We start from the raw sequence: 72,089 nt of genomic DNA, 5'->3' as shown, positions 1-72,089 counted from the left end.
GCTCCTTGAAGGGGGCTGGACCCTCCACTACTCTGGAGTTGCCCAGGGTGAGAGGCGGCGGGCTGGTGTGGGCTTGGTTATAGCCCCCCAGCTCAGCCGCCATGTGTTGGAGTTCACCCCGGTGAACGAGAGGGTCGCTTCCCTGCGCCTTCGGGTCGGGGATAGGTCTCTCACTGTTGTTTGTGCCTACGGGCCGAACAGCAGTGGGGAGTACCCGGCCTTCTTGGAGTCCCTGGGAGGAGTACTTGATAGTGCTCCAACTGGGGACTCCATTGTTCTACTGGGGGACTTCAACGCTCACGTGGGCAATGACAGTGATACCTGGAGAGGCGTGATTGGGAGGAACGGCCTCCCCGATCTGAACCCGAGTGGTGTTTTGTTGTTGGACTTCTGTGCGAGTCACAGTTTGTCCATCACGAACACCATGTTCAGGCATAAGGGTGTCCATCAGTGCACGTGGCACCAGGACACCCTAGGCCGGAGGTCAATGATCGACTTTGTTGTTGTTTCATCTGACCTTCGGCCGCATGTCTTGGACACTCGGGTGAAGAGAGGGGCTGAGCTGTCAACTGATCACCACCTGGTGGTGAGTTGGATGCGCTGGCGGAGGAGGAGGTTGGACAGACCGGGCAGACCCAAACGGATTGTGAGGGTCTGTTGGGAACGTCTGGCCGAGCCCTCTGTCAGGGACATCTTCAACTCCCACCTCCGGGAGAGCTTCTCTCGGATCCCGGGGGAGGCGGGGGACATCGAGTCCGAGTGGACCATGTTCTCTGCCTCCATTGTCAACGCGGCGGCTCGAGGCTGCGGACGCAAGGTCTCCGGTGCCTGTCGTGGCGGCAATCCTAGAACCCGGTGGTGGACACCGGAAGTACAGGATGCTGTCAGACTGAAGAAGGAGTCCTACCGGGCTATGTTGGCCGGTGGGACTCCTGACGCAGTAGATAGGTACCGGCAGGCCAAGCGGGCCGCGGCTCGGGCAGTCTTGGAGGCAAAAACTCGGGTCTGGGAGGAGTTCGGGGAGGCCATGGAGGAGGACTTTCGGTCGGCCTCGAGGAAATTCTGGAGGACCGTTCGGCGCCTCAGAAGGGGGAAGCAGTACTCTGCCGGCACCATTTATGGTGCTGGTGGGGAGCTGTTGACCTCGACTGGGGACATTGTCGGACAGTGGAAGGAATACTTTGAGAATCTCCTTAACCCGACTGACAAGCGTCCGCAGTAATGCGGTCGATGTACTGGACCGTCGTGGTAAAGAGGGAGCTGAGTCGAAAGGCGAAGCTCTCGATTTACCGGTCAATCTACGCCCCTACCCTCACCTATGGTCATGAACTTTGGGTAGTGACCGAAAGGACAAGATCGCGGATACAAGCGGCCGAGATGAGTTTCCTCCGCAGGGTGGCTGGACGCTCCCTTAGAGATAGGGTGAGGAGTTCGGTCACCCGGGAGGAGCTCGGAGTCGAGCCGCTACTCCTCCACATTGAGAGGAGTCAGCTGAGGTGGCTTGGGCATCTGTACCGGATGCCTCCTGGACGCCTCCCTAGGGAGGTGTTCCAGGCATGTCCCACCGGGAGGAGACCCCGGGGAAGACCCAGGACACGCTGGAGAGACTATGTCTCTCGGCTGGCCTGGGAACGCCTCGGACTCCCCCCGGAAGAGCTGGAGGAGGTGTCTGGGGTGAGGGAAGTCTGGGCATCCCTGCTGAGGCTGCTGCCCCCGCGACCCGGTAACGGATAAAGCGGGAGAAGATGAGTGAGTGAGTGAGGTAGACAAATTGATAATATTGAAATGAACTGAATTTGAACTAGTTCAAAATGAAAATAGTGAACTATGAACGTGAACTGTTCATTTTTAAACTATGTGAACTGAACTTTGAACTAGTTCATCAGAAGTATGAACTTGCACAACACTGCATACAGTACATGTTTTGTATTACTCTTACTTTTTTCTTTTTCTTTTCTTTTTTTTTGACTGCTATATTATTCGGAAGAGGCAATATTGAGCAATATTTTTGTTTTCCTCATGAGATTATTTTTTTCCTCTGCAGCTACAAATAGAGTTAATATTTTTTCCTCAACAAACTAGTTGTATCTGCAGATTGGGGTTAATTGCACCGCAGAGAGCTGGCCAGCAAATGCGTTTAGCTGGAGAAGTGGGGAATAAAACCTGTGTGAATGATCCGACCCCGAGTGTTTGTTTGTGGTTTACTGTGGAAGGTTATGTTTGGTCGTTACAGCCGCGATTCAAGCGAGCCGACGACTCTTTGTTATCTCAGATACTCGGCCTCCGTAGTTCTGCCTCCGAGCAGGAAAGCGGTGAAAAGTTAAACCATTAGCGATCTTTTCCCCACGTCTGTTATGTGTGGAGCTGCTGCAGCTACAACACAGCAACGGGTTACCATGGTTACAGAACAACGGAAAGTAACGATTAAAGGAAAAAGTAACATTTTGAATTAGATGTGGCCTGGCGCTGCGTGATGGGGAACTTTTCAGAGACAAAAGAACTCTGAGTTGAAAAAGCTGCACAATGTCTTAATCTCAACGACTTCTTTGTTTTTATCTGTGAAACTCACTTGTTTGTCATTTACTGTGTATTTACATTCTCCATGTAACTTGTGTGTTTTACCATCATTTCCCCATCACCATGACAACCAGAGAGCAAAGAGGGCGTCAGCAGGCAGGACCTACAGACCATGTCCATGCTGCAGAGATGATGTGGTAATACATCTGATTTTCTAAACAAAAACAAGTTCATGTCTCAGTGTCCTCACAGTGAAACACCAACGATGAGAGAATCACACATTTGGAATGAAACACAGTCCAGACTTGAGGGACATGTTCATTTATTTGTTCTTATGAGGACGTAAAAACTTGTGACATGAAGTGTTCATTTGTGAAATTGTAATTTTTTTAATGATCATCCATCCATCCATCCAACCACCCACCCACCCACCCATCCATCCATCCATACGGGATGGATGCAATCGGGAAGGGTTCCAGGGGCGCCTTTGTGTGCTGGTGGACTTTAGACCGCTGGCATGCTACACATGCGGCTGCTCACTCTTTAACCTCCCTGCGGAGGCCGGGCCAGACGAACTTGGCCCCAACCAGTTTCACGCCCGGATGCCAGGGTGTGAGAGGGAGTGTACTGAGTCGAAAACCCGCCGGCGCCAGGAAACTGGGACCACCGGACGGGGCCGACCAGAGGAGATGTCACAGAGAAGGGCTGGACCTCCGACCTCCACCGCCAAGTTCTCCAGTCTATTAAGTCTGGGGTACCAGCAGACTTAATAGTTGCGATGTCCTGGTCACCGGCTTGGTCAGCAGCCCTGGCAGAAAAATCAACTCCCAGATTTACAGGGCACACGAGCACGCGTGACAGGCAATCGGCCACAAGGTTGCCGAATGTTCGTGGTGAACTCTGAGATGGACGCTAGATGGCGCTGCTGGCGAGCGGACCATGGCTCTGTCACCTTGGAGATTGCAAAGATCAACGGCTTATGGTCTACATATGCCGTGAATGATGGCCTTCCAAGAAAAAACGAAAATGACGGGTGGCGAGGTACAGCGCCAACAACTCACGGTCAAAGACACTATACTTTCGCTCACCGTCACGTAGTTTATGGCTGAAAAATGCAAGAGGTTGCCAAACTCCTGCCACCCGTTGCTCTACGACTCCCTCCTACTGCTATGTCCGAAGCGTCGGTCTGTGCACGGCCCCGAAGGAAGATTTGAATGCGTCGCCCACAGAGCTCGTGTTCGGTCAACTGCTTCGTGTACCAGGAGAATTTTTGCCTGAAAGTTCGGCTCCGCAAACTCACCCAGCAAGCAGTTCCTTCGCATCGAATAGTTTTTTGACCCCGGGTTCCATTCACCATTGTTTTCCGCGAACATTCATCCCATCGGAGCTCAAGTCGGCTCGGTTTGTCTTCGTGCGGCATGATGCTCAGCGTTCTCCTCTACAGCCTCCATACGATGGTCCCTTTAGAATCCTCGAGAGGGGCCCTAAGGTTTTTTTGCTGAATTAGGTGGCCGCAAAGTTGCACTAGCTAGGCTGAAACCCGCACACACGGTAGCGGATGAAGCTGTGGTCCCGGCCCAGGTCCCTCGTCGTGGACGTCCTCCTCTGAGACCTCCTGTCGTTGCTTCAAAGGATGGACTTTTTAGTTTACCACCTAAGACTGTTGTTTTGTTTTTTCCCCTCAGCGTCCTGCTCACAGCAGGACTGATGCTCCTGTTGTGGTAGAGGAAGGACTGATGCTCCTGTTGTGGTACAGGAAGGACTGATGCTCCTGTTGTGGTACAGGAAGGACTGATGCTCCTGTTGTGGTAGAGGAAGGACTGATGCTCCTGTTGTGGTACAGGAAGGACTGATGCTCCTGTTGTGGTACAGGAAGGACTGATGCCCCTGTTGTGGTACAGGAGGGACTGATGCTCCTGTTGTGGTACAGGAAGGACGGTGCAGCTGTTATGGTCGGCTGATTAAGCCACCAGTGAGGGACTGATGGCCCTTCCACCTTCTGGGTGTTCTGGGGGGGGCTGTGTGGCGGACACAATTACGGACCTCGCACCCATCAGGTCTGTTGGGAAGGGGGCGTGGTCACGGGGAGTTTATGGTTGCTTAGCAACGCGTGTTCTGTTTGTGTTGTCAGCTGTTAGTTGTCAACTGTCAGTTTCTGTTGTCAGTTGGATTCCGTTGTCTCGGAATAAAGTCCTGTTTTACCAACCTCATCCTGCCACAATATTATATTACTGTATAATTGACATGGGGCATTCAATCTCTACACACTTTATTCTCAGGTTTACATACAGTATCCAATCTACTGTTCCCTGTATCAACCTCATTTGGTTTACAAATGTATTTGTATGGAATGTATATTTGCCATGTTTGTTTTATAATGAACTTTTGACACGAATAAAATAATTGAAAGAAAAAAAAACCTTTCACGAGGCGTCATATCCTGTCTGTGTTTCAAAAATCGCCATATCCGGTCCGTGTGTGGAGTGGAAGTCATGTGATTCCAGGCTGTGGACACGTGTCGGTGGTTTCTGATAGCGAAAACTTTTGGCTGATTTACAACAACTGTACCGTGAATGTAACAATCATGGGTGATAGTACGGATGGAGGTGATGACAGTGATGATATGTTATGGCAGACGGTGAACAGAAAGAGGAAAGACAGGAGTAACAGCTCAGACAGTGCTAATTCTGGATTGGAGGTGGCTGAGATGGGCAAGAAAGTAAAGATAGACAATCTGAAGAAGACGGATGTAGAAATGGATTGGAAAGTAAGACGTTAAAAAAAGAAGGGGAACATTTTCATCCAGTCAAAATTACAAAAGCAATTGAAAAAGATATGGGCAAGATTAAGTTTGCAAAATTCCATAACAACAGGAGAATACTGATTATCGCTAAAGATAAACTGCAAAGAGATACATTTCTCTCAGCTGAAACACTCAATGGAGAAAGGATTAGCGCTCATGTCCCAGGAATAGCAGCAAAAGAAGTGTTATTACTGATGTTCCTTTAGAAATGAAGATGGATGAAATCATCCAGGAAGTGAAAGGAGGGAAGGTTGTGAAAGCCTCAAGATTGCAGACACAAAGAAATGGTGTGAAAACTGACTGTCTTCAATTCAATTTTATTTATATAGCGTCTAATACAACAGATGTTGTCTCTAGACGCTTTCCAGAGATCCAGAACATGAACATAAACATAAACATAAACATAAACATAAACCCCCGAGCAATTATTCCATAAACAATGGCAGGTAAAAACTCCCTTAGTGGGAGAAAAGCCTTAAGCCAAACAGTGGCAAGGAAAAACTCCCCTTTAGGAGGGAAGAAACCTTGAGCAGGACCAGGCTCATAAGGGGGGACCCTCCTGCCGAAGGCCAGACTGGGGGAGTCAGGGACGTCGACAGCACACAGCAGGCAGGTGGAAGCAGCAGCGGGATGACCAGAGGTAGGGGGGGGGGGCGTCAGCAGCACACAACAGTCATGTGGAAGCAGCAGTGGGATGACCAGAGGGGGGGGGGGGCGTCAGCAGCACACAACAGTCATGTGGAAGTAGTAGCGGGATGACCAGAGGGGGAGGGGGTGCAGGCAGGCGGAAGCAGCAACAGCAGACATCCACGTAGGCAATGGGATGACCAGAGGGGGGGGGAGGGCCGGGAACACAGGCCAGAACGCAGCTCCTGAGGCTCCGGCCTGCAAACATACACAAAAGAGAAAAAGGGGGGGCCGGCACAAGAAACTACAGGAACGATGGACAAAAATGATAGCTATGAGATATTTATAATAAATAAAAATGGTAATGGAGAAGAGAGGCAGGGAAAAGGAGAGGAGAAGAAGGGTGAGAGGCACCGCCCAGCGGATCATGTCGGTGCCCCCCTGCAGCATAAGCCTATAGCAGCATATCTACCGCGAAGCTATATTTGAGACTAACTATTATAGTTTTGTTCTATAGCTGCGACTATGACTACTGACTCTAGCACACTAAAGTTTACATTACCTAGAGATTTACCAACACCAGCTAGAGGTTTATTAAACACTAACTATAAGCTTTACTAAACAAAAAGGTTTTAAGTTTAGTTTTAAAGGTGGAGGTGGTGTCAGCCTCCTTAACCCAGATTGGAAGTTGGTTCCAAAGTAATGGTGCCTGATAGCAGAACGCCCGCCCTCCAAATCTACATTTAGATACTCTAGGAACTACGAGTAAACCTGCACCCTGGGAGCGGAGAGCTCGGCCAGGAACATAAGGCACTATCAAATCTTGTAAATACTGCGGAGCTAAGCCGTTTTGGGCTTTATATGCAAGTAATAAAATTTTAAATTGAATTCTGAATTTTACAGGTAGCCAATGGAGCGACGCTAACACTGGAGAGACGTGGTCTCTCCTGCTAATTCCTGTCAGTACTCGTGCCGCTGCATTCTGGATCAGCTGGAGCTTATTCAGCAAATTACTTGGACATCCTGCTAACAACACATTACAGTAATCCAGTCTAGAAGATACAAACGCATGAACTAGTTTTTCTGCATCCCTCTGCGAGAGGATTTTCCTAATTTTTGCAATATTACGGAGATGGAAAAACGCTATTTTACAAACCTGATTAACATATGGTTTAAACGACAAATCCTGATCGAAAACAACACCAAGGTTTCTCACAGTTGCACTGGAAGCCATCGCAACACCATCTAATCCCTTCCTAAGATGCTCTGGACCAAGAATGATAACCTCTGTTTTATCTGAATTTAGAAGCAAGAAATTTCTGGACATCCAGTCCTTGATGTCCCTAAGACATGCCTGAAGTTTAACTAACGGTTCTGCTTCATCCGGCTTCATAGACAAGTAGAGCTGCGTATCATCAGCATAACAATGAAAGTGTATGCCATGATTCTGGATTATACTTCCCAAGGGCTGCATGTATAAACTAAACAAGATTGGCCCTAGCACTGAACCCTGCGGAACACCATAACAGACCCTCGACTGTTCTGAAGAAACCTCATGTACATGAACAAACTGGAACCTGTCAGATAGATATGATTTAAACCAACGTAGAACTGTCCCTTTAATCCCAACAACATGCTCTAACCTGTGCAGTAAAATGCCATGATCAACAGTGTCAAAAGCAGCACTGAGGTCCAGTAGAACCAGTATGGACACTAGTCCCTTATCTGAGGCCATAAGAAGGTCATTCGTAACTCGAACCAGTGCTGTCTCTGTGCTATGATGCATTCTGAACCCTGACTGAAAGACTTCAAACAGATAATTTCTATACAAATAGTCACATAACTGGCTTGAAACTGCCTTTTCCAGAATTTTAGACACAAATGGAAGGTTGGAAATTGGCCTATAATTAGCTAAGGTGTCTGGGTCAAGGGAAGGTTTTTTAAGTAAAGGTTTAATTACTGCCACTTTGAAAACCTGTGGTACATATCCTAAGCTTAGGGATAGGTTGATTTGGTCCAGTATTGTCACACCAATAAGAGAAAAAACATTTTTGAATAGTCGAGTCGGGATGGGGTCTAACATACATGTGGTTGACTTAGCTCTATTAACGAGTGAAGTCAGCTCAGGGAGGTCTATAGGATCAAAACAGTCTAGAGACAAGTCAGAGCCTAGGGAAGTCGCTAAAGCTGAAGAAACGCCCACAACCGGCTGGTTGATTTCTTCTCTAATTCTCATGATTTTACTGTTAAAGAAGCTCATAAAGTCTTCACTACTGAGAGCTGCAGGAATGCACGGCTCAACAGAGTTGTGACTCTTTGTCAGCCTGGCTACAGTGCTGAACAGAAAACGTGGGTTACTTTTGTTATCCTCTATCAACGTTGAATAATAAGCTGTTCTTGCTTTGCGAATGGCTTTTTTATATACTATTAGAATATCTTTCCATTCACGATAAGAGTCTACAGACTTACAAGAGTGCCACTTCCTTTCTATTTTACGCACGCTTTGTTTCAACATGCGAATATCTGAATTGTACCAGGGAGTTAAGCTCCTGTGGCTAGAAACCCTCCTTTTCAAAGGAGCAACTTCATCTAAAGCTGAGTGCAACAGATCAGCAGTGTTACTAACAAGAAAATCAACATCAACATCAGAGGTAGAACCCAGGTCACTGGCCTCTATTGCTTCAGTAGAGGCTTCACTATTTTCCACTGTCGCAAGACGAGCAATGGTCTCCTTAAATTTAGCAATAGCTTCATCAGACAAACATCTGCTAAAATAATACCTCCTGCCCTGCACTTCAACATCAACAACATTCAATTCCAACGTTATTAAATAATGGTCGGATAAAAGGGAGTTAACAGGTGACACCAACAGACCATCAGTTTCAACACCGTAGGTGAGAACGAGATCGAGAGTATGACCAAAACAATGCGTCGGCCCGTCCACTTTTTGTGAGATACCCATTGATTCTAGAAGAGAATTGAAAGCTAATTTAAGATTATCGCTTTCAACATCCATATGAATATTAAAATCACCCGCTATGATGAATTTATCTGTACTGATCAATAATCCAGAAAGGAAATCTGAAAATTCAGACAAAAACTCTAGATAAGCGCCAGCAGGGGGCCGATACACTACCACTAACACAACTGGCTTCTCTGATTTCCAGCTCGGAAATTTCAGACTAAGCGTGAGGCTTTCAAACGTATTATGATTGCACTTAGGTTCAATTTTTGTTTGGAGACTGGAGTTATAAATTGCTGCGACTCCTCCGCCCCGGCCCGTGTTTCTAGGAATGTGATGATTAAAGTAGCCGGGCGGAGTTGATTCATTCAAACTAACATACTCTTCATCCTGTAACCATGTTTCTGTTAAGCAGAAAACATCACTCCTGCTCTCTGTAATTATATCGTTTACTAACAGAGACTTGGAGCTTAACGATCGTATATTTAGTAGTCCGCATCTAATTTTTCGGTCTCTTATTGGTACCAAATGTGCATTGGTTTTAATTTTTACAAGATTATTTTGGTTAACGCCTCTATAACGCCGCACCTGGTGAACTAGTGGAGGGCGGGGAACTGCAACTACTTCTATTTTGCTAGGCACCTGGTTAGAGTTACCAGTTACATCATGTAATCTTATAGTTTTGTTGGCAGGCGTTGGTCCTCGAGAAGCAGCAGAGAAGTGTGTTAAACTACAGCTCTGCATCCTGGCCTGGACCCTGCGATGTCAGGGAGAGGGTCTAATGAAACAGGCCAAATTACTAGAGACAAGAGCAGCACCATCCCGGGTGGGATGAATGCCGTCCCTTCTAATCAGACCGGGCTTTCCCCAGAACGTTTCCCAATTGTCAATAAAGGCCACGTCGTTTTCTGAACACCACCGATACAACCAGCGACGGAGCGAGAGCATGCGACTAAACATGTCATCGCTGGTCAGATTGGGGAGGGGGCCAGAGAAACCTACGGAGTCCGACATGGTTTTAGCGAAGTTACACACCGAGACAATATTCATTCTGGTTACTTCCGACTGGCGAAGACGGGAGTCGTTAGCTCCGACATGGATGATAACTTTACCATATTTACGATTACCCTTTGCCAGTAGCTTCAAATTTGCTTCTATGTCGCCCGCTCTGGCCCCCGGGATACACCTAACTATGGTCTCTGGAGTCGGCTTCACATGTCTGACTATGGAGTCGCCAATCACCAGGGTCGGCTTCTCAACGGGTGTGTCGCTGAGTGGGGAAAATCGGTTAGACACATGAAGCGGGTGGTGGTGTTCCGTGAGCCCTTTACTACGCTTCCCCCGAACCGTCACCCACCGGTCCTGACTGGCCGGCTGCTCGGGAGCTGCAGGGGAGCGGCTACCCTCAGCTGCTATGGGCCGGTCCGCCGCTAGCTTAGCCTGGTTAGCTGAGGAGGCTATCGGACTATGGTCAAATTGGCAGAACCGGACCTCTAACTGACTGAGCCTCGCCTCCAGCCCTGTAAATAAACTACATTTTAAGCACTTACCGTCTTCACTAAAGGAGGCAGAGGAATAACTAAACATTTCACACACTGAGCAGCAAAGAGGTGAAACGGTGGGAGACGGAGAGCCCATGCTAAGATGCTAACGGAGGCTAACGGACAGAAAATGTATTGGTGATTGGTGACAGTGAAAGTTACGGAAGAGAAAATGAGCGAGTGTTGAAATAAAGACAGTAATGTACCAGATATAGTGCTATCTTACCAGAAAACAGTCTAAGTTTAAGACAAAAAAGTCGGGAGAGATCTGTGCCTGCACGCCGTGCAGGAGCAACTGACCGCAACACCAGGAAGTGACGCGATGCGTGACGCAGTACATTACCCAATCAGCAAGCACGCAAGGCAGGCAGCAACACGCAAGGCAGGCAACCTGTCTGTCTGTACTTTTGGAGTTCGAAAATGTTGGGATGGGATATCTGAGCTATGATGTTAGGGATTTTATCCCAGCACCAATGCGCTGCTTTAAGTGTCAAAGAATGGGACATACTGCAGGGCAATGTAGAGGAAAGCTCAGGTGTGCAAGATGTGGAGGTGAACACGAATATGGAAGGTGTGGTAAAGATGTAAAAACCAGATGCTGCAACTGTGGTGGTGAGCTTAGTGCTGCTTATGGTGGATGCCCAGTTCAAAGACACGCCAGATAAGTGCAGAGATATAAAGTAACAAATCAAGTATCTTATGCTGATACTGCAAAAAAGGTGAAGGAAGGTGAAATACTCAGACCCATTACTGCACGTGAGATACGTAAGGTCAGGGAGGTTGAGAACAGACCTGAAATGGAGACATTGTCTATAACACCAACATGCAGCCATATAGAGACAAATCCATTTGTGGAAAGGATTAATTGGGATACATTGATTGTGGATAAAATCAGCTTTGTTGCTTTCATCTGCAGAACCATTAATGTGGCAATGCAACAAAAGAAAAAAAGTGACAGAATCAAGACAATTTTTCGATGCTGCTATAGACATACTGGGGATGAAAGACATTACAGCTGAACTGATACATGAGACTTTGAATTTGGATAAACATGATGGACAGTCGCAAGGTGATTAGTGTCCTTATGGTTATTCATATCCACCAATGGAATGACAGAAGTTTAATTGCTAATGGGCAGGAATTTAAGAAGTTTGTAGCAGATATGGCAGTTAAACCTGATGTTATATGCATTCAAGAAACATGGTTGAGACCTCACTTGGACTTTCTTATGGCTGGTTACAGCTCTGTCAGATTTGACAGAATTGGCCAACAAGGTGGGGGATGTGTTACATTCATTAAGGATAATATTGCATACAGAAGAATCGATGTACCGGAAGAATTTGAATGTGTTGTGATAGACATGTGCAGTCCCAGAGGAGATATTAAACTAGTCAACTTTTACAATCCTTGTAAAAACTTGTCAGTGCAAGTATTCCATGAAATCTCAGAACATGTTGACAGACGAGAAATTTGCTGTGGAGACTTCAATGCGCATAATAGTCTCTGGGGAGGTGAATATACAGACAAGAATGGAGAAGCAGTTGAAGAATTCATGGAGGAGAGATCATTGGTGTGTCTCAATGATGGGAGAGCTACTCGGGTGGATGTCACAAGAAACACAGAGTCATGTTTAGATCTTACACTGGTCTCTGGCAATATGAGTCATTTGTGTGAGTGGACTGTAAAGAATGAGAACAATATAGGGAGTGATCATTTTCCTATAATATGCTCTGAGAATTCTGAGCTGTATACACAGGAAATGTGTGTAATTGAAAGGTGGTGTTTTGCTAAGGCTGACTGGGAGAAGTTCAAGAAATGCTGTAGTGAGGCAGCTGAAAGAACATTAATTGAAGGAGATATAGATTGCTGTACAACAACAGTGACATCCATGATTATGGGAGCTGCAGCAGCATGTATTCCTAAGAACTCAGTGAAAAAGAAAATGGTCCCGTGGTGGAATGACGAATGTAAACTTGCTTTAAAAGACAGAAATCGTGCATTCAGAGTTTTAAGAAACCACTTAAGCCAAGACAACCTGATTGATTATCAAAGAAAGTGGGCTAAGGCACGGAAAGTAATCAAGTTATCCAAGAAGACTGCATGGAGGGAATTCTGCTCGTCTATAGACAATGAAATGTGACATCTGGTCAATGATTAAAAAAAATCAGGCCAACACACGGCCAAAGTTCCGGGGGCCGTCCTCGGGACCGGACAGACCGGCGAGACAGCTCGGGGGGTCGTCCTCGAGGCCTAGGCTTGGGCCTTGGCGTGGGGCTTGGACGACTTGGCGTGGGGCTTGAACCTTGACATTTGGCGTGGGGCTTGAACATTGACTTGGCGTGGGGCTTGAACATTGACTTGGTGAGGAACTTGGACGACTTGGACGACTTGGATGACTTGGCGGGGAACTTTGACTTGGCGGGGAACTTTGACTTGGCGGGGAACACAGGATACGAGGAGCTGGCTGCGGGGGAGCCCGGGTCCGTGGCGCTGGCTGCAGGGGAACCCGGGTCCGTGGCGCTGGCTGCGGGGGTCCGGGGCCGTCACCCGAGCAGGGACTGATGCGTCTGGGACCACCACCGACGACGCGCCCAAGAACAGCGGCTAGCTGGGGCTGGCGTTGACGCCGTCGCTCCAGAGCCTGAATGCTCCTGGGCCCACCCCGAGCCATGCGTGTTCCCCAGAAGGGAGATTCCAGCTCATCCGGGTGCCCCCAACCAGGAATAAAGAGTTCTGCCTCCCGGTACACGTAGTCCCAAAAGGCGAAACTCTCTCCCGCTGGGTCCATACTGGTGGTTCCGTTCTGTCACGGAGTGGTTGGATGAGGACCCAGATGCAGGAGAGCGAGAGGCAGGAGTTCAGAAAAAAGGGTTTATTTTTAAAAAAAAAGGCAAGAACCAAAAACGCTGCAGAGCAGGATTAACTAAAAACACTAGAGCAAAACCTGAAAACTTGGCAGGACACATGGAGGAAAGAAACAGGACAGAACCACAAGGAGCAAGGGAAAGACAAGACCAGATATACACAAGGGGGTAACGAGACACAGGTGTGAACAATCAGGGCAGATGGAAGACAGGCGGGGCAGAACAGAAACAAAAACTGGGGGAAATGTCAACCACTGACAACACATTCACAAATGAAAGCAGAAGTTTTAAGAACTAATACTGATGTAACAAAGAAGAAGGATAGTAATGGATCAGCACTCGACTTTACAATTAATGAACTAAAAATGGCATTACAGGGAACTGGATATACAGCCCCAGGTCAAGACCAAATATGTCATGCTATGCTCAGGCAGCTGCCAGATGAAGTACTGCAAATGATATTAAATCTGTTTAATAAAATATGGAATGAGGGTGTAATGCCTGGCAACTGGAAAAGTGCTATGGTTCTGCCTTTTGCTAAACCTGGTAAAGACACAGCTAATGCAGGAAATTATAGACCAATAACCTTAACATCACATTTGTGCAAACTGATGGAGGAGATCATTGTTCGCAGACTATCATATTACTTGGAACAAAGAGGACTGATTAACTCATGTCAAAGTGGATTCCGTAATGGCAGGTCTACAACTGATGCACTGGTGAAAGTCAGTAATATGGCAGAAAAAGCTGTTAGTACGAAAGAGGTCATGGCTATTGTGTATATTGACATTGAGAAAGCATATGATTCAATGTGGAGAGAAGGTCTGTTACAGTTTTTCTTGATTGCTTTGACACATTTTGCACATCATGGGTCAACTTTATCTAATGCTCACACCTTCTTTGCGCAGCAGGAGTCCTCTCTGGCGAATCAGTTAACTATTTCTCATTGCTTTCACACAATTTTCTTTGAATTTTAATACACTTTTCAAAACAGTTAACACACTTCTCACAAAGAGACACCAAACATAACTGATTTACCATGGCAACACATTGCAGACACTTTGTAGCAGCCAATTGGAACTGCTCTCTTAATTCTAAAAATTATCAGCACCTGTGTGAACTCTCTTTGCAAAACAAAGCAAGTAGTCCTCAACCTATCAAAGAGTTCAATAGCTTGAAGTTGACACCAAGCATGGATCGAGGAGGACGTGGACGAGGACAAGGAAGAAGAAGAGGAAGAGGAAGAGGAAGAGGTCGTGGGAGAGCTAGACAGGCCCCTACCAGGGGAGGTGGCCCTGGTGTTAGGAGTTCCAATGAAATTAGGGCAACAATCAACAACATTGACCATGTTGTAAATCATGGTCTCTCCATGTGAGAGGCCGGACTAAGGGTGCAGCCAAACCTGAGCAGGCATACGGTGGCATCAATAGTTCGTACTTTCCGCAATGAAAATAGGTAAGTCACTTTTCTGGTCAATTTACGTACTGTACTGTGTTTCACTGTATTTGCACTCTTGGCAACAGCCATTTCTGTACTTTTGTAAAGTGTTGCCATACAGTAATACAATGCATTACTGTAGTTTTACTAGAGTCATTTCCAATAGAGTACTGTAACTGACTTTCAAAATATACAGTAGAATTCTGATTACTGTACATTTACAGTACTTTCTTTGAGAATTGACCTTTGTTGTACTGCATATTGAACCCTGTCATTTTGATTGCTTACAGTATGTGCATATGACAAGTACTGCAATAAATATTTTTCTGTCAGAATCTTGACATTTTGTACACAGTAGACCAAATGTAAATCAATGGTGTTGACAGGAACTTCAGCAATACAAAAACAGATCTACAATATTTTACTGTATACACATTTTCTGATTTTACTGTAAATACTCTGTGACAGTATATTTCTAAGTTATATAACTAAGTTAGAGTGCTCAATACAAAACCCAAATTGTAGTATGTTGTCAGTTGTAAAATAGTCAATACTATGAGGGTGTTGAACAAAAGTTGATATTGATAACTGTAGTTTCAATTTTGTTATCCATTGTTAAATAAATGAGAAAACATACATGTTCAATTGAGAAAAAATTGTAGGTTTTGATGGAAAAGTTTGGTTTTGATGGATGTGTGACACGTTTTGAGAAAGTGGTGTCATTCTGCAAACATCATAAAGTGTTTTGGTTATTTCAGCTTCTGTTAAGGGCTTTGTGTGAGCTGTTTTGTAAAAGTAAACTGTGAATGGCAAATTGGGCCAAAACGATCGAGAAAAACTGTAATCAAACTGTATAAAATAGGTAATGGTGGTAAAATATACAATTGGATTCTGGACTTCTTATCCAATGGGACATTCAGGGTTAAAGTTGGAGATGCTATTTCAGAGGAGTTTGAGATAGTAAATGCATTCCTCAAGGCAGTGCTATTAGCCCAATCCTGTTTAACATCATGGTGAATGATATTTTTCTCAATGTTGGTGAAGGTATTGAGTCGTCACTTTATGCAGATGATGGGGCTATGTGGAAAAGGGGGAGAAACATCTCCCATGTTTGTAACAGTATTCAAAGGGCTATATTACAGGTAGAGAGATGGTCATACAATTGGGGATTTATGATGTCAGTTGCAAAGTCATGTTACATGGTCTTTACCAGGAAAAGAAAGATAGAACATGTGTAGCTTAAATTATATGGACAGAGCATGGAGAGGGTACATGAGTTCAAATACTTGGGATTGTGGTTTGATGAGAAATGTATATGGAGAAATCATGTTAAACAGGTGGAAACAAAATGTAAAAAAGTGCTGAATCTCATGAGGGCAGTGTGTGGATATGAATAGGGAGCGGATAAGCAATCGTTAATGGATATCTATAGAGCCTTGATACGTTCTAGAATTGATTACGGCTGTATGGTTTATGGAGGTGCAGCTAAGAGTGTCTTGGAAAAACTAGACAGAGTGCAGTTCAGAGCTTTAAGACTCAGTATTGGTGCAGCTAAAACAACCCCAACTAGTGCTCTACTGGTAGAAGCTTATGAACTACCATTAAATCTTATTGGGTGAAATTACAGGGATCAGGAGAAGAACAACCTGTAAAAAAGTTGCTTATGGATTGTTGGGAGTATTCGCAGCAGCACAAAGGTAAAGGATTTGGATGGAGTATTCATGATATTGTAGAAAAATATAGTCTAAACCATTTGGACTTTGGACCAGATATAGTTTGGGGTAATGTTCCTCCTTGGCTACTCCCAGCGCCCAATGTAAACTTGTATCTTGTGGAGCAGAGGAGAGAATGGGGTGACATGAATGCAGATAACATCAAGCAATTGGTTCAGGATTTCTCGCACCACAGCGCAGCGCTAGAGACTTTAAAGACTGCCCTCACACAGGTTCCTGTGCTGCAGTATTATGATCACAAAAAGCCACTGACACTACAAGCCAACTTATCAAAAGACGGACTAGGAGCATGTCTGCTACAAGAGGACCAGCCTCTCTGTTATGCATCGCGAGCCCTCACCGACACTGAAAAGAGGTATGCTCAGATAGAGAAGGAGCTACTTGCCAGCTTCAGTCACAACAGCAGAAAGAGCCACTCATCACACATGATGTCCCAGAGCTCCCATGGATGAAAGTTGGAGCTGACATCTTCCAGCTGAAAGGTCGGTCCTTATTTTTTGGTAGTGGACTATCTGACAAAATATCCTGAGGTGCTGAACTTGCCTGATCTAACAGCTCATTTGGTAATCAAGAAAATGAAGTCTGTTTTTGCCAGGCTTGGGATCCCCAGAGAGCTGGTGAGCGATCACGTTCCATTCGCCAGCTGTGAGATGCAGACATTCGCAGCTTCATTGGAGTTCAGACTCACAAACTCCAGGCCAGGATATCCGCGGTCCAATGGACTTGCCTAGAGGACCATAAAGACTGTGAAACATGCACTGAAAAAAGCGATGCAAACTGGCACAGATCCACATCTGGTGCTGCTGTCACTGAGGAACACGCCAGTGACAGGACTGAACATGTCACCTGCACAAATGCTGATGGGAAGAGTCCTGCGGAGCACGCTTGCTTGTTCCAGTGCTGTATTAAAGCAGTCGACACCGCAGCACGTGCAGAGTAGGATTCAGGACCTGCAGACACGCCAGCGTTTATATCACGACAGAGATGCCAAGCCCCTACCAGCTCTAATCCCACCACCGTACATATGCAGACACGGCGCGGATGGGAGCCTGCCATGGTGGCGAGCTGGAGACATGAGCCTCGCTCCTACAATGTGCTGACACCAGCAGGAAAGACATTCAGGAGGAACAGGCGACATCTGAGGAAGGTACATCCTAGTCTGTTCAGGGACACTGACCCCCAGTAGATTTCAGATGTTACACACCCTCAGACACCTGGGTCTGCTGACCAGCCACCACAAGACCCACAACCACCACCACGTGATCCTCCGCCTGCGAGCGTGGACGACTCACCTACATACCACACCAGAAGTGGCAGAGTGGTGAGATGCCCTGTCAGGTTCAGAGACTAAAGCCGGGCATACACTGTGCGATTATCGGCTCGTTTTGAGCCGATTTTCCAGTCGTGCGACTGTTTTTTGGATCGGGACGGATTTCAAACCCAATTGTTGCTCGTGCAGTATACGTGGGGTAACGACAAGAGATTAACACCTCACGACGAGCTCCCGATCACGAATCGTGAGGTCGCAAGAAAATCAAGCGTGTTTGAAATCCTGGTCGCTCCTCGTGAAGGAATTGCACAGTTGAAGCAGCTACGACCCGATTGGACTCATCCTTTCGCAGAGAGCATGCACAATCTCTGATGTCACGTCAAAAACTATTATTTTTAGTTTAAGTGTTGCAAATTCACATTACAAATCATGTTTTAATAGCAGAAAAAAGACTGCATTTCCACGTGAGGTGCGGGTTGCCGCGTACCCTACACCGTAAGCTCTGCGTTGGTGTAACGCGGACCATAAATAAGCCTTTAGTGTGTGCGCTCTGTGCTGTTCTGAACACTTCCCTCCGCCGAGACACAACTTTTGCGGTATGCGTTCATTGTTGTGTCTAAAAATGATGCGCAGTGCCCATCCAATCAGAAACAGTACAGATATTTGGGGATTTTTTTAATATATATAAAAAAATAAAGGATCCCCATAACCTTTGATCGGGTGGGCAGGACGCACGTTTGGGTGGCACAGCCGACCCCTGCCCCAAAACCGGCCTCGCAGTTCCAGTACAGAGAGGTCCGACGTGAAGATTATGAACGTATAGTGTGAGCAGACGGGTCGCATCAGAGCTTCGGGTCGTACAGTGTGAGACCATAAATCGTGGGCTGTGAACTTTTGAACTCAGCAATCTAGTCGTGCAGTGTGAGATGGGGCAGTCTCATACGATTTAAAATATCGCACAGTGTATGCCCAGTTTAAGTCATGGACAGTTGACCAAGTTGTTACGTTTGGAACTGTTAAAAAAAAAAAACAGAAAGACAAGGGCTATGGGAATTAAATGTTGGAAATGTTTATTGACATGGTTAAAAAAGGATGCTTCAGTAGAAGGCTATTTGTTAATGTTAAGTAAGTGCTACTTTGTACTATTTAGTTAGTAAATATGTATTACTGAAGAAGGTTCATTCATATTATGTTCAATATTTGTCACATGAGAGTTTGTGGTAAAAAGAGGCGGTGTAACCAGATATGTGAACACATCTCATTATTGGAAAAGGGGGATGTGGTGTATTCGATCGAGCACTCGGTGCTCAACTATGTTGGTCTGAGTTGTAACTGCGTGTTGAGCTGAGCAGCGCTAAACAGAGTTAACTGCAGCCTCGCCTCCGTGTGTGTTATTTCATATAACGTAAGTTACCCACAGTTAGAGTTACATAGTTTGGCTATAACATAAGACCACAACACATGGCAGAAGGTGTGGGACAATGGTGTAAAAGGAAGACATTTTTATAGCATACAGAAGTAAATTAACGTGAAGGTTTTCAAAGGAAAGTGTAGGAGAGAGGAAGTAATCATTTCTAGATTAAGATTAGGTCATACTAGTTTAAAATCAACTCTGTATTTAATGTCAAAGTCCGTGTCTGATAAATGTGAGGAGTGTGATGTCACAGAGAGTGTAGGAAGTGTGATGTCACAGAGAGTGTAGGAACGCTTTAAGAGACAGGAGCTGTGTTCGAAATCATCCACTCTTTCATTCACTCCCTACTCCCTACATAGTGTACACTACATAGTGCACTACATAGTGCACTATGTAGGGGATGACCAGAGGAGATTTCGGACACTACAACGTACATTTTTTTAACGTGTTTGCGTCAGTAAATGCGCCGGATGTTCCTGTGACGTAGCGGACGCGACATGCAACATGTAAACACTCCGAACCATGCTCCGAACAGCTCCGGGATCTGATACTTCTGTGTCAATAAATTGTTGAAAATGAATGGTGTAGAAGTGTGCTTTTGTCAACTACTGTTGTGTGTTCCAATCCTCAGCTATAACTGCTCACGACATTGCACGAGCTAAAACCTATTTAGTACGTTCGACCTACCGTTAGCAACGGTACCGTTAGCTACTGGCTGCTGGCATTTAACCGACGATTGCTTTGATACATCTAAGAAATATGATTCCTGTGGTTGATTTATGATTTATGTTTTCATTTATTTAGTTAAGTATCCATTGAATAACATTGAAATGTCCTCGAATTTCATTTAATAACTTCATTAATTCATTAATAACTTAATTCATTCATTAATAACTTCATTCATTCATTAATAACTTACATCAACTCAAAGTTATAAAAGTCTCAAATTACCAATGTATTTATATTTAACACGAGTTAAATTAAATTACTAATTAACCAGTTATTACATTAATCACCATCTGCCGTTATCATTGATTAATTCGTTCGAGTACTTGCAACAATACTTCTGTAATTTCAGCTTGTTAGGAGTGTTTAATGGTTTCTCGTATCCTGACAGGGAATTGGCTTGTGAGTAACTGTACATTTGAATATATAATTTCTGCTTTCCATTGCAACATTTTAAAACAAATAAATAAAAAATGTTAGAGTAATGAATCACCATTGTACCATTGAATAGTAATAAATAATGTAAGCAATTAACTGATAAATCATCTAAAATACCTGCAGCATCCTGTATTTATATACCTTAAAACAAACTTAAACTCATAAAAGGAACATTTCAACCAGGAAAGACAAATATGAATTCAATAACAATTTTTAATTCATTATTTATTACTTTGAAAAAAGCTTCAATAAAAAGGTCTTAAGAACAGTCTTCTCCACCTAAGGGAATCATTCTGGAGGGAGCTGGAGATGACAGCAACTGTAAAACACAATACACATTTGTGAGGAAAATAGAAACAGAATATCACAGGTGTGTACTTATCACTTTCAGGACAACCCTAAGAAATACAAGAAAAGTATTAATTTCATGCATCCATCAAATATAATATTAAATATACCTACATGTTACTGTTTAAATTGTATAACATCATGTCAACGAAAAATAAGAAAAAAGTCTGCACACCATAGGGGCTCCCATGCAAGTGTAATTTAATTAAGCATGACGTTTTATGCGATGGCTCTTAGATGCTTATAAACAGGGTAAGCGGATGTGCATGTTGTTTCTTTACCATGGTTTAATAACATCATATCAACCTCGTAATTGTTAGATTTCCCTACATTTTTTGTCACGATTTACAGAGTACAATGCACATATTTACATAGGTAATTCGAGGTTAGGACTAGCATAATTTGACAAGATAAAATCCACTAAGGAAAAACATAAAGCTATCACTGAAATGTGTTTGCTTACTCCCATCCATGAAACGCGGCGTTACGCCGCCCCGAGAAGAGCCTGTTATGCTGTGTGCGCAGCTTTATCAGGCCCTCAACATCATCATCTGTCCCTTTGAAAATAACAGACAAGCATATTCTTTTATAACAAGTCGCAAATTGTGAACTTACATTTATAAGTAAGTAAAGAGCTCCCGCGCTCCCCCGCCTCCTGTTCAGCTGCCATTTTTTCTTCTTCTTTTTCTTCTTCTCCTTCTTCTCCTCAGACAAAACATGACCGCATTGCATTGTGGTATACGGGAGTAAAAAGTAGGGTACATGGGTTGTACACTAACTTTTGCGGTGCATTGTGGGTATTTTATAGTGAACGAGGTAGTGGACGAAAAGTAGTGAAGAGAATTTGAACAGCACTACAAAATGGCGTGCACACTATGTAGTTCACTATATAGGGAATAGGGGGCGATTTCGAACACAGCTAGTATACGAGCTGGGATGGGAATGGAGTTTAGTAGGTTATTAGGGAGGAGTGAGGTGATGAGGGATTGTTATAGGGCAATCCTTGTCTTTCTTAACCCTTGTACTGTCTTCGGGTTAAAATGACCTAATTCTCCTTCCTTCTTTCCTCCTGCTCTCTCCTTCCTTCTTCTCTTCCTCTTTTCTCCCTTCCTCCCTTCCTTCCTTCCTTCCCTCCTTCATTCATTCCTTCCTTCCTTCCTCCCTTCCTTCTTTTTCTCCCTTCCTTCCTCCCTTCTTTCCTCCCTTCCTCCCTTCCTTCCTTCCTTCTTTCCTCCCTTCCATCCTTCTTTTCTCCCTTCCTTCTTTCCTCCCTTCCATCCTTCTTTTCTCCCTTCCTTCTTTCCTCCCTTCCTTCCTTCCTTCCTTCCTCCCATCCTTCTTTATTTCCTTCTTTTCATTCTTCCTTCCTTCCTTCTTTTCTCCCTTCCTTCCTTCTTTCTTTCCTTCTTTTCATTCTTCCTTCCTTCCTTATTTTCTCCCTTCCTTCTTTCCTCCCTTCCTTCCTCCATTCCTTCCTTCCTTCTTTTCTCCCTTCCTTCCTTTCTTCTTTTATCCCTTCCTTCCTTCCTTCCTTCCTTCCTTCCTTCCTTCCTTCTTTCCTTCTTCGCTTCCTCCTTCCTTGACCTGAAGACAGCACAAGGGTTAAAGATGCAGGGATAGACAATAGGATTTAATGTGGTTATCTTATTTTATTTAGTTTTTTTTTGTTTGTTTTTTCCCCCCTTTAAGTTAGACTGTAACCTGATGTACTAATTATCCTGATGTTACACTCTGGTCCAGCAGGTGGCGGTATCACCTAATAACGTTGGTTGTGATCCGTCAATAAACTAGGAGAAGAAGAAGCAGATTCCGGGCTGCGTCCCTGCGTCCCACATCCATGGTGCGTCCTCACAGCGGAGCTTTGCAGACACACGCTTTAGATTGAAGATCCAAAACAAGACGAGAACCTGGTAGAACCAGGATCCGGAGATGGACCGGGATCAGAACCAGGACCAGGACCAGGACCAGGACCAGGACTCCATCAGGACCGGAGCGGGATGTTCCTCTGCTGGTCTGCAGGTCAGTGTTCAGGTCTCTCTCTCTGCTGATGATGATCCAAACACTTTATTCTATTACATATCCGTCATTCTGAACTGATTCTCAGAAAACACGAACACGTAATCTTTCTAAGATACGTTTCTAGTCTGAATGTGTGGATGTGTCGGTGACACGGAGCAGCAGTCCGGGGGTTCTGGGGGAGTTTTATTGTGATGTTAAAACACGCTCTAAAGTCACCACCAACTCCTGAGTGTCTGCAGTTGTGGTAACCGTCTGGTTGGTACCGTGGTGAAACTAGTTTTAGGTTGGAGCCATTTCCACAACACCAAAAAGGAGGACACTTTGCCGCATTTAGTGAGAAAAGAAAAAAACATACAACTAGGGATGCAAATTATCGATTATTTCATTAATTGACAGTTGATAACCTTATCGATCGATCATCGATTAGTTGATAAGCTGCGTTTTTCCCCATCTGAGATACAAACATAATTTTTTTTGCTTTTTTGCTTTTGCTTTGCTTTTTTGCGTACAAAGGACATTTTAATGTATTCCTTAATCAAATATTTATTTGATACAAAAGTAACAAAAAGACATTTTTGTACCACAAGGAATATAATATAAAGTGCACTTCAAGGCTATTAGTAGTAGCAGCAGCCATAATAGCTAGCTTGATTTATAATCCATCTTGAACTAGGAAGAAAGGTGCACATCCCTGAAATAGTAAACATCAGTAAGCCTGTTGGCTGCTGCAGACAGTCTGCTGCAGAACAAGAACAGCGAGTCATTCAAAATAACATTGGGGCTCAGATGAGGCTGACAGAACTGAATGAATCAATGAAAAACATGTCACTGCATAAAATAAAATAAAATAAAGTTAAGTGCATGCACTATGCACATCTTAAGTCTGTCTCACAAACTATTAGAGCATTAATGTAATAATCCCTCCCTGGGAAAAGTGACAGTAAAATAATAAGTAGGTGGACAATGGACATTCTGGACAATAATTTTTAACAAAGGGAAAAGTAAACTTTTTGAGAAGGCTCTTGCCTGAGGCTCATGCCTCACACATGTAACATGGGTACAGTTGCTACTTGCTATTTATTTTTATTCAAGAATATGAGCATGTCTACATGCTCAGGTGTGAGCCGTGAGCGGAGCTTGGTTACAGTAAGGCCACATGCTGAGAACACGCGTTCAGAAGGCACGGATGTGGCAGGGATACACAAGTATCGTTTTGCCACCTTTGCCAGCCTCGGATACCTTGCTTCATTTTTCCCCCACCAATCTGTGGGATCAGAATCAAGGTCTGGTACAGCATCCTTCAGAAAAGTCTCCACCTCTCTCTCCACATCATTAGTGACCTGGTTAGTGTAGTAGGCACCCAGGAGTTGAACCATAGCAGATGTGCGTCTCTGCGGTGCAGCTCCCTGGTCAGGCACATCTGCTTGAGCCCCCTGCTCCTCTCCAGTGGTACTGGCAGAGGCAGAGCTTGCTCCACCTGCTGTTGTAGACGTGGAGCTCACATCTTCTGCTTGAGCCAGTTCAAGCAGTTTGGCATTTGCTGAGATCCTCCGGGCAGGGGTGAGAAATGACAGGTGCTTGTGCCGAGGGTCCACCATCGTTGCTATCATTGGGGTTGTTGATATGATATATATATATATATATATATATATATATATATATAACATATATAACATTGGAAATATATACAGAGAACACAGTGATATGCATCAGGGCTCCAGACTAACTTTTTTCACTAGGAGCACAGTAGCCCCTAACTGAAAATTTTTAGGGGCACAATCAGAAATTGTAGGAGCGCACATCGTTTATCGACACGCTAACCAAATTTTTACATTTCTAGTACATTTCAGTGTATTAGTAATACGTATTTCATAATAGATTAATGAATTACCACAATGTGCTGTTTCAAATGCAGTGTTACATTTTATTGTGCACTTTTAAAGATGCTGCAACATAAAGTAAACTGACAGCACCATTGCTGTCATTATATATATAAAAAAAACATACATTCACATGATAAAAAAGTGCTTGGTAACAAAGTGCTTAGTAACCTTTCAGCCATGAATGTAACTGTTAAACACAGTACTTAACAAATGTACAAATATTGGGGGTACTGGCCAATAACATTTCCCTACTTGTGTCTTTACTAAAACCCTGAACTTACACCAGTTGACCAAATTCACTGCCTTCACTCAAATAACTAAGGATCTTACCAAGAAATATTCTTATTTCTAACCTAAAAATGCCATTACACCTGATAACACACATCACTTAAAAGGTTAGGTGTTTTTCCCACGTGTTAAAATTTAACTTTCATTTGTGTCAAGCAAATTTTAAGTTCTAGTTACGTTTTAAGTTAGAGTTTTGGCAGTGTTCAAAATAAAATTATGAGACCTGCTGTATTGGAGCACATTTTCTTTTAGTTAAAACTAGCGGGGACAGATGTTTAGAGGAACCTATGTATGTACCGGGTGAAGGCTGAATTATGGTTCCGCGTTACAACAACGCAGAGCCTACGCCGAAGGCTACGGCGGCGGCTCTGCGTCGATTTAAGGCGGAACCATAATTCAGGCTTTAGGGGAGCATATCGGAGAACAACCAGAAGAATATAGAGTGGATTAAAAATAAAAGTTAAGCACTGAGCTACATGTGTCTCCCGTCTGGGCCATTGCAGACTCATTGCCTGAGCATGATGTTACTAAAACCAAACATACCCGCCGTCTCTTTCTTCTAACTTTATGTGCGCGGCGCAGCGCGTTGTGTCGCATTAAATGTGGTCCGGGCGTAATACCAGCTGGTGAAATTAAACGAAAAAAAAAAAAATAATAAATAGATCCCCCAACTCATTCCCTTTCACACTCATTGGCCTGCAAATATGGGGGTTCATTGACGCACCCCTTCCACGTTTAAAGTGTAAAAAAAAAAATAAAAAAAAAAAAAAAAAAAACACTGGCAAATTTACTGGTCGCACGTGTGCGAGTGGACATGAAATTCAGTCGCACATACTCAAATTTTGGTCGCAAAATGCGAGCATTTGGTCGCAGTCTGGAGCCCTGTGCATAAAGTAGCATTCAAAATTCAAATGACAGAAATAGTGCAGAGAGGGGTAATACTCTACCTCAGTCTCTGTAGACATCACTGTAGTTGCAGTCTTCAGAGCGCGTAGCACAGGGCCCACTTCCTCCATTATCTTCCAGTGGTCATCTTTAATCTCCAGTGTCCGAGCGTCAGATAGCTTGGTGAATGAACGGTCGGAGAGTACGGCGCACACCGCCCACCGCTGTTCCACGAGTCTTGCAAACATATCACAAACTGAATTCCATCTGGTTTTACAGGATTGAATGAGCTGATGACGTTCCAAGCCCATTTGGCTTTGCTTCGTTTCCAGCGCTTTGGTGGCTTTAGTGCTGTGCTTGAAGTGTTTGACCAACCTGCCTGCTGCTGCAATGATTGGTGCAGATGCCCAGCGAAACCGTCGTTGATGGCCAGCTGTAGGGTGTGCGTGTAGCATGAAACCGAGGACCAGTCGGGAGACAACAGCACCTTCAGGTTCATTATAGCCTCCACTGCAACAAAAAACATAGCAAAAATACTGTTATCAACCTTCAAAAATCTGTATTGTTTTAAACCTAGTACATATTCATTTCATAAAGCCCATGCATAGAATCAAAATGTTGCATTACAAGTGTTAAGTGCATATTTGTTTAATTAGATATAGTACACAAGTAACAAACAAAAGATGATAATATTGTACTCACCAAATAATTGATCCTCTTTCTGCAATACTTCTGGCCTTTTCTGACAGCATCCAAAATGTATTTGTTTCCAAGGAACTTGTGGTACATGCTTGTGCAGGTAAAGGTGAAGTTGACACAAACTTGGAGCTCTGCCTTAACGCTGTCCGCATCCAGACGATTCCTCTCGGTTCTCCATGCAGATGCCATCATTGAGAAGACTCGTTCTGTGTGTGCATTACTGCATGGGATGGAGAAAATGTAGGAGCTGACCTTCCTGAGATTCACAAGTGGTCCATCTGCTTTGGAAAACGGTTTCAGATACCGCTCCTCACTGTGGCAACCTTCCATTTCTGGAGAGCTGAGGGACGCTTCCACTATGGCATATTCCTCGTACAGTCCATCCATATCAATGTCTTTCAGATTGCAGGCCTGGACATCATCACTGTATTCTTCATATGACACAGCAGTTGTGAGACTAAGCTTTCCCACTTCGCAATGAAAGCTGTTCTCAGAGAAGTCATATCTTTCACTTATGTATTTCTTGGCACTTTCTTTTGTTTTGATATTTTTATTAGGGGGTAAGGCACAGTTGAACAGGAATAAACAAAAAAAAGATATACAGTCTACCTCCTTTTTTTTTTTTTTTTTGGAATTAAGAACAGAACAAAAAATCCACACAAAACAATGACAAATACACAAAAATTATTATATTCTTATATACAAGTAATATTTAAGTATTTAAGCTAAACAGTATGAATTAAAAAAATAGATGAATAAAAAGGGGGGAAAAAAAAAAAAAAAAACCAAAGACAAAAGAAAAGTAAATAAAAAGATAAATAAAAAGGAGGAAGAAAGAAAGGAATGAGAGAAGAGAGGGAGGGGGGGGATCCGTCAATCAGGAGGCAGGGACTGGAGAGAGTGGAAGAATGTAAGAAAGGGAAGCCACTTATTATAAAATTTGTTGCAACTACCCTTCAGTGAATATTTAATCTTTTCCAGCTTCAGAAAAAACATGGTGTCGTTGAGCCACTGGGTACTAGAAGGAGCCTTAGTCGACTTCCAGTGGAGAAGAAGGTGGCGTCTTGCCAGTAAGGAAGTAAAAGCCAAAATGTCTTTTTGGTTTGAAGTAAACCGGCCATGGTCCTCTGGGAGCCCGAATATGGCAACATGGGGGGAGACTTTTATATTCACCGAGAGTATTTTTGACATGGTGTCAAAATAATTCGACCAAAAGCGAGAAAGTAGTGGGCAAGAGTAAAACATATGGGTTAAATTGCAGGACGAGGCATGACATTTGTCGCATTCGTCAGTGACACTGGGATAGATCTGTGAGAGTCGAGCTTTAGAAAAGTGGACTCTAAACAGTACTTTAAACTGTATAAGTGTAAGACGAGCGCAGGATGAACTTGTGTAAATTTTTTTAAGAGCAGCGTCCCACCAGTCATCCTCCAAATTTAGATCCAGTTCATCTTCCCAGGCAGCCCTAACTTTAATAACTGGAGAGAGATCGAAAGACAGAAGGTCATCGTAAACCTTAGAGATCAGTGATTTTTGAAGTGGATCATGGTTTAAAAGCACCTCCCACTGTAGAGTCGGCGGAGAGGATGGAAAAACTGGAAACAAAGCTTTAGCGCAGTGTCTAATCTGAAAGTATCGAAAGAGATGAGAAGGCGGGAGATTAAATTCACCTGAGAGATCTGCAAAGCTGCGAAAGATACCATCCTTGTAAAGATCTCCAAAACTTTTCAGGCCCTTATTATGCCATATGAGAAAGGTTGAATCTGTAAGCGGAGGTCGAAATAAATGATTGTTCAGTAATGGAGCTAAAGTAGATGCTGACTTAAATTTGAAGTGTTTCCTAAATTGATACCAAATTTTAAGCGTGGAGTGAACCACTTGATTATTTGTAAAGACAGAGAGGTTGGATGGAATAGATGAGGTAAGTAGAGCAGGTAAAGAGGATGAAATGCATGACTGTGCCTCCAATTTACACCATGGCATATTCACCGATTTGAACCAAAATGAAATTTTTTGAATATGTGCTGCCCAATAATACAGTTGGAAATTGGGAAGTGCCAGTCCGCCATTGAATTTACATCTCTGAAGTGTGGATTTGCGGATTCTAGGAGCCTTCCCACACCATAAGAAGTCAGAAATAGTTTGATCAATTATTTTAAAAAAGTGTTTTGGTAAGAAAAGTGGAAGACAATGGAACAGAAATAGAAATTTGGGCAAAATATTCATTTTAACTGCGTTAATTCTTCCAATTTATGAAAGAGGTAAGCTTTTCCATCTATGGAGGTCAGATTTAATTGTAGACATTAAAAGGTGAGAGATTAGCAGAAAAAAGAGAGCTTAACGTTCTGGTTACGTTGATCCCAAGATACCTAAAGCCGGAAGGACTAATCTTAAAAGGGATATCTGACTGTACGAGCTGTGTTGCTGAGTCATTAATGGGATAGCATTCACTTTTAGATACGTTCACTTTATAGCCTGAGAAAGACCCGAATCTCTGGAAAGCAGATAAAATTGAAGGAATGGAGAGGACAGGATCCGAGACATATAACAGTAAGTCATCAGCGTAAAGTGACAGCTTATATTCTGTTCCCAATCGGGAGATCCCAGTAAAAGTGGGGGAGGACCTCAGAAAGATTGACAGGGGCTCTATAGCTAGTGCGAATAATAGGGGAGAGAGGGGACACCCCTGTCTGGTGCCACGGGCTAGAGTAAAAAAATTGGACTGAATGCCATTAGTGGAAACGCTTGCTTGTGGAGACGTGTAAAGGAGACGAATCAAAGAAATGAACCCATTCCCCAGCCCAAACTTCTTCAGTACAGTAAATAAATAGTCCCATTCAATCCTATCAAATGCCTTTTCAGCATCGACTGAGATTACGACTTCAGGTGTTGTGGTGATAGTTTTAGAGTGAATAATATTTAAAAGTGTCCGCACATTAAAGAATAACTGTCGCCCCTTAACAAATCCTGTCTGTTCATTTGAGACAATAGTTGGCACAATGTTCTCCAAGCGATAAGCCAAGGCTTTAGCAAGGATCTTAGCATCTACATTTATTAACGAAAGAGGTCTGTATGAGCCGCAGAGAGTTGGATCCTTATCTTTTTTTAAGAGGAGACTTATGGAGGCTTGCCTTAAAGTGGGAGGGAGAGTGCCATGTTCCAGTGATTCCTTATAAACAGCATGCAATAAAGGGGACAATTTATCCTGAAATTTCTTAAAAAATTCCACTGGAAATCCATCAGGGCCAGGAGCTTTGTTATTTTGCATACTTCTCACAGCGAGATTAATTTCTTCTACCGTTAATGGCGAGTCAAGATTTTTAGCAGCATCGGAGCCTATAACAGGAAAGTTGAGGCTATCTAAGAATGAATTCAATTCAGTGGAGCCAGATGGAGATTCAGACGTATATAAAGAGGAATAAAATGAGTGAAAGACAGAATTAATGGCGGTGGGATCCTGATGCAATGAGCCTGATGAATCTTTTATCTGAAGGATCATACGTGAGGCTGCCTGGCGACGTAGCTGATGAGCCATGAGCCGACTTGCCTTGTCTCCATGTTCATAATATACGGAGCGTGATCGTAAGAGAAGTCGCTCTGCGTCATTAGTGGTAAGGAGATCAAATTCAGTCTGTAAATCGACACGTTGCTTAAGAAAACTGGGAGAGGGGCAAGTAGCAAGTTGTTGGTCCAATTTTGTGATCTTAATAGAGAGTTCTTGTAATTTGGCTTTCCGGGACTTATTCAAGTGAGCAGAGAAGGAGCTAATTTGTCCCCGCAAATATGCTTTCAATGATTCCCACAGCAGTGAAGATGAAATTGGTTCCATATCATTTTGATTTATAGAGATGTAATCATCAATTTTAGTTGTAATAAAATTGGTGAACTTATCATCTGAGAGAAGTAATGTATTGAACCTCCAAGATGTTGAGTAGCGTGGCTGTGAAGAGAACTGAATATCCAAAGAAAGAGGAGCGTGGTCGGAGATCACAATAGGATGATAATCAACAGACAGTACTTTGGGAATTAGTTTAGCATCAATAAAATAATAATCAATCCGAGAGAAAGATTGATGCATCTGAGAAAAGAAGGAATATTTTTTGGTACAAGGGTTATAAAATCTCCAAGGATCGGTGCAACCGTTCTTGGACACAAAATCTGAAAGAGACCTCGACATTGAAGAAGGAGTCAGATTTCGTGGGCTGGAGCGGTCTAGTTTGGGGTCAATTACGCAGTTCATATCCCCGCCAATTATAAGAAGACTGTCGTTCAATGAGGGGAGACATTCAAAAAGCTTGTTCATAAAGTGTGGGTCGTCAAAATTGGGGGCATATATATTAACTAATAATATGGGAATATGAAATAGCGTACCCGCCACAATTAAGTATCTGCCGTTTTTGTCTGAAATCACCTTAGATGCTGAAAACTGCATTGACTTACCAATTAATATAGCAACCCCCCTGGCCTTAGAGTTGAAATCAGAGTGAAACACCTCAGAAACCCAGGGACATTTAAGTCTGACCTGGTCTTTGGTGCGCATGTGGGTTTCCTGAAGGAACACTAAGTCAGCTTTAAGACGTCTCAGGTGAGCAAATATTCTCGATCTCTTAATTGGACTCCCCATGCCTTTAATATTCCAGCTCAACAACCTCACAGAAGTACCAGTATTAGTGGCCATATGTTAAATTTCTAAAGATAGAGATGTACCGAATGCGGATCCCCAAGGAAGGAAAGGAAAGAAAGGGATGGAGGGAGGAAAGAAAGAAAGAAAGAAAGAGGAAAGAAGAAGAAAAAAAAAAAAAAAAAAAAAAAAAAAAGGGGGGGGAGAAAAAAAATAAAATAAATAAATAAATAAAAAAAAAGGGGGAAAATTGAAAACAACAACAAACTTAACCTACTGAACCCCCCACCCCCCACCCCCCAATTGCACTTACAACGACCCCATCCCCAAACGATGGAGAACCCAGTGCAAACTCCAGAAGGAGTCAGATCCCTGAAAAGAACACTTACGGCTTTAAGCATAACTAACAAGATAATAACTAACAAGCTTCGTGTTGAGCTCCTGCAAGCCCAGCAACATTAACAGAGAGGTACAACCAATCACGACCAAGTTAAACTGAAAACCACATACCGTGTATATATGGGAGAGAAAAAAAAAAAAAAAAAAAAAAAAAAAACCGACACTGATGAACTGAAAAAAGTTCAACTAGACTTTGAGCGACGTGATGAAAGCGCTGGCCTCCTCTGCCGACCTGAACTCCCTTTCTGCGCCGTTGTGAGTGATGCGGAGGCGGGCGGGGTACAGCAGACCGTAGCGGATCCCCGGGATCTCGCGGAGCCGGCGGCGGACGTCATTAAAGGCGGCTCGGGCACGGGCCGTCTTCTGGGTGTGGTCGGGAAAGACAGAAAAAGTCAACTCTCCACACGTAATCCGTTGCTGAGCCCTGGCTCGGCGCAATATATCCACACAGTCTGTATGATAGTGCAGACGGGCGATGATGGGACGAGGGCGCTCTCCGGGCTTCGGCTTCGGCTGGAGGGTGCGGTGCGCCCGGTCCAGGAGAGGCTCCTTCTCCAGGCTGAAAGCCTCCTTGAGCAGAGAGGGAATATCCGTAACAGCAGAAGAGGTGGAAAAATCTTCAGGAATTCCCACGATCCGTATGTTATTGCGCCGGGATCTCGCCTCCAGATCCTCGCATTTACCATCCAGCCTCATCAGTTCAGCTGACAGATGCTCCACTTTAGCCTGTAAGGTTGTGATGTCATCGGTGCAGGATGAAAGAGATGTTTCCATTTCAACCACGGTGTTCTTCAGAGCGCGCACATCAGACTGGATGTTTGTAATGCTTTTTGATAATTCCGACTTCACCGCTTGCAGCTCAGTCTTGATGCTCGACAGGTTTTCATTTAAAGCAGCCTGAAGCTCCGATTTAAAAACAGCCGCCATCTCAACGCGGAGTGATGCGAGCAGCTCGGCCTTAAAGTCGTGTGAAGGAGCGGCCCCGGCGGCCTCGGCCAGGCTGGACGGGGGGTCACCACGAGGCGGGGATGCTGCGTGCGGAGAGGGCCGCGGGGGTGGTGCGGATGGTTTGAGTTTTGGAGGCATTTTGGTCGGCAAAAATACGGGGCCAAAGTAGAATAATGAAGGTCGGGAAAAATAAACCGAAGGAAGATGAAAAAGCTGTACCAAAAATAGATATTTTTAAAGGTTGTTGCAGGAGCTCAAAAAAACACGTCCTAGTCCATTAGTCGCTACACCGGAAGTCATTTCTTGGCACTTTCATAGAAATCAAGGAAGTCCATCTGACATTTCTGTGCTGGGTTAGGGGGTGGCTGCTTGAGCTTGTTGTTCACAACAAAGCCAAATAACCTGTCCTTCAATCTTCTCTCAAGTTTCTGTTTCAGTTCAGTCATCACCTTAAACACAGATGTTATGCTGAATGACTTGGCCTCAAGTGCTTCAATGGTGTCTGAGAACAGTTTCAGGATGTGACTGAGGAAAAGGAAATATGTCTCAAATACCTCAGTGTTTTGTTCTCCAAAGCATTTCCACAAAATCTTGCTGCATTCCTCTTCACCTTGACTCTGAAAGTAGCTGGTCAGAGGCTTCCAGTACTTCAGCATCCTGTCAATAGATGGAAGCAGGGACAACCATCTTGTCACGACGTGCCGCAGCAGATTGCATTCTTCTGCTTCCACAAACTCACAGAATTCCTTCAGTTGTGCTGTTCTGCTTGCTGACATGCTAAAGTGGCTGTAAATCTTGAGTACAGCATTTTCAACATCAAAATCCTGTTTGCCTGCTGCATATCGTGTTGCATTGTGGAGAATATGGGCTAAACAGTTTGCAGGTAACACATCCTTTTGTGTCAGTTTCAGCTTCTGATAAACACTGTTGGGTTTTCCATAGTTTACGCTGGCGTTATCTGCTGCATAAGCTGACATGTTTTGCACATCTAGACCAGACTTCTCCAGTTTAGCCAGCAGCTGGTTTGTTATAGCCTCTGACGTTTCGTTGCTGTCACTGTAAAAATCTAACAGTGCATGTTAGGGCTGAACGATTAATTTCATTTGCGATAATATCGCGATGTGATAAAACGAGATTTTCTAACCGCAAAGGCTGCGATTTGACCAGTCACGTGATCTGGTCACGTGATCTGGTCACGTTGCCGGCAGGGAAAAAAAGTCAACAGTGTCCGCCTGTAACCTACTGTATCTACCATGGCCTCAGTGTTAGGGCTCGGCCAGGCAGGGCTTTATAAATATATGGGCTTTATAAATGTATTAAATATATGAGCGCGGAGTCGGCGTGGCGAGGAGCTGTTCGCAGCGCCGAGCACGAGCCGGGCGGGCAGTCGCGCTGTGAAGCCGGATTTATGGTTCCGCGTTAAATCGACGCAGAGCTTACGCCGTAGGTTACGCGGCGACGCGCACCGTACGTTGTGCGTACCGCGTACCCTACGGCGTAGGTTCTGCGTTGGTGTAACGCTGAACCATAAATCAGCCTTAAACCACCTGCAGCCCGTCAGCTCTCCGGAGAAGTTACAGAGCGAGTTGCTGGTTCGTTTTGTTAACTCTGTGAGCTTTATTGGTTTGTTTGTTAGTTTGCTGGTGTTTTTTTTTCTCTCTGTGATTTTTGAGTTATTTATGAAGACGTTCTGAGTTCCCTGTGAGCAGTACTCGAGTTGAGGGGGGATGAAATAAAAAACGGTCAAAATCATCCCCTCCTGAAATAAAAACGGTCCAAATCATCCCCCTGTAAAACTGCCATCCCTCCTTTCCATCCCTTATGTCATTTCATCAATGAATGTGGTTTTACTGCTATTTCAACATTTATAGTCATCATCAGAAAAATAACACCAGAAAAATAACTTATTTGACAATTTTCACCTGTTTCAAGTAAATTTTCACTTGAAATAAGTAGAAAAATCTGCCAGTGGGACAAGATTTATCTTCTTATTACAAGCAAAAAAATCTTGTTCCCCTGGCAGATTTTTCTACTTATTTTAAGTGAAAATCTACTTGAAACAGGTGACATTTTTTGTTTTTTCCAGTGATGAGTCTTGCTTTAAGTGTAATGAGATTTTTTTTTTTACTAAAATGAGACATTTTAACTAGAAATAAGACAAATATTCTTGTTAAGATTTTGAGTTTTTGCAGTGATCCATTTTACTTGTCCTGTGAAGGACAGAGTCATATTGATAAGTTCAGAATATGGTTTTTTATTGTTGTGTTTTGATGTATTTGATGTAAGCCCAGTGGATATTTAAAGCTTACAGAAGGCTGCATTTAACTGCTGCTATGTCATTCCTGCAGTATTTCTGCAGGTGTTTTGGTCACTGCTATTATTTGTTATATATTTTATTATTTGTAATCAGCACAAATTATCTGTCCCCATATGATAAAATCCACCATCCCCCCTGATATTTTTTTTACAACTCGAGTACTGCCTGTGAGGAAGGTTTTTTGTTCCCTGTCGGAGTTCTTCTGTGTTTTTCTATCAAACTACGCCTCGTTTTGCCTAAAGTTTAACCCAGTTTGGTGTCGTGCGATTGGGTTCAGAGAGAACGACCCATGTGTAGACGTGTTAAAGAGGTAAAGGCACAGATTTGTTTTCTTTATTATTGTAATCTGTGCTTTAAATAAATCTGGCAATGTTTATTATAAAACAGACTGATTTATTGCTTGTGTAGTTGAAAAATACATGAGAACAGGACCTTGAAAAAAATAATCGCATATTAAATCACAATCGCAATATTGAGGAAAAAAATCGCAATTAGATTATTTTCAAAAATCGTTCAGCCCTAGTGCATGTTGCACGCCTTAATCTGTAAGTGGAAATATCTCAGTACAACTGGAAAACACTTGGTCGTACCTTTGTTTGATGCGTCGGTTGCCACAGAAAAAGGCAGATTGTTTTCTTTGATGTAGTCTGTATGTGTTTGTACAGAGTAGGGCGCTAGGACATTCTCACACAAAGCCTTAGCTTTCGTTTTTCCACAAGTCATACCCTTGGCTATAGATGAGTCACTGAAGATCTCTCTATCAACTTTAATTCCACAGTCTACACTCCTGTATGACTGGTGATGCTTGACTGCATGATACACTTTACAAAGTTCTGCAGCGGATATCTTGTCATCTTCAGGGGATGAAGCCTCCCAGAGAAACAACCGCAGGGTGGAGGTGCCCGCAGCCCGTCTGTTGCTCTTGTGTTTCTCTGTACCAGCTAGGGATGGGAATTGATAAGATTTTTTCGATTCCGATTCCATTTTCGATTCTGCTTAACGATTCGATTCTTTATCGATTCTCTTATCGATTCTCATTTGGAAAAAAGGAGAACAAACAATTTAAGACGCCCCCAGCCTTGGGCTCCTCAATGGTGTGCCAGGGGGTCCCACAAAATTATTTGCAATATAAAATATGTATTTAATATAAAATAATAATAAAATAAATATTCTTCTGTAGAAATTAACTAAATACAACAAATTATTTTGTGGCAATTACACAAGAATGTCCAGTAACATGTTCTACACCACAAACTTAGTCACTGCTGGTGACATTCATCCATTCTGGCCTGATACTCTTCCCTGCCTTGATGAAAGGAGAATCTAGTGGTAGATGCTCTTTAACTTCTCCATAGATGAGCTGCAACTGTCAGGAGCGCACTCCGCTGTCCACGGGAGCACGCAGCTCTTCTAACAGTTTACCTTTAATTTAACATTATTATTAATGAAGACACTAATAATTAATGATTCATCAAAAATAATTATTCAGAATGATTTAACAAGGTAGGAAACAATATATTAATTGATTAATTAAATTAAATCAATATTTAATTTCTTATTTACCTTTCCAAGAGTTTCATTTTCAAATGATCACTTCCACAACATTTTGCAGGAAAGTTTTTTTAATTTTCACAAGCCACTAACAGTTTTGATCAAATCATGAACTCTGAACCATGTTTGTACAAATGATCAATAATAAGATTTAACAATAATTGAATCAAATCATGAACTCTGAACCATGTTTGTACAAATGATCAATAATATAAGATTTTTTTTTTTTTTTTTTTTTACCTTGTCTGCACACATATTATTGATTGATACCATGACGGTAGAAACCAAAAGTGTATATATGTGCATTATTACTATATGTAATATATACATATATACACGCACACATATGCGTACACATACATAAATATACACATACAAACCCAGTGTTTTTTTTTTTTTTTTGTTGTTTTTTTTGGGGGTGGGGAGGGGGTGGGGGGGGGGGTGACGACATCCACTGCCAATCCAGGAAGCAGGAACACACGGAGACACACGTCAAGCACTGGAAATCTGCAACAAAAAACCACAAACAAAGCACGAAACCGGCACGGAGCCAACCAAAACACGAACAGCAATCGACCTAAATCTTGAGATCTGATCGCAGTCTGAGCTAAGCTATCGCTACCGCTACCTAAACCCAAAAACTAGAGAGCCAGCATGCAGGTGAACAAGCCAGTGTGTATGTCTATGTGTGTGTGTGTGTGTGTGTGTGTGTGTGTGTGTGTGTGTGTGTGTGTGCATGTGACTAAATGACTATATGTGTGTATGTGTGTGTGTGTGTGTGTGTGTGTGTGTGTGTGTGTGTGTGTGTAATAAACCAAACAAAGCTCCACCTGAAGTGTATCTATAGTGGGGGAGGGGGGGGAGCGACCCCGCCACCCGCGAGACCAGAGGCCGACAAGGAAGAGCCCGGAACCCAGGCCACCGGCAAACCCCACAGAGGGGAGAAGTAGGAGGGAGGCCGCCCGGCGGCGGCCGAGGGGGCCCGCGGGCGGGGCCCCCACGGCGCGGAAAGAAGCAGCCAGGGATCCCGCGGCGGCGGACCGCGACCCAGGCAATCCCCGGCCACCCGGTCCGGGCCGGACACGCGGCCAGGAGGCCCTCACCCTTCAGGCCAACGACCCCCACCCGGCAGGGGGCCAGCCTGCCCGGAGAGACAGAGCCGCCCCGGCCGCCGACGCGGGCAGGCGCACCCGTCCCCCACGAAAGTGGCCCTCCAAGACCAGAGGGGCGCCCCGCCGTAGAGGCAGCGGGGGGGACCGGAGACGGGCCCGGAGAGAGGGAACCCCCCAACAAGGCGACACCCGCGCAGGCCCGACAACGGAGGGCCCCAGACCCAGGCATCCCATTCATTCATCCATTCACCTATCCGATACCTATACTAATAATAATATAATATACTATACATAATAATAATAATACTAATAATAATAATAATAATAATAATAATAATAACCATCTTTGTATAATATAATATTGATAAATTATTAAGTTTTTGATGTCCTGCCAATGGAGGCACAAATCCTCCATGGCAGGACCCTTCCATACCGCATTCTCACCGAAACAGACATACAATCACGCACCGTTTCCCCCTCCCCGGGGGGGTCCAGCACCGCCAGAAGGCACCCCAGGCTGCACGGCGGGCCCCGCCAGGCCCGGGTAACCCGACCCACCCGTCCGAGGCCCAGGCCGGTGAGGGAACGCGGGTGATGTGGGACCCCCTCCCGCCCCTTGTGTTGAGTGCATGTGATTAATGCCATAAAAACAGGGAGGAGGGAGGGCCAAGCATCAATTGACACCGACCCCCCCCCCCTCCCGAACTACGTGTCCTTGTCAAGTGTATTTATAAAGTGTTGAATGTGCAGTGTCTAGTTTGCTGTTAAAACCGTGAGGCGGGGAGTGCCGGGCCACGCGGGACAGTGCCCCCCACGACCCGGACCCCCCGCCTTTCGCCTATGTGCGTATGAATCGTGTAGGGGGGGCAAGAGGGGGAGCGGAGGCCGAAGCCAGGAGGCAGGACCAGCAAAGCTGGCCGTGATAAGACACCCGCGTCCCCCCACCGGCCATCCAGTAGACGGGGGCCGGCCCCCCGAGCCGGGCCAGGGCCCCACCGTACCTCCACGGGCGCCCCCGGAGCCGCCGGAGCCCCCAGACGGAGGGGGAAACGGTCCAACATCCTCCCATTCATACTGACAACATGAGACATAGATACCTGGGAATGGCGCCACCCCGCCGCCGCGCCCGCCCGTGCGCCCCCCGGTCAGGGGAGGCCCGATCTCCGGACCCGGCCCCACCCCCCCCCGAGGCCACCCCGGCGGACACCCCAAGGGTCACAGAGTCCCCACATCCGCAGGGGCACTTGGCCCCCGCCCAGCGACGGAGGACCAAGGCAGCAATAATATAAGATTTAACAAAAATGGATTCAAATCATGAACTCTGAACCATGTTTGTACAAATGATCAATAAAGATTTAACAAAAATGGACTCATTTGCAGCCATTAAAACACATCATCATGTCTGTTACACTTAGTAACACATCTGTAACAGTTTTTCAATATTTTAATGTATCTTTGCCATGGCACTGACATGTGGCCACCAACAACATCTGGCATTTGTTTCTTTGTCTGTTAGTGGGAAACCTGGTATTGCATGCTCTTCACCAGTGTACTGTAATCTGGGACATAAGTTGACACTGCAACTCTGAGTGACTCTTGCAGATATTTTTAATGAAGTTCATGTCAGAAAAGGCTGATTCACACAGATATGTTGAACCAAACATGCTGGCAACCTTCATGGCTGCTGTGCATACACCACTGTACTTTTCAGTTTCTGCAAGGCACCAAAAGTTTGGTGCGGCCTGGTGGGCTTTGAGATGGAGGTCATTTTGCAATGTTACAATTTCAATCTCCACCTGTCCAACATCCAAGTTGGATGTTGCACTTAGTTGCTCAGCAATGCATGTCGTATCCACTTGCATGAATGGATTGGAAATGAATGACACACATGGCTCGAGCTGATCAAAGTCACAAAACCTGTTCTCAAACTCTTGCCCGAGTCTGTTTATGACTTGAGAGTACTTTTCTGCAGCTTTGTCAAAAGTCTCAGATGCAGAAGCATTGTCTTTCAGCACTGACTGCACAGAAGGAAAGTGCAGTGCTTTTTTCCTCTGTAAATGCATGGAGAAAATGCTCATCTTAGCTTTAAATGCATTGACAGAACTTATCATGTCAGCAACAGTCTTATCTTTGCCCTGCAACTCACAGTTCAAATGGTTTAGTTTCCAAGTGATGTCAGTTAAAAATGCAAGGTCAAGTATCCACTCAGTGTCCTCCAGCAGGGACATGTCTTCACCTTTGGACTGCATGAACTCTTTGATTTCACCCAAAAGCAACAATAAGCGCTGTAAAATCCGTCCTCTGCTTAGCCATGGGATTTCTCTGTGTAGTAACAGGTCCCCATATTCAGCTTCCAGCTCCTCCAATAGCACCTTAAATGTCCTGTGCTGTTTCGCTTTGGAGCGGATGCCGTTTATGATCTTCACGACGGGAGTCATCACATGCTCAAAGCCTGTCACTTTTGCACATATCGCATATCGCACATATATATTCAACTCCATCTTTTTAACTATAAATCTATCACCACATTCAGTCTTTGGAGCCCCCAAAACACTGCTCTAAAATAATACTAAATGCTACTAAACTACACCAATTAAATTGAATGAATAAAAACCAATTAAATTAGTACACCTGTACTGCAAAACTGTGATGACTCAAATGTAACAAGTTTGAAATGTAAGAACAGATTCAACCTTTATCCTAACTGTATGGCTTAAACAGTGGGATAACAGTGCAAAGAGCAAAAGTACCATTGTCCTTCAAGTTTTCCTAGCTTATAAAATCACAAAGTAGAAAAAAATACAACCTGATAAATAAAGAAACAGGACCAATAAATAAAAGTTCACTGAAAATAAAATCCTATCAGTGATGACCTCTTCTAATATAAATAAAATGTGCAAATTAACCTGTGGTTGCCACAAATTAGATACTATTGCAATTTTTGTACGCGCACCGTATGTTGCGCATCGCCGCGTACCCTACGCCGTAGGCTCTGCGTCGATTTAACGCAGAACCACAATTCAGGCTTTACACAAAAACACATCAACGGGATTTTGACGGTATATCGTGAACGGTAAAACATCGCCCATTCCTAGTTCCCAGACATAGCAGACACTCTTCTAGCCATCGTGCTCGCACCCAGCTGCTTTTTGAGAGTTTTTCACCGGCCTCGTAAAAAAAGACTGCTGTTTGCCCAAAGCTGCCTTTAACTCACATGCTTTTTCCATCCGTAGTGCGCTGCCCGGTGGGTAGTTAACATTGTAATTTTTGTGACACGTACTGAAGTGTCTCTCCACGTTGTGCTGCTTAGCCGTCGCCACAGTCGCACCGCAAATGAGACACACATGGTTTTCTTTCACGTTAGTAAAAAACAACTCTACCTCCCATTCACTGTGAAATTGATACGTTTTCTTCCTTTTTTCTATCATTTATTTGTCGGTAGAAACCGCTTCTGTCTCCTCATCTTTGCTGCGCTCATGAGCTCATCTCAGCAAAGCTGTGGTTGGTCCTGCGCACTAGACGGACCTCTTATGGTTCTGCGTTACACCAACGCAGAGCCTACGGCGTACCCTATGCCATAGGCTCTGCGTTGGTGCAACACGGAACCATAAATCATTGTGCACAAGATGTTGAAGTGCAGAGAGTGTGACATATCGTTGTCCACTCAGAAACACTGTTGCTGATTCAAAGTACTCAAGGACCTGGTTCAGCTCCTCAATCAGATTCCATTGTTCAGGTTTGAGGTCCTGGTAGTGTTTCACTGCTGGGTCGGAGAGTGTGGCAGTCACTGGCCACCTCTGTTCTTGTAGCCTGGACAACATGGCATAAGTGCTGTTCCAGCGTGTGGAGACATCTTGTACCAACATGTTGTCCTTGCCACCCATTTGTTTCAGCTTGTCCTTCAACTTGGTGCATGCCAGTTCACTCTTTTTAAAGGTATTGTGACATGAAAAACACATTTTTCTTGATTTTTTGTGTTTTGTTGGGTGTCTTGACATCAATTACACCCAAAAAACAACGAACTTTTAACATTCAGTGTATTGTGTGCTTTCTGGGATTTTCCGCATAACTATGCAAAAACGGCGCATCTGGTTTGGTGGCGGGCCGTTACGTATAGACCCGCTAAATCACCGCCCCCTCCACCCAGCTCCCTGCCTCCTCTCCTCTCCAGCGCACCATAAAGGCTGATTTATGGTTCCGCGTTACACCGACGCAGAGCCTACGTCGTAGGGTTACGCAGCGACGCGCACCGTACGCTGAACCCTACGGCGTAGGCTCTGCGTCGATTTAACGCAGAACCATAAATCAGGCTTAACACGGAGCTGTTTAGAGCCTCTTTTGTTTTCATCACCGGAGGAAAACTGCTAAGAAGACCCGCGGCCACTGACTGGACTTAAGATAAGGGGACACTGCTGCTTGCATGCCTTTATTTTTATGATTGTTTGCTGTGGTTCGCCCTGCTGCTTTTCCGTGCTTCGCCTGTCGCTCCCGGCTTAACTCTCCGACGCCGCTGTGAGCGTATGGTTGGGTTGGAGGAGGTTGGGAGGAGGAGCGGAGCAATGATTGACAGGAAAGGGGGAAAAGGAAGCGTTTTTCACGGCGCAAAAAAAACACTGTCATAAAAAGCCAGGAATGGAGTACTAGAGTGAAGTTTTTCTTGTTACACTCTTTTAGACACATTTGAGGGATGTTGGCCAAGACTTTTAATAGTGTTAAAAGCATGTTAAAAATGATGTCACAATACCTTTAAAGTGTTCCACAAGGCTTCTCGCAGCAGCAACACACTTGGAGATAGCCTGGTGGAATTTCAGTGAGCTTTGCACAACCAAGTTGAGGGTGTGCCCTGCACATCTTACTGATGCCCATCCGTGTCTTCCTTCCAAAATCTTTGCTGCTGTCACGACATTGGCACCGTTGTCGTGGACGACAGCCTTGATTTTCTTTGCTGGAATATCAAATTTGGCAATCACCTCCTCAATCCACTCTACAATATTTGCAGCTGTGTGTCTCTCCTCAAGGGGCATCGTCGTCAGGGAGTGGGACACCATTTTCTAGTTCTTCCCAATATAGTGGCATGTCACCCCCATATAAGCCTCTGTTCAGTAGTGAGTGCAACGCTGTCAGTCTCTTGTAGACCATGCTTCATCTGTTAATCATTTGTTAATTGACATTACTAAAATTATATAATACAGTAGGTTCATGGCTGTGCATTTAAAAACCCTGAACTTACACCAGTTGACCAAATTCACTGGCTTCACACAAAAAACTAAGGATATTACCAAGAAATGTTCTTATTTCTAACCTAAAAAAGCCCTTACACCTGATAACACACATCACTTAAAAGGTTAGGGGTTTTTCCCACGTGTTTCAATTAAACTTTCATTTGGGTCAAGCAAATTTTAAGTTCTAGTTAAGTTTTAAGTTAAAGTCTTGATAAGATTTTGAGTTTTGGCAGTGTTCAAAATAAAATTCTGAGCCCTGCTGTATTGGAGCACATTAGGCACCAGGGCTACCGGATGTTTTATCCATCAATGACTACAGAGCTAAAAGAGCAAGAGAAAACGTGTTTTTCATAATAGGTCCCCTTTAAAGAAACGCCTACTGATATACTAGGGTTTATTGTTTTACATTTAATGTTACTAATGGTCTAATGTGCATAGACTAATAGTACTACTGTAAGTGATGGCAGATCAAGAGCGGCTTCCTGGGCCTGGCTGGCTGTGCATTTGCCCCAAATTATTTGGGATGAAACACATAACTGACGATAGAATTTATGTGACCGGCAAGTGTTTTTATTTTTTTTATTGAGGTAAGTGGGGTGGCCAGTGGGGTCAACAAAACGGTCTAATTATTCTTCTCTGTCCTTACAGAAACATAAAGGCAAAGACAGACCCACAAGTTATCGCTGTGATCACTGCAAGAAAGTCCTCATCTCTTCATCAGGTCTGAAGATACACAAGAGGATTCACACTGGAGATAAACCGTTCAGCTGTGATCAGTGTGGAGCAGCTTTTAACCAACAAAGTTATCTAAGGATTCACCAACGCATTCACACTGGTGATAAACCATTCAAATGTGATGAGTGTGGGGCAGCTTTTAGCCGACAAGGTAATCTTAGGACTCACCAACGTATTCATACTGGAGATAAACCATTCAGATGTGATCAGTGTGGGAAAGCTTTTTATCATCAAGGTAATCTAAGTGCTCACCAATTTATTCACACTGGAGATAAACCGTTCATATGTGATCAGTGTGGCAAAGCTTTTACCACATCAAGTTGTCTAAGGATTCACCGACGTATTCACACTGGTGATAAACCCTTCAGATGTGATGAGTGTGGGACAACTTTTACCCAACAAGTTCATCTAAGGACTCACCAAAGTATTCACGCTGGATATAAACCATTCAGATGTGATCAGTGTGAAGCAGCTTTTAGTCATCAAGGTAATCTAAGGAATCACCAACGTGTTCACACTGGAGATAAACCATACAGATGTGATCAATGTGGCAAAGCTTTTACCACATCAAGTTGTCTAAGGATTCACCAACGTATTCACAGTGGTAATAAACCCTTCAGATGTGATGAGTGTGGGGCAGCTTTTACCCAACAAAGTCATCTAAAGACACACAGAAATATTCATACTGGAGAGAAACCATTCAAATGCGATCAGTGTGGGGCAGTTTTTACCACATCAAGTAATCTAAAGAGGCACCAACGTATTCACAGTGGATAAAAACTACATCTATGATCCGTCTGTGGCATCTTTTCATTTGGGAATTTAGTTGAAAGGCACCAATTCGTACATGTAAAGAAATATTTCTGGTGCTTAGATTTTCTGAATGGTTTTGAATCAAAAACAAATTCCTATAGGATGGAACCTCTTTTACTATGGCAAGATTTGGAGAATTGAGTACAGCACCAAAAATATCTAAGATGCTTTAAAGGGTGTGTTGTATCATTGCGCATGAAATACTGATAGAAATTGTGATGTAAAAACTAGTTAAATTCTCTAAACATGAAAATATGTGAAAATAATGATAATACTAATAATGATTGTATGTAAATTAATTTGTTCTGTATTGTTCAGTTTTACAGAAACAATAAAAGTTAAACTTCATGCGAGGAAGGAAGGTTTTCTGCATTTTTGTTCACTATCTGTTTAGCTTTTTTCAGCTACGCAAGCGTGAGGACAGTAATAAAAGGACATCCACACAGCGGATCAGACACAGGGATCAAATGCTAAACAGCCCAGAGTGAGCAGCTACGCCATGGAGCAACAACAGGATACTGGACATTGTCCACATCAGCCGCCTCCCTGCAGGTCTCATGCAGCTATACTATATCATCCAGATGGGGAGTTCTGGGCAGTAAAAATTTGACGGCCGTCCAGAAAACTACTGGGCTTGGAAATCTTCCTTCCAAGTTGTCACTAATAGATCTTGATTTATCAGCCAGAGAAGAGCTTGACCTATTGATTAAATGGCTTGGTTCACAGTCCGCTTCGCAAGCCAAGAGAATTAGGGCCAATCCCAATACACCCCCTACTTTCTACCACTAGCCCTCACTCACTACCACTAGCCCTAAAAATGAAGCCACAAATTTTAGGGCCCTTGTAATCTTCCCAGGGCCCTGTCCCAATACACCCACTACCCCTACTTTTCAGCACTACCCCTAAATTTAGTTTGCTACGTCACTGCCTGGTTTACGTTTGGATACGTAAGCGACTGCGTAGTTACGTTTGCACATACGTCACACCGTATCAGGAAGCCCAGAGCCAAAAGCTGTTTTAATTTCCGCTGTAGCGCTGTTAATATGCCACTTTATTAAGTTTTAATATTTTTTCTGGCGTAAAAGTAACTGTTAAGATCCCCAACCTGGGCTTAGTTTATCCAAATAACGCCTGTTAAGAAATTTGCTCCGATGTTTTCGGGATGACAACAGCCTGCCGACTCGGGAGCTGATTTATGGTTCCGCGTTAAATCGACGCAGAGCCTACGGCGTAGGGTACGGCGTACGGCGCGCGTCGCCGCGTAACCTATGCCGTAGGCTCTGCGTTGGTGTAACGCGGAACCATAAATCAACCTTTATTCTGGCGAGGTTTGAAAAAGACTTTGCAACAACGGGCAAACGAGTGATTATGTACATTCACTGAGTGAATATTATGAAAGTAAAATATATATTTCTCACTAGAAATGTAATCAAAACGCATTTTTATGCAGAAACTAACTCAAAATATTGATTTGATTCACTAAAATATAAGAAATGTCTGCCATGTTTTTTTTTTTTTTTTATTCAGTCTGCAAATGATGACGTAAAGCATTAGCCAGGCACATTAGTGAAACGATTGTTCACTTTGTGAGACAAGCACCAAATTGGCTATGAGATACTTATAATAAATAAAAATGGAAATGGAGAAGAGAGGAAGGGAAGAGGAGAGGAGAAGAAGGGTGAGAGGCACCGCCCAGTGGATCATGTCGGTGCCCCCCTGCAGCATAAGCCTATAGCAGCATATCTACCACGAAGCTATATTTGAGACTAACTATTATAGTCTTGTTCTATAGCTGCAACTATGACTACTGACTCTAACACACTAGAGTTTACACTACCTAGAGATTTACCAAAACCATCTAGAGGTTTACTTAACACTAACTATAGGCTTTACTAAACAGAAAGGTTTTAAGTTTAGTTTTAGAGGTGCAGGTGGTGTCGGCCTCCTTAACCCAGATTGGAAGTTGGTTCCATAGTAATGGTGGCTGATAGCAGAAAGCCCGCCCTCCAAATCTACATTTGGATACTCTAGGAACTACGAGTAAACCTGCACTCCGAGAACGGAGAGCTCTGCCAAGAACATAAGGCACTATCAGGTCTTGCAAATAATGCGGAGCTAAGCCGTTTTGGGCTTTATACGCAAGTAATACAATTTTAAATTTCTGATGGACAAGTTACAGCAAGCTGTAACTTGTCCAGCAAGCTGTAACTTGGTTAGCTTGGCGTGTTCTTTTCACATGTGAAGCAGAAAGGAGCTGTTCCAGAAGAAGCCACGCCCGCCTCTACAAGAGCTCCTATCCACCCACTGTCCTGGAGCAGGGTACCAAGAGATCTCAAGGCAGCCATCTCTATGTGGAGACCCCCAAACATAACAACAAATTGATCTTCGCCATACAGTTCAGGCCATTGCCACTGCAGTTGTTTTGCAAGTGCATAGATTGGTTGGTCTGCAGTTATGACAGGGACCTGATCTGGATTCAGGTATTTAATAGTATCTCTGATTTTGTCCATGGTATGTTTTACTGTGGCAACTGAATGGGAGTACACACACAAGGCAATCTGGCAAAGACTGGTGTGAGACTGGGGCTTAAATACTGCTGGCATGATTGCCAGTGATTGTATGCAGGTGTTCACACTTTACAGGCAGGGAGCAGAACTACACACCCACACCCAGGCCAGACTGTGACACTGTAAGCACTTTCAGTGGTTCTCAAACTTTTTTGACCCAGACCCAAAAGATAAATTTGAAGATTGCGCGGGACCCAAAATAGTGAAAACAGCAGATCTACAAGCTCACAACGTGTCCCATTGCATTATGAGGTTGTAGATCGGCGATCATCATAGTAAACATTTTTTATAAAAAAATTTTTTTTTAGATTTTAATCCAGTTAAAATTTAGAAACTTTCTGATCAAATTGCAACAGAAAACAGATATTAGTCAAAATTGGCCCACCATCTTGAAAACTGGAAGCCATATTTCATTTGTATTGACATCATAGAATTTGTTATGCCAAAACACATGCATTTGGATAAAGAGATCATTAAAATATGATCAGCAATTCAAGTTCTACACTGACAACCTTGTTTTAGCTTTCATAAGACAGCCATCTTGAAAAACGGCCGCCATCTTGGATTTTTAGGTGGCTAACGGGCTTTTCTGCATAAGTAGGTACTAGGCAATGTTCATGCAAAATTTGGTGCTTGTCTCACAAAGTGAACGATTCTTCTAAAAACCTGACTTAATTTCCTTCACTATGAGAGCACTTAGCACTTTAGTGAGTCTTTTCAGAGAACTTCACAGAACAGATGTTTATTTTTGGTTTCCCCTACAGGAAAAAAAAAGAAGAAGACAGGGAGGTTGCTGAATTTCTTTTTTGAGCAGGCAAAGTTGGCAATTTACCTAAGTAGGAGGGAAAAGATGAATGACGGACGGAGATGTGATGCTCTTTTGCTGTTCAAGAGTTTAGTGAGAGCTCGAATTCTGATGGAATACAAATACTATGTTAAAATGGAAGACCTGGATACTTTTAAAAATGTTTGGGATTATGAGAATGTACTTTTTTCTTTAAGAGAGTCAGAAATTATATTTGTGGATGTGTTGCTGTAAATGACATTGTTTGTTTTCCTTATTGTGTTGTAGTGTGTGTTGTTTGTAAATTACTGTAAATGTGAAATATTTTCTTTTAGCTGAATAAATGATTGTTTAAAAATCAAATCTCTCTCTCTCTCTCTCTCTCTCTCTCTCTCTCTCTCTCTCTCTCTCTCTCGTGGTGGCGGGTGCTGAGATTGCAGGGAGCTGGTGGTGAGTGTGTCTGAGAGTTTGTGACTTTTTTTCTTCTCTGAATCTTGTTTTTTCCGACATTATTTATTAATGACAGTTAGACAACCTTTATGATAGGTATTGGAAAGTTTGGTGGTTAATTGACTGCCGGCGGGCCGCGTTTTTCCGCGAGGATGGCGTCCTCTGAGACGCCGGGTTTGTCATTGAGACATGGTGTGCAGGTTCAGCCCGACCCATCGGTCCCGGTAGAGACGGTCCTCTTGGCCGTGTGGGATTGTGTGGGACACGCTAAACTGTCCCATGGCTCCAGGATGAACAAAGGTGTGGTGGTTTTCTTGAAAGAGGAGAGATTGGTGGCGGATCTGATAGCGAGCAGAGTTACTGTCAGTGTAGTTTACCTGCAGGTTTCTCCGCTCGCCACGCCCTCCACCCGGGTTACCGTCTCAGGTGTACCCCCGTTTATTCCCAGTGAGGTTTTGGGGAATGAGTTGCAGAGATTTGGGAAGCTGGCGAGCAGCTTCAGAACTGTGAGCCTGGGCTGTAAGAGCGAGAAACTGAAACATGTTCAGTCTTTTAGGAGACAGGTGTACATGTTTCTGAACTGTCAGTCACAGACGCTGGATGTCTCTTTCAGAGTGAAACATGGGGAGGGACACTACATGGTGTATGCGAGCACAGGGAACATGAAGTGCTTTGAATGTGGGGATATGGGGCACAAGGGGATGGCCTGTCCTCACAGGCAGGCTGAGGGCCGCTTGGAGCCGGGTGTCGGTGTTTCCGGGCCGGCGGGGGAGCGCGTTAACGCCGCCGCTCCGCGTGATGCAGCTTCAGGGGCGGGTGACGCTCCGGCGGTGGAGTCCGACTCTGATCCAGGGGAGGAAAGTATCGGACAGGCAGGCAGTCAGGCTGGGGAACAGAGAGCTCAGACGGTGGCTGAGGACAAGTCAGATATACTGAGTGGGGCAGCTGAAGGAGAGGAAGGTGCTGAGGAGGTGTCGGCACCGGTACCGGTAGGAAAGCCAGTACGTGAGGAAGGTGAGAGCAGTGAGAGAGGCCAGGAGGCAGCGACTGACCACATGCAGGTTGATGGTGAGCAGGTAAGAGGAGGACAGCAGGATGTGCTGGAGGGGGCTGCTGGTGAGGAGGAGGAGGACATGGAGGAGGATTCTGACTCTGCCTCTGTCACAGATTCTCAGCGAGGTGATTTATACACATTCGAGGAAATTGATGGCTTCCTTGATGAGACTTTTGGAAAATCTGTGAAAGTGTCCGATTTCTTCCCAGATGCAGGGAAGTTTATTAAAAGTGTGCACACTCTGCAGAAGTTAGTGGGGGTGGATTTATTGGATGAGAGAAAAAGGTTCAGGCTGAAAAAACATGTGACGAACTTGAGAAAGAACCTTAACCCGAAAAGAGTATCAGGAAGGTTAAAATTCAATAAGTAAAATGAAGATGCTGCACTGGGTGTTTCTCCTGCTGTTTTTTCTACCTGTTTGTTCCTTTTCTCTCTACTTCTCCGGTATGAGTAGGTTGAGGATGGGCGTTTTAAACATTAATGGTGGGAGGGATCTGCAAAGGAGGGCAGTTATCTCTGAAATGATTTCACAGAAAGGGTTAGGTGTGGTTTTCCTACAAGAAACACATACTGATAGAGATAATGCTATCAGTATAAACATCCCCGGGTCAGGCAATATACATGGGTTAGAGTGGTGGATGGGAATATGAGTGCAGCCAGGTTAGATAGACTATACCTGACAAACAGTTTCTGTAACAGGCTATTGAGCAGTCATATTTACCCAGTAGGTTTCACTGATCATCATCTAGTCACTTTGGATTTTCATATCGCACCAACCACTAAATGCAGCTCATATTGGCATTTTAACAGCAAACTACTTCAGGACAGTGTTTTCTGTCAAAAGTTTGAGGATTTTTGGTCAGTATGGAGAGCGAAGAAAAGGGATTTTGAATCTCTAAATCAGTGGTGGGAAGTGGGGAAAGCACATATACGAGTTTTCTGTCAACAGTACACAAGCCATTCTACAGTAAGAGTTAATAAGGTAAAACAAAATTTAGAAAAAGAAATCAGGGACTTAGAGAATAGGTTATGCACTCATGACAGTACAAATAGTCACAAGCTGCAAAAAAAGAAGCAAGAATTAAATTCTTTCTTAAGGGAACGGGTCAAAGGGGCATTGGTTAGGTCCCGGTTCACTAGTGTGAGAGACATGGATGCTCCCACTTCTTTTTTTTTCAACTTGGAGAAGTCAGTCTCTCAAACAAAGCAGATGGTTTGTCTCCGGCTTCCTGACGGTACAATGACAACTGACCCAGCTGAGATGAGGCAACATGCTGTGGATTTTTACGGTGACCTTTTCAGGAGGGAGGACTGCGATCCACAGTATGTGGATGAACTGCTGCAGGGGCTTCCTCAGCTGAGCCCTGAGGACAGAGCTGTCTTGGATGCTCCCATCTCTTTGGAGGAACTTACTGCTGCTGTGGGTCAGATGGCGTCTGGTCGAGCTCCTGGGCTGGATGGGCTGCCTGACTTCTACAACACACTTCTGGAAGTGTGTTGGATTCGACCTGTGGGAGGTGCTGCAGGAATGTTCACATACAGGCTTGTTGCCAGGATCCAGTCGGCATGCAGTCCTCTCTCTTTTGCCGGAAAAGGGGGATTTAGCTCTACTGAAGAACTGGAGGCCAGTAGCGTTGCTATGCACTGACTATAAACTTTTCTCTAAAGTGCTGGCTAACAGACTTAAGGTTTTTCTAGAGCTTATCATTCAGAGAGACCAATCGTACTGTGTACCAGATAGATCTATCGTGGACAATTTGTTTCTGATGAGAGACTTATTGGACATTTGTAAGCTGTACGGTATTGATGTTGGCATAATCTCGTTAGATCAGGAAAAAGCCTTTGACAGGGTGGACCATGTTTTTCTTGTTTCAGTTTTAAGAGCTTTTGGTTTTGGTGAAGGGTTTGTGTCACAGGTGAGGCTTCTATACAAGGATGCTTTCTGTCTGTTGAAAGTGGGGGGTGGTTTGAGCTGTCCAGTGCAATTTCAGAGAGGCATTAGACAGGGCTGTCCTCTCTCTGGAATTTTGTACTCCATCGTCATTGAGCCTCTTCTGTCTAGGATAAGAGCTAAACTTTCAGGTCTTCTGCTACCAGGGATGCCTCAGCGCCCTCCGCTGATAGTATCAGTTATGCGGATGACATTACTGTAATTGTTAGGGATCACAGAGATGTACAGCTACTGAGTAATAGTTTAGATCTTTATGAAAGGGCCTCTTCAGCTAAAGTTAACTGGGGGAAGAGCGAAGCATTGCAAGTCGGGCTGTGGGCAGAAAAGGGAGTTCCAAAATTGCCAGGGAACCTTAAATGGGGGAGGCAAGGGTTAAAAATCTTGGGTGTTTTTTTGGGAACAGAAGAGTTTCAGGAGAAGAACTGGGAGGGTGTTGTGGAGAGAGTGCGTGCCAGACTATCCAAATGGAAATGGCTGCTACCTCAGCTTTCCTACAGGGGACGAACCCTTATTGTCAATAATTTGGCGGCCTCGACCCTATGGCACCGGCTGATGGTCTTAACTCCACCGAGGGGCCTGGTTGAGGAACTTCAGAGGGCCCAGACCAATTTTTTCTGGTCTGGGTTGCACTGGCTGAGGGCAGCAGTACTGTACCTACCGGTGCAGGAAGGAGGACAGGCCCTGGTGGAAATTGAATCCTGGATCACGGCTTTTAGACTGCAGACAGCTCAGAGACTACTGTACGGCTGGGGCCTGCCATGGACTGACACTGCCTGTTTCTTATTGAGGAGGGCCGGAAGCTTTGGGTACGACAAACACCTGTTCCTGCTTCGGCCCGGATCCATAGATTTGTCTGGTCTGACACTTTTCTATAAGTCTGTCTTGCAGACGTGGCAGGTTTTTAAATTCCATCGGAAGGATGTTTTGACAGTGGGGATGTGGATTTTTGGAGGAGCCTCTGTTTGGAAACAGTCTCATTACTTCTCTGGCTCTGTCCTCGGTCAGCCTGAGATCCAGACTGAAGGAAGGTGGATGTGTGAAGCTGGGTCACCTGATGAGGACCTCCGTTACCCGTCTGTCTGAACTGCTCAACATCAGATCCAGGAGAATACTGACCAGGATGGTGGAGGAGGTCCGTGCTTCATTGCCAGAAGCCCTCAAAGTGTTTGCTGAGGACAGAACTGTACTGGATCAATGGGGGGACGGTGTGGAATATCTTTTTCCATCCCTGACTGTCTCTCCTGCTGGTGATCAGTGGCAGGACGAAGAGGACATCTTGCTGTCCTTTAGGACCCCAGAGTTGGGGGGTTTTGAGACTCTGGGAAAGAACGCGCTATACCATCTAAGTGTGAAGGTCTCAAATCTCCGCTCTCTGGTGGGAGTGAAGATGTCGAGGTGGACAGAGTTTTTTGGCAGGGGGTCGTCCCCGAGGGGCTGTTGGCGGTCCCTGTACAAACCCCCCGTTGATAAACGGACGGGGGACCTCCAGTGGAGGATTGTACATGGGGCCATAGCTACAAACAGGTATCTGGCACGCCTCAATCCTGACACAGGGGAGGGCTGTCTCTTCTGTTCACAATCTGAAACAGTCTATCATCTGTTTATTCAGTGTGGTAGGTTGGCAGGGCTTTTCAGACTGTTAGAGACATGGTTTCAGGGTTTAGGGGAACAATTTTCTTTTTGTTTGTTCATTTATGGTCCACGCTTTTCTGTCAAGAACAAAACCTTACACACACTTATCAATTTAATTTCAGGACAGGCTAAGCTTGCTATTTGGAAAACAAGGAAAAACCGTGTGAGGGGTGAGGGGACGGAAGATGTGGTTTTGATGCGGACTGGGATGCTGGCAGCTCGGCTCCGAGTAGAGTTTGAGTTTTACAGACTGATAAATAAGACTGAAGTCTTTGTGAATATTTGGGGTGTGCAGGATGTGTTGTGTTCAGTCGTAGAGAACTCCTTGATTTTACACTTTTGAGAGTAGTTGTTTTTGCTGGGCTGTAACATTTGAACAGCAAAAGTAAGAACTACGTTTTTTTTCTGGTTTTTTTTGTTTGTTGGTTTTTTTTTTTTTTTTTTTTCTGGTTTTGGTTTTTAGTCTCAAGACATTTTTCTTGTATTGGATGTAATTTTTCTTTGTTGAAATGGCCCGGTTTGTGCTAATTTAATAAAGGGCTTTTTAAAAAAATCTCTCTCTCTCTCTCTCGCTCTCTCTCTCTCTCTCTCTCTCTCGTTCTCCCTCTCTCCTCTCTCTTAATGATATTCAAATAGTTTATTACACTTATTGATTTAAAACTCAAAACAAAAACATTTTTTTTTTTAGCCTAATATGAAATTGGTTTTATTTGCATCACTGGGACGTCCGACACAGATGCGCTGTCACGTCTGATCATACAGGTGTTGTGCCAAAAAGTGATTGCCTGCCAGAATCTGATTGCGGCCGCCGGAGCGCGCACAGCAGCCCGTTGAGGGATAACAGCCCATTGAGTGCGGATTAAACGGTCATAATATGCAGATACACACACCTGTACGTCCACAATTATAGCAAAGGTATGTGTCTTAGAAAGTGTAACGTTTGTTGTTACGTAATTATCATATCTGTGCCCAAAAGAAGTGTAGTTTGTAGCGAAATCAGTCGTGACAATGACGTGATAGACATGTCTCTATGTGCTTGGTATGTCTGATGCCTTTGTTTAGCCCTGTCTTTGGAAATTAGACTATAATGAATGTGATTTATGGGTGTGTTTTCAATAAAGAATTGATCACTTTTGCAATATGTCTGCATTTTTTTTTAAATCTGATCTGGGCCCTACGTAGTATTTCCTCCCATGTTTGGATGTGCTTTGTACATCTAATATAATTGTTGTTTCTACCTGAATATGACTTGATCTCATCCTGTGAGCTTCATATATAAATACTAGAGCTCACAGGACATCTTTTAACTCTTTTAAAGGAGCATTACAACAAAAAAATAGGCATTTTCACCTGCCAAAAATTGATTGAAGGCCAAATACAGTTGATGAAAAGTTGTTTCTGCCTAAACATGACTTGATCTCATCCTTGAGCTTCATATATAAATACTAGAGCTCACAGGACAACCTTTAACTCTTTTAAAGGAGCATTACAACACAAAATATGCATTTTCACCTACCAAAAATTGATTGCAGCCCCTTACTTTTAACTCAAATATGTATTCTTCCTCAAAATGACTGGTCTTTATCCTGAAACATCATACGTAACAGATTACCTCACATTACATCTCACACTCAAAGCTGGATTAGTACCTTTAGGGGCCTCTGCAATTCAATTCAATTTTTCAATTCAATTTTATTTGTATAGCGTCTAATACAACAGATGTTGTCTCTAGACGCTTTCCAGAGACCCAGAACATAAACATAAACCCCCGAGTAATTATTACATAAACAATGGCAGGTAAAAACTCCCATAGTGGGAGAAAAGCCTTAAGCCAAACAGTGGCAAGGAAAACTCCCCTTTAGGAGGGAAGAAACCTGGACCAGGACCAGGATCATAAGGGGGGACCTCCTGTCGAAGGCCAGACTGGGGGGTCGGGGACGTCAACAGCACACAGCAGGCAGGTGGAAGCAGTAGAGGGATGCCCAGAAGGGGGTGGGGGTGCACTGAAGTTTATGTGTCCTTCTCAACTTTTTACTGTCCAATTTCTACTAGTTCATTATTTTCCCTGCACACTCATTGATACAACCTAATCACAGTGTCGTCCTGCCATCAAATTGAAAAATAAAACGGTCATGAGACCTTGTTGAATATTCTTGACAATAACTTCTTTCTTAATCCAACTGGATAATTGCAATGCTGTTTGGGTGGAAACCTTACAACTCCATATTTTGTTTTGGACACACTAGGTTTCCAACAGTGACTATCTAGAGGATGGGTCAAGCCTTGTGTCTTGTTTTTGTGAAGACTGACCAACAAAAAAAAGTGTTTTCGTTGAGGGATTGCCCATATGGTCGATTCGGCCATGCTCACACTGGCCCTTTACACAGTTTACAAGTAGTGAAAAGTAGTGGTTAAGATATATTATTCAAAATATAAATGATGAGTAATATCAAGTGACTTTGAAGCAGAGCAACCCCTTCAGTCCAGCATCAGGAGCTGAATAATATTTGGCAAGTATAAAAATGCTATTTATGCATTGGCCCTTTAAGGCACCCAGGCTGTCTACTATGCGCCCATGTACGCTTTATTAATTAGCAGGCATACTTAATTGGCACATGCATGCATAGGCTGCTAGAGGCACTTGAGTGACTTGACTTCGTCATGGATCCCTGTCTGTTTGAGCAGCTCAAGTGTTTCTTGGTCGATGGAACTCTCCCCCCAGGATTGTCTACAGTCCAGCAATGCAATTTTCGACGCAAATCAAAGGCTTTTGAAGTGCAAGGTGAGATGGGTCCTCAAGCTGAATTCTAAGACATAACCTGAGTATACATAAATTGTATTATATTATATTATATTATATTATATTATATATTATATTTTAAGTATACTAATAAATATAAATGTATATATGTGTAAATATTACATGAAACTAACCATGGCACTGGCATTATTACCTCACATGGCAAGCTAACACAATTAAGCATAATTAAGTATAATTAGTCTATTCCATCTCATTAGGTTGTCAATTTAATTAACTTTATTTCATTTATTTAGTTTAAGGTAAAACATTTTGGATGCTGCTTTTGGCTCTATTTTGACGCAGGTGTCGGCTATTTTCTAGTTTGTCACCGAGGGAGTTGTGATTTTCTCGCTCGGCACCATTATGAACTTGAACTTGTTACTATGAGCATAACTGAGCGTGTTGGCCATAGACTTTTTCAGTGTCCTCTTCTTTTCCTAATCAAAACATGGTCAGCTTGACATAGGCTATTTCTTATGTGAGAAATTATTTAAATATTAAATAGCTTTCATAGTAAATTCACATACATATATTATTTCCATTTGCTCATAATTCATCGTTAACTTTTTTTTTTTTTTACTTTTTATAGACGGACACTTGTACTATCTAAAACATAAAGGACAGCCTCATTGTGTGAAGGTGAAGGTGCTCCGTGGGAAAGAGGAGGCCGATTCTGTTTTTGTAGACTTCCATGCCAGCAGCACTGGTGCCACTGTGGCCAGAAAAAGACCAGAGATGCATCTCTAGCAGGTTTTACTGGCCTGGCATGTCAGAGGACATTAATCAGTGGGTCAGTATGAACCTATGCTTTCCTATCAGATTGTTGTTGGTCTAAGTCACAGATTGGGAAGATTATATAATGATCATAATAATAATACTTTGTTTTTGTTTTTATTTCAGGTGAATCAGTGTACTGCATGCCAGGCCAGCAGTGCCAACATAAAAAAGGAGGTGGAATACACACCAATCAAAGTAAAAAAAAAAACATAGTCATTTCATCTTTGTTATTGTATCATCTTTGTTTTTCGACTAAAATAACTTATTAACAGAAATTAAAATTGTACAGGAAATTTTAAACACCTTTTATCAGTAATATTTTATGTGTTACAGGTTACCACACCCTTTGAACTGGTTGGAATGGACTTAATTGGGAAATTAAAAACCACACCATCTGGAAACCAGTACATATGTGTTTTAATTGATTACCTCACTAAGTGGCCCCAGGTGTATGCCATTAAATCAAAGACTGCAGAGGAAGTCACCCAGTGCATCCTCAAATTTATCAGTTCGAAGCCCCAAAGAGGATTTTAACTGATCAAGGCCGGTAGTTTGTCAATGAAGTACGTATGAATAACTACAAAAATTATACATAGAAATATATATATATATATATTTCTATGTATAATTTTTATATAGAAATAGAAATAGAAAGCCTTTATTATCAATGTACGGGTACAGTGAAATTAGGCAGCAGCTCCGTCAAAGTGCACACATGCAAAGACTATGTAAACAAGGAAACATAAATATATATATATATACACACACTATAAACAAGAGTGAATGGGAGGATAAAAATGTACATGAATGGGTCGGGGAATATTGCGAAGGTAGAAAATATTGCACAGAAAAATGTGGAGTAGCTTATAGGTTCAGAAAGTTCACAGCTTTGGGGAAGAAGCTGTCCCTGAATCTTTTTGTACGGGTTCGTAAGGACCTGAAGCGCCTCCCAGAGGGCAACAGGTCGAAAAAGTGGAAACCGGGGTGGGTGTTGTCCTTTAAAATGTTCCTGGCCCTGCTGAGGCAGATGTCAGACAGGGAGGGCAGAGAGGGCAGAGGGCAGCCGATGATCTTCTGTGCTGTGTTTGCCACCCTCTGCAGCCTCTTCCTGTCTGCCTCCGTGCAGCTGGAGTGCCACACTGTCACGGCGTGGGTCAGCAGGCTTTCTATGGTGGACCGGTAGAAGGTAGAAGGTCAGCAGGCTCTCTATGGTGGGGCGGTAGAAGGTCACCAGCAGCTGTGTGTTCAAGTTCTCCTTCCTGAGCACCCTCAGGAAGTGCAGCCGCTGCTGAGCCTTCTTCACCAGTGCAGTGGTGTTGACAGACCAGGACAGGTCTGCAGTGATGTGGACGCCCAGGAACTTGAAGGACTGCTCCACACAATCACCCTTGATGTGCAGGGGGGCGGGGGCGGCTCGGTTCCACCTGAAATCCAGGATGAGCTCCTTGGTTTTGGTGGTGTTCAGTGCCAGGTTGTTCAGTGCGCACCACTCACCACGTTTAAGGACCTCATCTCTGTAGGCCGCCTCGTTTCCCCCTGTGATCAGCCCCACCACCGTTGTGTCATCAGCAAACTTGACAATGACGTTCTCTGGGTGGGCGGGGCTGCAGTCCGATGTGTAGAGCGAGTACAGAGGTGGGCTCAGCACACAGCCCTGAGGAGAGCCAGTGCTGAGAGTGCGGGAGGAGGAGAGGTGAGGGCCGAGCTTCACGCGCTGGGGTCGGTTCACCAAAAAGTGCTTAATCCAGGAGCAGGTGGATGGTGGGAGCCCCAGGGTGCATAGCTTGGGGATTAGAATGTCCGGTTTTATGGTATTGAAGGCTGAGCTGAAGTCGACCAAGAGTATCCTGACGTAGCTCCCCTGTTTCTCCAGGTGACTCAGCGCGGAGTGGAGTGCGGTGTTTATGGCGTCTTCCGTAGATCTGTTTGCCCGGTATGCAAACTGGTGTGAGTCCAGGGTGGGGGGGAGACAGGCTTTGATGTGCTTTAAGACCAGTTTCTCAAAGCACTTGGTGATGACTGGGGTGAGTGCTACAGGGCGGAAGTCATTGAGGGTTGTAGTGGGTGATTTTTTGGGGATCGGGATGATTGATTGTGGCTGATTGTGGCTGATTTCAGGCAGAGTGGGATAACAGCTTGGGCCAGATACAGGTTGAAAATGTCCGTGAAAACCTCAGAGAGCTGGTTGGCACAAGCCCTGAGCACCTTCCCAGGTACTCCATCTGGACCTGCAGCTTTCCTGGGGTTCACTGCACGGAGCACCCGTCTCACGTCCTGCGCCTCAAGAGTGAGTGGGGGGGTGCTGGTGGCTGGTGGGGGCTGTAGTGGTGGTTGTGGTGATGATGATGTGGTTGAGGGCTGTGTTTGGGACTCAAAGCGGGCAAAGAAGCTGTTCAGCTCCTCTGCCAAGGCCGCATCTAAGTCCCCGGGTGACACAGCACAGCCTTTGTAGTTGGTGATGGTCTCTATGCCCTGCCATACCTGCCGGGGGTTGTTGAGGTGGTCCTCTAACTTTCTCTTGTAGTCCGCTTTGGCAGCCATGATGCCTCTCCTCAGGTCAGCGCGAGCGGCGTTGTACAGGGCTCTGTCACCTGACCTGAAGGCTGAGTCACGGGCTCGGAGGAGCCTGCGGACCTGGCACGTCATCCAAGGCTTCTGATTTGGGAATACACGGATGGTCTTTTTAACCGTGACATTCCCAATGCAATAGTTTATGTATGAGAATACTGTGTCTTTGTATGTTGTCAGGTCCTCGTTGTGAAAAGCATCCCACTGCGTTTGTTCAAAACAGTCCTGCAAGCGGGGGAGGGCGTCATCAGGCCAGGTGTTAATGGTCTTCTTTGTAGGCTTTGTTTGACGACTGAGGGGGGTGTATGCTGGGGTGAGGAGCAGGGAGAGGTGATCTGAACGGCCCAGGTGGGGAAGGGGTACGTCTCTGTATCCATTCTTTATGTTTGAATAAACATGATCCAGAGTGTTTTCCCCTCTTGTTGAGCATTTTACATGCTGGTAAAATTTTGGCAAAACAGTCTTTAAATTTGCTTTATTAAAGTCCCCTGCGATGATGTGGGCGCCATGTGGGTGGGCGTGCTGGTGTTTATTGATGAGGCTGAGCAGCAGAGACAGAGCCGTGTTTACATTTGCGTCCGGTGGTATATAGACCGCAGTGATGATAACAACAGCCAGCTCCCTCGGAAGGAAAAAGGGTCTGCATCTCACCGCCATGAACTCCAGGTCCGGAGAACAGTGGCTGTCCAGTATAGTGCTGTTATTACACCAACCTTCATGAACGTAGATGCAGAGCCCCCCTCCTCTGGTCTTCCCGGAGTTACTGTTCCTGTCCCCTCTGTGAAGCGTGCGGCCAGTTAGCTGCACCGCGGCGACGGGGATTTGTGCGTGGAGCCAAGTCTCTGTGATGATGAGCACACAGCATTCACAAACGTAGCGGTTTCCAGCCAGCTGTAGTTGCAAATCGTCCGTTTTGTGTACCATGGATCTGGCGTTTGTGAGATAGAGGCTCGGCAGCGGAGGTTTTAGTGGCTGGTTCCTTAGCTTCGCCAGTAATCCTGCCCGGCAACTTCTGCTTCCTACCGCGCCGCCGTCTGCGTCGCCTGCCAGACACGATAACAATCCACGGAGATCCCGCTGGTCTCGCTATCTCGTCCGGATATATATATATATATATATATATATATATATATATATATATATATACATTTATCATATACTGAGTTTTGGTAATCACCATTTTAAAACCGCATAGGCTATCCTAGTCACATCTTATTCCATCTTTGACTATTTTTAATTTCCTTTCTTCATTTATTTTCAATACAGATTAATCAAAAGGTATGCCAAATATTTGGCATCAAAAGAAGCCTCTGCTCACCCTATCATCCTCAGACAAATGGTCTGGTGGAAAAGATGAATGGGACCATCGAGAGGTATCACTTTGAAATATAAAATAATATATATTCATTTGTTGTCAAACCAAAAAACATTCAAAACTTATTAATAATTGTTCTGTCATTTGTTATTTTTTCTAGAGCACTGTTCAAATTGGTACAGGACAGGCCAGAAGAGTGGGACAAACATTTGGACGCAGTCATGTTTGGACTGAGGACCAAGCGTCAAGTTACAACAAAATTCTCACCTTTTTTTTTATGTTTGGGAGCAGAGGTGGAAAAAGTACAAAAATATTGTACTTAAGTAAAAGTACAGATTTTCTGCTTGAAAATTACTTAAGTAAAAGTAAAAAGTACTCATTAAGAAAATTACTTAAGTAAAAGTACAAAAGTACCTCAAATTAAATATAATAAAGTACTAAAAGTACATGGTGTAAAATGTACTTAAGTACAAAAGTACAAAGTACAAAAGTACAAAAGTACAAAGTACAAAATTCTTTTCAAAAGGATTGCAAAGAAATGAAGTCTCAACATTGTCATGCTGTCAAAAGTGGCTTTATTACAACTTTAAAGTGCTTACAACTCTAAATAAATAATGGTGATATGAATGTAAAACCACACTAAAAACACACACACAAAAAAAAAACCACACAAAAAAGACAATATTTACATTTTTACATAAACCAACTCTTTTTAAATGACAATCTTTCAAATGACAATCTCCACGAGTGCTATACTGAATTGCCTCACAATGTAATTATGATTGAATGTATGCAAACTGGCTGTTTATCAGTCTACTGTTCAACTTCAACAGCAGTTGGTTTTCAAAATTGTGAGAGTCTAGCCGTGCTCTTCTTGGGCTGAAGACCTGTCCTGCGGTGCTGAACAGTCGTTCACAGGCTGCAGAGGCAGGTAGAGGAGTGTTTAGCTTGACTGACAACTTGCAGAGAGCGGGGTACAACTTCAATGCAGTCATTTGTTCTGCTGCTGAAAGCGCCAGGTATCCATCAAGTTGTATGGCCCCGTCTTGGTTAACATTCGAACTCGTGAGGCCTGCAAAGAAGTCTCCTTCATCCGATGAACTGGCACTGGCGACATCCGTCAGCAAAGGATCCTCCAGGTGCTCTTTGATGTAGTCCATTCCTGAAATACAGGGAAGGTGAAATACCATTAGTACAGCTGAAATAACAAAAATAATATAATGGAGAATACAAAAAGTAGATACATTTCATATTGCTGTTCAAACTGATGCATTATTTCTCCCTGCTCAGCACAATTAAACAGTCATAACAACCAGGAATGCATATGCAGAAGGAAATCAGACAATTAGGGTAGCTTAAATACCCCTCCCAAATTGGTCAGCTGATTGCCACTTCAGTGTATACATCCACATACTACAATGCAGTGCATTAACCTCTCAAGTGTATGCTCCCTAAACTAACGTTGCAAACTACGAATCACTCACACAAGTTAAAATGCATTATGTCCATGTGCTCACCCAGTTTGATTGTAGCCTCGTCTTTTGTCCAAGTAGTTTTAAACTTGGGGACAAGAATTGTAGCTGCAATCAGTTCCGGATCCATAAACATGCAATCAAAGCGCTTCTTTATGCCAGCTAGCAAGGCGTCAGCCAATGGCCTGCAGTGCTTCAGCGGCATCTTTGCTTTCGGAAGTCAGACAGGTTATCGTCGGAAGCAGCCACCCCATGTGCACATTCTTTTCTCCTTGCAAGATGTTGATGGCTGCTGCCACTGGGCTCATGATGGCAGCATACTCTGTCAGGAATGTGATGTCAACTAGACTGAACCTGTGTAAAAATAAAACAATATGTTAGAAAACAACCCTTTAAGTACTGGGACCCCCCCAGGTACTACCAGGAGAGAAGATTTGTGTTAAAAATAAACATTCAAGAATTTTCAAAAATGGTTGAAAAAAAATAGCAGATGTACAAGCTTGCAGCACTACACTTAGTGAAACACTGACATTGTAGATCTGCCATTTTTGAAATGCCTAAAGTAAAAAAAATAACAAATGTGCAATTGTGGTGTTAAACCTACATTGGAACGTTGAATTCAGTGCAGACAGCTCTCAGGGCCGGCTCCCCCCTTTTCTCCAATATCTTGAGCAGCCTCTCCACAGCCATGAACAGAGAGTTCCACCGGGTGGCAATTGGGCGCAACAACTGGAGCGAGCAGGCTTCTTCCACAGCTTCAGCTGCTTTAACCGATCTCCCACACTTATTCCACAGCCCATGACACTTTCCGAATGCTGAGCGATACACTCGTTTGTATCCGTCGTTGGAAGTTGCTTTCTCAGCATCAACTGTGGAGACCAAGTTGAGGAGATGGCAAGCACAGCGTTGATGCTTTGGGAGCTCAAATTCAAAGCCACCATTCTCATCCAGGATTTCTGACACTTCAACAAACTCCACTTCATCATTTCCCTCTTCTTCCTCACCAGGCTCTGGGTCAGCACCAACTTTGTTGTTCATGTCTGGAACTTCACTGTAAACGTGAAAAGCCTTTAGGAAGTTGGAACCGTTGTCTGTGGTGGTCCTCACAATTTTGTTTCGGATGCCATACTCTGAATGGATATCATTGAGTGCATTAGCCAAAACATCGAACGTGTGGGAACCTCTCAGTTGTCTACAGGCCAGGATTACTGAGCATCTCTCTAGGCTGTCGGGGTCAAACCAGTGGGCAGTCACACCAATGAAGCTCTTTCTTCTGGCTGACCAGCAGTCTGTGGTGGTGGCAACGTGGTCCGCAGCCATCATTTTCTCAGTGACCGCCTTTTTCATTTTCTTGGCAGCATCGTCAATTCTTAAACGCAGGGTGGGCCTTGAGATAATTTTTGCCTTAGGCTGAAGAGTAGTGACAAACTCTTTGAAGGCTGGTTTTTCCACAGTAGAGAATGGCTCTAGGGCTTCTGTGATATACTTCACAATACCCCTTTCTATTGTGCTTTGGGTTACCATGTTGCCGGAATTGATCATTGTGGTCTGTGTGAGGCTGGAAGATGCTGTAGGAGGACGGCGTTTCCGTTTTATTGATGCCAGCTCTTCATATTGGTTCAATTGGCTTGGATGCTTCCGCTACATCAATGTGGAGACAAAAAAGAAAAAATGTTAGCTCATCAACAGGCTACTATGATTTTCACAATGTTATTGTTATACATTACAAAAGTCATGTTGATATGTAGGATAGACAGTTATCAATGATTTAGTAAAGTAGTAAATCAGTAAAGGGAACCCATTATGAAAATGTTTTTTTTTTAACAATAAAGTTGCCATTTGTGACACGCTTGTGTGTGTGTGTGTGTGGGGGGGCACGCACGCGTTCTACCCACATGTACTGGAGCGGTTTGTTAATATTGGCAAAGTACCATATTTTCATAACCATTTGGCGCGCCGTGTTGAAAGGCGCCGTGTGGAGAGGCCATAGATATATATAAAGGCTAGATGACTCGTCCGCGCTGCTGCCAATGCAGAGCGACGGCGGCACACGGCGGCCATCTTGCCACAGGAGAGCTCGCTCACTCATAACAGTGTTTAATGATGCCTGTACTGCTTAAACAACTTTAACTTACTCAATTCTCAACAGATTTTCAAACAGTTTGTTTTTTTATGAACGTCAGAGATGTAGTTATGACACTGCATACTTGTGAATAATTATAAACATTGCAAATAACCAGAAACAGTACATATTCTTAGTAATATTTATATTTACATTATAACATATATATATATATATTATTACCATATAAAATATATATTATTACATTATAACAAGTTTATATATTACTACATTATGATGTATTTATATCATGACACACACGTTATATGGTTATTATTCATATAAAAGTACGTTTTTCAATGTTTATAATTATTCACAAGTATGCAGTGTCATAACTACATCTCTGACGTTCATAACAAACCAAACTGTTTGAAAATCTGTTGAGAATTGAGCAAGTTAAGGTTGTTTTGCAGTACAGGCACCATTAAACACAATGTTATGAGTGAGCGAGCTCTCCTGTGGCAAGATGGCCGCCGGTGAACGACGCTGGAGACCCCGACCTAAGATGGCCGCCGTGTAACGCCGTTGCAGCAGCGTGGACGAGTCATCTAGCCTAATGCCGCGTTCCATTTGTCCTCGGAAGTCGGAATTTCCCCGTTCCCAGTCGGAATTTTCAACTGGAACACCCCTTGAAGTGGGATTTCCTACTGGGAAAGTGGGAGAAGCTTCACCACCCCCGAGTTACCATTCCAAGATGGCTGCCATTTCCAGTTCCTAGTTCCGAGGTAAATGGAACGCGGCATTTATATATGTCTATGGGAAAGGCGTTTTGTGTGTCATCTTTTGATTTAAAACACACATAAGGCGCACAGACCGAAAAGGCGCCTCTAGACACACGGAGCGCCGCCTTACAACAATACACACACAAGCATACAAGTGTGGTATTTAAAAAGAGAGCGGTAGCAAAAATTCGGAAATGGTGCCGGCTTTTGCAAAAGCCTAAACAACAGTCCAGCCCAACAAAACACGTCAGCCCACCCATCCTCGTCGGTCCTCGACGCGACGGAGGATCCTCCGGCCTTTACGACAATACAAACGGCGCATTGCGTAATTGGGTGCACGGTACATTTTTTTTTTTTTTTTTTTTTTAAATACAGCAGTTGTATGGACAATATTTATGAATTACACAGGCACATAAGACATACCTTAAGGTGCACTTTGAGGTTTGAGGGCGAGTTGCTGAACGCAGACAGTTCTTTGTTTGCAGGCGCACACAACTTGCATTTCAGTCGGTAGGAAGATTCTTCCCTCCGAATGAACTCGAACATCGTCGCCAGGTAAGGCCACGGGTGTGTTTCACCTTCTTCACAATCACCGATAGAAGTTGTACTAGTGGGAATGACTTCTGAAGCGGAATCCATGTCCAGGTCGGAATACATTCTTCTGAAAGCGTGTCGCGTTCCTCCTCCATTTTAAGCACTGCTCGTGTCTTCGTAGTAGCTCCGCCCTTCTTCTTCAATGGTGTTTATTGGCGGTTGGCAAAACAGAACTCCGCCCACCTTGGAGCGCAGCCCCTCATAGGCTACTCTATGAGCGCAGCCCATGGAGCAGCCCCGGTGTGCTGTTTTCACGGCAAAAGCCTACATTTTCATTTAATGTAAGACTTTAATTTGTAGCGAGTAACGACGTGTCCAATTTTAAATGTAGCGGATTAAAAGTACGATTTTTTCCTTGAAAATGTAACGAAGTAAAAGTACAAGTACAGAAAAATAAAAGTATCAATAAAAGTACAAATTCTCAAAAATCTTACTTAAGTACAATAACGAAGTACTTGTAATTCGTTACTTTACACCACTGTTTGGGAGAGAGGCGAGGTACCCGTCTGAAGTTCCAGACGAATACAGAGTGAGTTTCACTTTGTACTTTGAATAAACAGACACTTAGAAATAGTTATAATGTAATAATAATGTCAAAATAGTCATAATGTAACATTAAAATCATATATGTATTATTTCTTTTATTTAATTGTGACATAATTTCAAAGGTGGACAGCAGTGTTGAAGAGAACATGTCTGTTGAGGAGGTTACCGAGGACGTCCTCAAATTAGACAATGCTCTCCAGAGGGCTATCACTAACATCGCAGCCAAATATCCAAAAAAAAAAGAAACAAAACCTGCTACGGACTTTCAGTTGGGAATGCAAGTTGTAAGGCAGAATGTTCGGAGCCAACAGTAAATTGGACCCCACATACCTTGGGCCTTATACAATTTTGGCCATAGTGGGGAAGAGTGTGGACCTTTTAGATAGCCAAGGAGTGGTGTTTCCTAAAATAAATATAGACCACTTGATTGTCTACACAGCGGAACAGCCAAGGGTTCCACGAAGACTCTCTTCCACCACCAGGCCCTCAGGCTCATCCACCATCCCCTCCACTGCAGGTCCACCCTCCACTGCTGGTCCACCCTCCACTGCTGGTCCACCATCCACTGCTGGTCCACCCCCCTCCACTGCTGGTCAACCCTCCACTGCTGGTCTAACCTCCACTGCTGGTCCACTCTCCACTGCTGGTCCACCCTCCACTGCTGGTCCACCCTCCACTGCTGGTCCAACCTCCACTGCTGGTCCACTCTCCACTGCTGGTCCACCCTCCACTGCTGGTCCACCCCCCACCACTGCTGGTCCAACCTCCACTGCTGGTCTAACCTCCACTGCTGGTCTAACCTCCACTGCTGGTCCACCCCCCTCCACTGCTGGTCCACCCTCCACTGCTGGTCCACCACCCTCCACTGCTGGTCCACCCTCCACTGCTGGTCCAACCTCCACTGCTGGTCCACCCTCCACTGCTGGTCCAACCTCCACTGCTGGTCCACCCTCCACTGCTGGTCTAACCTCCACTGCTGGTCCACCCTCCACTGCTGGTCCACCTCCCTCCACTGCTGGTCCACCCTCCACTGCTGGTCCACCCCCCTCCACTGCTGGTCCACCTCCCTCCACTGCTGGTCCACCCCCCTCCACTGCTGGTCCACCTCCCTCCACTGCTGGTCCACCTCCCTCCACTGCTGGTCCACCTCCCTCCACTGCTGGTCCACCTCCCTCCACTGCTGGTCCACCCTCCACTGCTGGTCCACCCTCCACTGCTGGTCCACCTCCCTCCACTGCTGGTCCACCCTCCACTGCCCTTTCAGGTTAGATGCCTCAACCTGCATCCACAAACCCCACAGTGGATTCCACTATCAGCAAGCATATATTTAGGATAGTAGTATTCACACACACACACGCACGCACGCACGCACGCACGCACACACAAACACAAATATATATATATATATAGAGAGAGCAATACACTCTATTTACAAGCTTTAAATGCTGAAGCTGAACATTTCTAATTTACAGAAATTACAGAAATTCATCCCTACAACTTTAAAAATTGTTTTTATAGATGTGAAAGATGCATGGAAAGGAAATAATATTTATGTGCTCCTCTCCAAAGTCGGCCCGTACAAAATATTCTTTCAGGACATTTTTAACATGGGTCCCCAAAGAGAGTTTGAAAGTGAGGTGAGATGTTAACATTATTTTCTTTGAAAATGGTTTCCCTATTGGGCATACTTTTAAAATTTTAATTCTTTAAATTTTTTGACATACAAAATGTGTTTCTAAACATTTATTTTTAAATTACAGGTTATCAACGCATATCTGACCCTCCTTGTTCGAAAAAACAATGAGGTGAACACAGATAGGGCATTTGCAGTGGACTCCTTTGAAATGACCAACATGTGGGAGGGAAAAAAACCCAAGGTTAAGGTATTACACAATATTGCTCATGTTATTTTACTAATACATACAGCACAACATATTATCATTTTAGGTACTTTTGATTTGTTATCTTACAGATTATCCCACAAATGTACAGATACATCATGGGCATTGTGAATCAAAGGCATCACTGGATGCTGGTGGTAATTATTTTTTTTCAACATGGTTTGGTGCATATGTACACATATTATTCAGCTGCACATTCAGTCTGCATACTATTGCTAAGAACTGCTAAGCTACAGCATTTTGATTAAATTTTAACTCCATATGTAAGTGATCTTACCAGCTGAGAAAAGAACAGTTTTTCTGGATCCATTGGGTGAAAGCATAACAGCTGTAAATAACTGCAAGGACATCACAAGGTAATTTAGTTTCCATTCTTTTAGGCACTGTAAGTACAACAGTACAAAATTATTACTGTAAATACTGGCAAGATAAAGTCAGTACAGTATAATGTTTTTTCACATTAGTGATACCTTAATAACTTAAATAGATAAGTTAATACATTTAGCCTACTTTAGGTAAAGTATTACATGTGGAGGTAAGCAAATAAAAGAAAAGGGTTATAGATTTTGAAAAAATGATAGGCCTGTCATGTGATCCACATGCTGCTACATAACTATATATAATTATAACCATCATTTTCCTATCATCCTTTCCAGCTATGTTCGGAAAACCCACTTTATTGTATCCTAAAATTTGTTTTTCCTCTCCCAAGTGTTATGCAAATGAGAAAAAAAGTTAGTAAAAGATTGTATTTGTTTTTTACCTGTACTGTACAAAAAATGATGGCATCTTCTTAAGTTGCAATTCCAGGGTAACTCTCCTTTCCTTTTGAATCAAGTTTTTACTTCCTCTTGCTCCACTGTTATGCTTTATTCCACCATCATGGTTGGAACCATTAAGAAACTGTTCATACTTTAGTATTAATAAAACTGTAATGACATTGATGCAGTGTACATTGTTTACTTTATCAGAGGACTGTAAAAGTAATGCTGTACCAATTTATACTGCATATGTAGATAATATGTATTTGTGTTTTTAGATCATTCATGAGACACATGGGGCTCAATCCCTCCCGATGGGCATGTGACACAATGACTCACCCAATCCAACAGGATGCAATATCCTGTGGGGCCTATGCATTGAAGGTACATAGCATGATTAAGATTAATGTTAGGATTGGAATGAAAGTAATTGTGTTTCTCCAGCAGCAAGGTACAACTCTTGGATAATCAAAACGACACATTTATTTGGTACACTGCTACCCAACACTGGCTGTAATGATTATTGTGGACAATAAACATGTATGTGACATCTGAATGTTGTAAGATGAATGAATACAAAATAATGTCAATCACATTTACTACATCAATGATTAAATTGTCTAAAACTAGATCTGAATTGTTCCTTAAATGTTTGACATCCATGTTGGATAACCATGCATGGATGCAATGGCAATACATAAATAAATTACGGATAATTGCAAAGAACAAGTGCAATGCCCTTTTCGGTCATAGCTGAAGTGCAGCTAAGAGTACTACTCAAAAGTCTGATTATTTGATATATCTGCACAGGAAGAAGGACAAATAATATAAAATAGTTAAGAGTGTTCTGGCATTACATGTTTACTTGCATTGGGTTACTTTAATGAACTAAAATTACTTAATTTTGTCCATTGGGTGCTTCAATAACTTTCAAACACCTCTCGTAAGATCATTCAGTTCATTATCATAATGAATCCATTCTTGCACCTCTTATTCACAGTTTGCAGAGTGCATCTTGGGTGGAATCCCTTTGGAATTTGACAATTCCACATCTGGTATAAACACCATAATAGAGCACATGGCTGTCTCTCTTCTTGAAAATACAGGTGTTTGTTTTCCTTCCTTTTTATAATACTGAATATGATAGGCTATCATTTACTCTGACAAACATTAAGGGAAATTATTGTTGTACCTTGTTTTGCCAGACCTGAGTAACCTGTGCCATTTCTGTGGGGAGCAGCAAGGGGACACTCTTTGGGTAACTGTTTGTTTTATTTTTCTTTCTAAAGTCTGATTTATAAATATTAAAAAACCTAAACATGATTTACATTTTCTTAATTTTTTTTAAATTTCAAATAATGTTATGTGTTTATTGTCATTATTGTGTAACAATTTAATTATAATGTTTTGATTTCCTGTTGTCAAATTCAGATCGGATGTGACAACTGCCCAAGGTGGTACCATTAAACCTGTGCAAAGTTCCCACGCAGAGGCCGCAGGAAGTATATTTGTGTAGCATGCAGGTAGCAACTTTAGCTACTATTTGTACATAAGTTTGTATGTACATATGTACAGTATTTCTGTCATTTCTGTAAGTTAGAAATGTTCAGCTTCAGCATTTAAAGCTTGTAAATAGAGTGTATTGTTCTATATATATATATATTTGTGTGTGTGTGTGTGTGTGGTAGAAACAACTTTCCATCACCTGTATTTGGCCTTCAATCAATTTTTGGCAGGTAAAAACTGTCCGTTTTTTTATAGTAGGCATAAACAATAATATTAGATGTACAAAGCACATCCAAACATGGTAGGAAATACTACGTAGGGCCCAGATCAGATTTTAAAAAAAAATGGACATATTGCAAAAGTGATCAATTCTTTATTGAAAACACACCCATAAATCACATTCATTATAGTCTAATTTCCAAAGACAGGGCTAAACAAAGGCATCAGACATACCAAGCACATAGAGACATGTCTATCACGTCATTGTCACGGCTGATTTTGCTACAAACTACACTTCTTTTGGGCACAGATGTGATAATTACGTAACAACACACGTTACACTTTCTAAGACACATACCTTTGCTATAATTGCGGACGTACAGGTGTGTGTATCTGCATATTATGACCGTTTAATCCGCGCTCAATGGGCTGTTATCCCTCAACGGGCTGCTATGCGCGCTCCCGCGGCCGCAATCAGATTCTGGCAGGCAATCACTTTTTGGCACAACACCGGCATATCATGTCATTAGTGCAAAATCTTGTGGGGAAAAATAGACTGTTTAAGGAATTGTCAGAAAGGCAGGATGTTTGAAAAAAGGAAAAGATACCGCCGTTCCGACCATAGGAGGCAAAAACTCTCGGAGTGATGGGACGTTTGATAGAAAATTAAGTGTTGCCATTCCGACAATCAGAGGCCAATGTCGGACTGGTGGGATGTCGGAATGGGTAGTGCCTCCCCTGCCGGTTATACTTCCCGGAGTTAGTTGGTTGTTATAAAGAAATAAAAGCTCTCTCTCTATCTCTCTCTCTCTCTCTCTCTCTCTCTCTCTCTCTCTGTGGAGTGAGTGAGTTTTCTCTTTCGTCTCTTTCTTTCTAAACTTTTTTTATGTTTGTTTGTTTTGTGTAAGTGTTGTGTGTCTAGTGCATGTGTTGTTAGTCGGGGGGGATTGTTTGTTTGGGAGTCGCCGGTGTTTCGCTGCGGCGTGCCGGCGGCATGGCGGATGACTTTAGGAAACTGAGCAGCAAACACGGCATCAAAGTCAACGCCGGGTTTCCCTGCTCAGTGGAAGATGTCAGTCTGGCCGTGGGGAAGGTTGTGGGGTACCACAGTGTCAAGTCTGCCGCGCGGATGAACAGCGCGGTGGTGATATTTGTGGACAAAGTGGAAAAAGTTAATGAGCTGGTTGAAAGTGGCGTCACCATTAAAGATCTGTACGTGTCTGTCATGCCGCTGTCGCAGCCGGCTACGCGGGTCTCTCTCTCCAATGTGCCACCGTTCATCTCCGACTCTTTCCTGGAGAAAGAGTTGTCGAGACATGGGAAGATCGTTTCTCCCATAAAAAAAGTCCTGACGGGCTGTAAGTCTCCTCTCCTCAGGCATGTTGTCTCACACAGACGAACACTGTTCATGATCCTCAATAATAGACATGAGGAGCTTAACATCAGGTTTCATGTTAAAGTTGACGATTATGAATATGTGCTTTATGCGACCTCAGCTAATATGAAATGCTTCAGGTGCGGAGAGGAGGGTCACTTGATTAGAGCTTGTCCCAGTAAGAGAGCTCAGGAGGCTGAGCAGGACGCTGGTGAGGGACCCAGTGGACTGAGACAGGCTGGAGGAGACGGAGGGACAGACAACACAGCTGGACAGACAGCTGGAGCACAGAGCACTGAGGTGGGTGAAGCAGGTGAGGGGGGCAGTGTACAGGTGGGTGATGAGGAGGAGGCACACACAGTGACAGGTGAAGCAGGCAGTGGGGGTCACAGGAATGAGGAAGACACACACACAGAGACAGGTGAGGGTATTCAGGTGAATGAGGAAGAGGGGGGAGAGGCAGGTGAAGGCATGCAGGTGAATGAGGAAGAGGAGGAGGGTGAGGCAGCGGGCAGTGTTCAGGTGAATGAGGAAGAGGAGGGGGGTGAGGCAGGTGAAGGCATTCAGGTGAATGAGGAAGAGGAGGTGGAAGGTGGTGTGTGTGAGGAGGACATGCAGGTGGAGAGTGTGTGTGCATTGGAGAGGGGGGGTGTGTCCCTGGCTGTGGGAGGGGCTGGCAGCAGTGACAGTGACGACTCTGACATCAGTGAGTTAATGGAGGACAGGCTGACTGTCAGTCAGGAGAGGAAGATCTGCTCTGTAAAAAACATTAAAACTTTCCTAAAGGAAACTAAGGGCATG

The 72,089-nt window shown here is 43.8% G+C and overlaps 1 protein-coding gene across 1 annotated transcript; it reads left to right on the top strand.

The window, feature by feature from the left end:
• Positions 1-19,133: 19,133 nt before the first annotated feature.
• Positions 19,134-45,050, top strand: LOC133442214 (zinc finger protein 239-like). The gene is made up of 3 exons (XM_061720165.1): positions 19,134-19,159; positions 22,421-22,699; positions 43,273-45,050. Exons 2-3 carry the CDS (start codon positions 22,610-22,612, stop codon positions 44,134-44,136), a joined length of 954 nt encoding a protein of 317 aa, XP_061576149.1. The 5' UTR covers positions 19,134-19,159; positions 22,421-22,609; the 3' UTR covers positions 44,137-45,050.
• The last annotated feature ends 27,039 nt before the right edge of the window (positions 45,051-72,089 follow it).

This window comes from Cololabis saira, chromosome 4, assembly GCF_033807715.1.
Source record: "Cololabis saira isolate AMF1-May2022 chromosome 4, fColSai1.1, whole genome shotgun sequence".
In the NCBI taxonomy this organism is placed as follows: domain Eukaryota; kingdom Metazoa; phylum Chordata; class Actinopteri; order Beloniformes; family Belonidae; genus Cololabis; species Cololabis saira.
Note: the sequence above shows the minus strand (reverse complement) of the source record. Positions and strands in the feature narration are given on the sequence as shown.

What these genes read in the sequence shown, in the direction of transcription:
- LOC133442214 (XM_061720165.1), top strand. Translation starts at nt 22,610, where the DNA reads ATGGACCGGGATCAGAACCAGGACCAGGACCAGGACCAGGACCAGGAC. An exon ending in GTTCCTCTGCTGGTCTGCAG is followed by an intron (nt 22,700 to 43,272) that starts GTCAGTGTTCAG and finishes CTGTCCTTACAG; the next exon opens with AAACATAAAGGCAAAGACAG.